The sequence below is a fragment of the Myiozetetes cayanensis genome, unplaced genomic scaffold (genome assembly GCF_022539395.1).
Source record: "Myiozetetes cayanensis isolate MyiCay16 unplaced genomic scaffold, myiCay2020 scf1, whole genome shotgun sequence".
Taxonomy (NCBI): domain Eukaryota; kingdom Metazoa; phylum Chordata; class Aves; order Passeriformes; family Tyrannidae; genus Myiozetetes; species Myiozetetes cayanensis.
In genome coordinates this window covers 35,933,029-36,005,117 of record NW_026086604.1, presented here as the reverse complement: position 1 = coordinate 36,005,117, position 72,089 = coordinate 35,933,029, and the positions used below count along the sequence as shown (strand labels likewise).

General features: G+C 39.7%; 1 protein-coding gene across 1 annotated transcript; it reads right to left on the bottom strand.

Annotated features, from left to right (window-relative positions):
- Positions 1-17,606: 17,606 nt before the first annotated feature.
- On the bottom strand, positions 17,607-67,705 carry CA8 (carbonic anhydrase 8). The gene is made up of 9 exons (XM_050329098.1): positions 67,495-67,705; positions 66,949-67,140; positions 63,033-63,157; positions 43,217-43,312; positions 40,919-40,981; positions 39,512-39,560; positions 36,832-36,944; positions 30,494-30,666; positions 17,607-18,250 (listed from the first exon to the last, which is right to left on the bottom strand). The coding sequence occupies exons 1-8, from the start codon at positions 67,571-67,573 to the stop codon at positions 30,532-30,534; spliced, it is 852 nt and encodes a 283-aa protein (XP_050185055.1). The 5' UTR covers positions 67,574-67,705; the 3' UTR covers positions 17,607-18,250; positions 30,494-30,531.
- Between the last annotated feature and the right edge of the window lie 4,384 nt (positions 67,706-72,089).

Genomic DNA, 72,089 nt, shown 5'->3' with positions numbered 1-72,089 from the left:
CTTACCGTTCCTTTTTATAGCAACCATTTTTCAAACACCTTTTGAGTCAGTGCCTCTCTCTAGTAGCCATTGTGTCTTTGAACACTCTATTTTGCCCAGTGCCTAAACTGCTGAGTACCCCAAATATTAGAGATGAATTACTGCAATGAAAAATATTCAAACATCAAAATGGCTGCTGTGTTTGACAGAAACTGCTTTAAAGGTTGAAAGTGGCCTAGCCTAAATATTCCCAGTATTAGCAATGTATTAGAGAAATCAGAAATGCATTTACCATTTAATATGTTAACGACTTCAGAGTCAGTGGGATAAATGCATCAGAAAATACAGTGTGTAACTTCCTTACCTCTGGGTTCTCTTTTTCCAGAACTGTTGTTTACACTGATGTTTCCTGTGTTGATACAGAAGTTATGCTACCTCTGCTGGTAAATCTGGTTATTTTAATCTGTTTATGTGTTTATGTGTTGATCCAGCAAAAATGTGCTTGGTACATCCTCTGGTGGCAACACATGGAAACATCACTTGGGTGTGCAAAACACCTGACTCCTCAGTTTCTGTCTTCATGTATTAGAGCTGCCTTTTCCCTGCTTAGGCAGAGGAAAACTCGTGGGCAAGAGCGTTCAAAAGGAGCTGCTGGAAAGCAGACCACCTTCATCCCAGGCTGGGCTGCCTCAGGACAGCATCACAGGAGTTAGACACAGGAGTTCAGAGGGCTCACAGCACGATCATGCCGTGACTCCTCATTTTCACTCCTCCATGCCATCCTGCCACTTCAAACTATTATGTTTTTATGGAAGAGAAGTAAAATTGTGTAAGTTGGTTGTGGTTTATCATCCCTGGTGGGTCACTCACGCCCAAGCAAACTGCAGCAGCCCTTTCAAAGCACTGGCACTTTATTTCACACGTGGTAAAACCCCATGCCAGGGAGGGAAGTACTCTCAATGTTTAATATACTGAGGTGCCTCTCAGCATTTAATGTAAAGTAAGGTGTATTGAAGCAATTTTTCACTACAATGGATGAGCCTGACTGAGCAGAAGGGGACAGCATGGCCTTTGAAAACCAGCACCATGAGGTCCCCTCACCTCTCTCTCTTTTTCTTCTTCCCAGGCAGCCCAGGTATGACTCCTCCTCAGTGCTGAAAGCCAGTGCGCAGGATGATGTCACATATGGATTTATAGTGTGTGTCACATATGGATTTATAGTGTGCACCAGGAATTAAGAAAGAGCTATGAAATAGGTGTGAAATTATATTAATTTGAAATTGACTAGCATGTGATTGTCTGAGGAGCATGCGTTAATAGCCCCTTTTCTGATCAAGAGGTTTACTGTTTTATCCAAAATATAGTTATTTGTAATCATTTTTTTCTTTTTACCCTTTGACCTTCAGGAGACAGGCAACAGGTAAGATGTTTTACTGTACTACTTTGGACTCCAGCAACAAAAGGGGATTAGTTACTATTTAATCAGCTGCTTTCTTCCCAAGACTTGCTGATGAAGCCCATGAAATTAAGTTTTCCAGATTTTGCGGTCCAGGAGAGTGGATGCTACCAATGGCAAATTTCTGTCTGCCAAAGTGAGCATCATGAGGGAGGCAGAGAAGACAAGAAAGAGGGACATCAGGAACCACCAAGAGGTGGTACCAGGTGGGATCAGTAGCATCTGCTGGTCACTTGCACCACAGTCCTCAGGTGGGATGGTGGCTTCTCTAGTACCACAGAGATTACAGACTAAACAAAACTAAGAAAAAAATCTTGGTGCAGAAAATAGTGGAGATGGGCACCATGCATTTTTCAGGGGACAGGACTGTAAACAGATGCAAACGCAGCTTTAAAGCAAGTAAGAGGTTGTTAAGAAGAAGACAGATTTCTGTGTCACTGCCTGAGAGCACTGCCAGGACTCTTCCTATGGAGGTGCCTGATATGGGACAGTGTTTGCTCCTGGCTTCTGGCTGGTTGTGGTTGAGGTGGTGGAACAAGACTATCTCCCAGGCCCTACCCTGACACCCTAGGGAGCCCCAAGTCCTCATGGTGCCCTGGTGCACTGCCATACTCTGAAGGACCCAAGAGGAAGCAGGGGAAGGCAGGGGGACAAGGTCACTGAAGCTGAATGCGGTCAGCCTGGAGGAAAAGCTTTCTAAGGAGATGGGGTAGGCTCACATGGAAAGGTCTCTAAAGCAAGTTATACAAATACACAACAGCCACTCTTGCTCAGTGGTGTGATAGGACTAGACAGTGCAGATCAACATCCCTATGTTTTTACAGCTGAAACTGGCTCATCTGCAGCAAGGGGAGACCTCTGTTGAGCAAATGCTCCTGGCCAAGCCTGCTTCAAGGTGTCTCATTGAACTTCACTGAAGTAAGGAAAATATGAAGGAGGAATAAAAGCTTTATTTTGGCTACTCCTTTACAACTCTCCTTCACTGACCCAGGAAAGATCAAGCTCTTTCACTACTCCTTCCAGCTGCAGACATGAGCACCTGGATGCAGCTGTGAAACTTCAGACCTCCATCAGGGCCACTGGGGTGGCTCTGCCTTTCCATCCCAAAGCAGACGTAATCTCACTGCAGGTACCATTGAGACCCATCCATTTCCAGACACAGCAGTAATCCCTTTTTCAAGAGACTGACTCCATGGCTAGGCAGAACCAGTGCCATTTTGTAGTAACTTGTTGTGAAAAATCAATATTTAGTGCCTGCAACTCTAGTATTGAGCTATTTATTTAAGAATTTAAGTATTTGAATAAATATCAAAGCAAATCATATCCTGGGCTGCATCAAAAGCAGCATGGCCTGCAGGTTGAGTGAGGTGATTCTGTCCTTCTACTCCACTTGCATGAGACCCCACCTCAAGTATTACTTCCACTTCTGGGGTCCCCAGCACAGCAAAGATATTGACCTGTAGGAGCAAGTCCAAAGGAGGGCCACCAAGATGATCAGAGGGATGGAGCACCTCTCCTACGAGGAAAGGCTGAGAGAGTTTGGACTGTTCAGCCTGGAGGAGAGAAGGTTTCAGGATGACTTCATTTTAACCTTCCAGTAGCTGAAGGGAGACTACAAGAAAGACGGAGAGGGGATACTTACAAGAGCATGTAGTGACAGGACAAGGGGAAATAGCTTAAAACTGAGAGTAGGTTTAGATTAGACATTAAAAAGAAATTCTTTACTGTGAGGGTGGTGAGGCACTGCAACAAGTTGCTCAGAGAAGATGTGGATGCCCACCCCATCCCTGGAAGTGTTCAAAGCCAGGCTGGATGGAACCCTGAGCCACCTGGTCTAGTGAAAGATGTCCTTGCCCATGGCAGGGGGCTTGGAACTAATATCTTTAAGGTCCCTTCCAACCCAAACTATTCTATGATTCTGTATTTATTCAAACTGCATTATTAGAATGACAAACTATTAGATACTCTGAGTACTAGAATGTCTTACTGCAGCTCTGGCAAGAGGAAAACTTGTGATAAAACATGATAAGCGAGCAATAAATAGCTTCCAGGCCATCTCCTACTGCTCAGAAATGATTAGCCTGAAGTGGTATGTAAGAGACAGATCCTTAATAGGAACACTTTGGAGAAGTGGAGCATATAGGGATTCCTGCAAAACAGGAAATAAAGAGACATCTTTTGTATAAAAACACATGTCCTGGAGATCTGTAAGTCAGGAAAAGAGAACAGACCCATTCATACTGCAGCTGTTGCTGAAGGACTAATAGGAGTGAGAAAGAATGGAAACTTCTTTCTGGGAGGTGATGTCTGGACATGCACAGAGATAGGTGATTTATTTGATTGAAAGGTGACTTAAGTCACATTTGGAGAAATGTGTTACACTTTTCCAAATCCAATCATTCTACCATCATATTAAGGTATCTTACACAATGAAGTGGGTAAAAAATGATGAACATTTTTCCCAAAAGTGCATAAGCTCTTTTATATGCCAGTAGTCCCCAATTTTATCCTTTTATTTAAAACTTCTAAAAGTAAAGCTATCTTTGTCAATCTCACTGCATCAACAGTGATGCATCCCTGTCTGATGTGGTCAGCACCCTTGCTTGGCTCTTCACTTAAGACCCATCACCTGATTGCAGTGACAGGAAAGATTCTGGATTTATTTTGATCAATTTGTGTCCCACTTGTTTTGCTTCTCAGTTTCTCATTTACCTGCTCCTCTAACTGTATACCTGACCTCCTTTCATCTGATAAAGTTCAGAGTTTAGTGTCAGTTCTGGCTTCATCCTTGATAGGGATGGGGAGTTTTCCTTAGGTTGCTCTCTTTGGAAGTCTTTGAGGTGAGTGATGCTCTTCTAGACTGCATCTCCATCCTGTGTCTGTCTGAGGCACAAGCACTGGACGTGCCAGGCCTGTAAACCCTGCTAAAGCATGGTCTGACTTCAGTGGCCAAATGCAGATCTCAGCAGGCAAGCATCAGGCCATGGAGTTACCCGGAGCAGCAACCATCCACAACAGCTGTCTCTTATCCATGGCTAGTGCCTTGCCCTAAGCTACAGACACCAGCCACATGTGGGAGGCAGCACTGGCAGTCCCTTTCTCATAGCCAGGCTGACACTCACAGCCAGGTTGAGCATGGACAGCTGCTGATGCCTGCCTCTCCTTGATAAGACCAGTGCTTACCTAAGTGCCATATGTTCTGCTGGTGACTATCTGGTTGCCAGCATCAGAGCAGCAGAGGACTGCTGAGCCAAGCCAAGCAGCCTACTCTGCTCTGCCCCACCTCTGCTGGCAAAAGGGAACAAGATCTATCTCCTGGCAAGGTCCAAATGAGTGACTTCTCCTCCTCAGTCCATAAGGAGTGTGCCTAAACTCCTCTTCCTAAACAGTAGTTTCATGGGAAAACAAAAAAAGCTGCAGAGCCCTCTCCTACCATGCTCCAGGGGTCAGTTGCAAGTAGCAACTGAAAGGCAGCTCAGAGCAATGTCCTAGGGCAAATATGTCTCACCAGCCTCACTCTACTGCACAGTATGGATCAGTGTGCTGGGCTAAATGTCCTCTGGAAGGAGTGGGTCTCAGGGAGTGCCAAGAGCCAGGCTGAGCATGGCTGTTTCTAAGCTAAGAAGTCTGCCAAAGTTCTGTGTGAAAGTGTGACTCTAGGTACAAATCCCAGACACGTGCTTCCTAGATGATGTGTTGACTGTTTTGTCCAAACAACACTGTATTACTGGATGCTTCACATATTTTCTGTCATGGGGCCTTGATATTAAAGAATGATAGGAGGATATTGAACACAATGTGGATTAATGAAGGAAATTTTACTGTCTGGGTCATTCAGGGATCAGGTGAAGTTAACTGAACAATTCTTTCTGGTCTTAATAGCAGGAAGTTCATTATTTTGATGACATTAGTGTTACTGAGGCTGTAGATAGACAAGATGGTAAACCTGTTTTAAGATGCCTATTACAGGATCAAAAACCCTGTGGCCATATGACACAAAGCACTAAAACAACTTCAGTCTGTCAGTTCTAATTTGTTCCAAATATTTTGAGTTCTTAGTACAACTTCAATCTGTCTTGACAGATCAGTTTTTAGCTCATCCTGCCCACTCTAATTTTATGCCGAATACACATCATCTGTTTACCCATAGTTGGGATAAAGCCTGGCATATATCCATGCACTGTACTCTGGCTAATTCATCAGAAATATGCCCGCTCCTCATTGAGATTGGATTTGTACCACGGGCTGATCCAGGAGCACACAGATCTCACACAGTAGAAGCACAGCCCGCGTGCGCCCTGTTGACAGAAATGCTATGTGACAGAAAGAATCTAGAAGGAAAGTAAAAGGTATAAAAGCTGGAGGAAAGTTGATGAACAAAAAGGAATGAGACATGACTTAAAAGAAAAAAATAAAAACCTCATATGAAATGAAAGATGTGAAAACCACACATAACACTGCATGTAGTGTAAATATAGTTACACATAATACCAAACGTAAAGCCTTCAGAATATGGACTAAAAGTAACTCAAGGCTAGGCAGAAGGCCAGTGCAAACTTCTCAACTCGATGAAGGAAATAATGGGTGAACATATGTAGTCCCTTTTATAAACACCAGGCCTAATAGAGTGAATCTATCTACTTTATTGTGGGTGATCAAAAGTAATTGCAAGTCACTTTGGTGGTGCAGTCTGTATTGCACATACAGACTTGAATATATTTTTACCACAGCTCTGAATATAAGGTTGTATTTCTGTGTACAAACAGGAAGAATGTACTGAGAAAATGGGAGGACTCTATCTGAAGAAGAGGAAAAAAAATCTCATTAAAATCTAATGAAAAAGACCGAGGAGATAAAAAACCCCTCATGATCTCATTAAATTAGTAACTGAGTAACTCTTGAGAGCAGATTTAACAGCTATTTAACTCTTTCCTTGCTCAGCCAAATGCCCTCCTCTTACAGGTGCAACTGCTTTGGTTTGGGTGACACTTCTGCGTGTAGGTGTGCACCACAGCTAAAACGTCAGCTGGAATTTGTTGCTGCGGAGCAGACAATGTTTTGATTCTTTTCTCTCATTCTGCTGGCTGCTAGGGAAAGGGACAGGCATAAGGAAAGTGAGGTGAGCAGAGATATCTTATCACCTGGTCTCTTGTTGCCGAAAACTGAATATTTTTCTTAGAAATTGGTGGGAAAGCAGCATTATTAAAAAACTGTAAAATCACTCTCATCTATATGCAGCTAAATTCCCTTCTATATGAAAAGATTTCCAAAGTAATACCAGATTGCTCTTTTCTAACCGGTTAATTAGCAAGAGGAGGCATGTATTCAAGATAACAAAATACCTCCTATTAAGAGATGGTAATGTAACCACATATTATCACTCTCTTCATTTACAGGACAACTGACAAATACTTTCTCAAAAAGCATTCATTTTTCTTGTCTCTCTCTTTGATAAATAAAACATAAGTATAATGCAAGTTGGTCTAGAGAGGAACTGAAAGCTAAATGAAAAGAGAAATTTAGCTAATATATCAGAAGTCCTACAAAGCATGACTAAAACTGGTTGAAATTTAACATCTCAGTGATTTATGGTATTCTAACTTAATTAAAACTTCATTGCAATTCAGAAAAATTCTAGAAGTGTCAAGAAGGGCACCTTCTTTCTTTGCAGGTAGAATAAAGACCCATCTTCCAAGGGCTTCATTGGCTCCTTACTTTTGAGACCCCAATATTGAGCACACTGTGGCCTTTCTCTCAAGACAAATAATCTTCCCAAAATAATTTCAGGGGTTTTGTGAATTAAAAAAAAAAAAATATTCCTGTGCAGAACCACACAGCTTAGGATTCTCATAAAAGAAGTGGCAATAGCAACTTATTGGTTGTTCCTTCATCTCTTAAAAACAGAAAACATTTCCTCATCACTCTGTCCCTCAGCTTCACAAAGGAGGCTCAGGGGAGACCTCATCACTCTCTACAACTACCTGAAAGGAGGTTGTGGCCAGGTGGGGGTCGGTAACCTCTCCCAGGCAACCAGTAGTAAGACAAGAGGGCACGGTCTTAAGCTGCAGCTGGGGATGTTTAGGTTAAACATAGGAAGAAGTTCTTTATAGAGAGAATGATTGGCCATTGGAATGGGCTGCCCAGGGAGGTGGTGGAGTCACAGTCTCTGGAGGTATTTAAGAAGAAAGTGGATATGGCACTTAGGGTCATGGTCTAGTAGCTGAGATGGTATTAGGACACAGGTTGGACTCGATGATCTCAAAGGTCTTTTCCAACCTAAATGATCCTGTGGTTCTGTGATTCTCCAAAATTTAACACTCACTGTTAAGGACAGTGAAAGAAAGTTTCTACAACCTGTAATTTCAAGACACCAGTTGGACCTTCCCTCTCTGTATTTATGAATCTCAAATGAAAATGGTATGAAATGAGCTTGTTAGCTTTTTAGTGATTAAAAACAAAGTTAATTGTGATGGAACACTAACCACAATCACTGCAATCAACTCTAAAATGAAAATGAATCCTTAATATGAGATTCAATTTTGTTAATGAGAAACTGGATTTAGGAATTGTTACTTGATTAACTAACCAAGAGATGTAACGTATGGAAAGCCTGAACATAATACATCACTCAAAACTTTTTGGGAAAGGGTGAATACTGTGTTATCAAGTAGCACACAGAAAGTGGCTATGCTCTGTAGCCACAAGCTATTAAATGCATTTGGGAAAGAATGCACTCCAGCAAGGGAAGGTGTCGGGTCAGGAGAAGCGAGAGGAGCTTGTATTTTGGAGCAGCAAACAAAAGCAACATGATACAGGTGTGAAGAGGAGTTTGGAGGGAAGAGACACGGTTCAAATTCAAGGATTATAGGACACCGTTAATCCGCCTCTTCAGTGGTGCTCACTTGAGACACTGCAGGTACTGCCTTGTGTAAACCACCAATTTTCACAAAACTTCACAAACTCCACTTATTCCCACTAACTCAGATAACAGGGACCTTTGAAGCCAGGTATTTAAACTCAAGCAAAATCTGCTTTCCAGGCAGTGGTAAAGACCCTGACAGCACAGGAATTTTTTTTCCTATCCCATTCTTAGCATTTCAGCACAGCGAGCACCTAGGAAGGGCTGCCGACCACTGTGCCATAGGGAAACCCTGTGAGAAAAATGTTTATGCCAAACACGTATGTAAACATCTGCAGAGCACACTCAGACTGGGCTGTCCTATGGTTCAGGAACAATGTGTCTTTGCTCTAAAATTATTATTCCAAAGAAAGCACTTGGGGACTACTGTGGGATCACCGTGCTCACAGCTCAGCTTTACATTTCCGAACAGCTCCGATTCAATTAAAACCAAACAGATGAGCTCCATTTTTCAAGTAAAAAGCAACAAAAACCAGTGCAGCTCCCTTAAGAGTTGAAGTCAAACCAGCACTCAGACTCAGGGTGCTCCTCAAAATCACTGGTGGCTTTGCTGCCACTGGCCCAAACACCATGGAGATCTCTGCTGCAATCACAGTGATGCTGGGAGAGTGGTGCCCTCAGCCATGAGTGTGCCCAGACCCCACTGGGCCACAGGACTGACTTTGCAGCCAGCATTACTCCTGAGGACATCACTCCAAAAATCTTGACTTACTGCTGTTTCTGTTGGGGTTACTGCTTCTTCAAGTTGCCATATGACCTTTTTCCTGGAATTTGTGACGACTTATCGGTAGTGGTAATTTGTATTTAATTTCTGGTATTTATTTTTTATTTAATCTGAATAGATGTGATCTTGACATATGGCTTAATCTACAGTTTACTTTCCAGTTTTGATAGAAACCAGTCTCCATTTTCATACATGTAATTTTTCTTGAAGAGTATCTCTTTGCCCACAGACCCCTTCTTGAAAAAGGGGCATAAGTCAGAAAAAAAACAGATGCCAAACTGTGATACAGAGAGAGACATCTGCAGATACACATTTTCTTTGTTTGCTTTTTATGCCAGGGAACAAACCCTGCCTGAAGCTCTATAGTATGCAGACATCTAGTGGTTGGATAACATAGTGCAATTAAACATCTTTACAGGACACCTGTAAATTTTGCACCATCACTTCATCATCTGAAGGCCAGATACATTGGGTCCTGTTGAAAATGGATTCTTTGTCTCTGCATGACCTTTTTTTCATTCATTACAGCCCTAGTCACGGGTATTTTGAGATGCTCTGGCTTCGTGTGTTTCTAGGATTCCATTTTAAATTGCATGGAACGGGGGTGGTCAAAACATAAAATGCTGAGAAATCAGGAAGGTTCAAAATGCTGCAGAACATCTACTAAATCACAGCCTATAATTCCACACTGAGACTCATGCTCTTGGTAATCATTACAGGCTTTCTTGGCCAAGAGCATACAGCTCTCAAGTTTTTTAGTGATTATTTTTTTACTTTTCTCTTGAGTAGACTTCTCCTTATCTGTGTGAATCACTACATTTCTAATCCATGAATAAATCTTTCAACTACCTTTGGTTTTCTTTTTTTTTTCTTTTTACTCAGCCACACGTACAATTACACAACTGAAGAGACCAAGCCTTTTTTAAGTTATGATTCAAGATAATAAAACTCCAACTGACACTTCCAAGTGACCCATAGTACATTAAAAATACAAACAAACAGAAAAACTCTGGTATCTTCACAACATGAGTTTAAACACACATATTCTAGAGCTGCTTTATACCTGTTATTTAAAATACTGATGGCATGGTGTATCACATGCAGCTGTATGTGTTTCACTGACTTATCATAGCTTTCATCTGTTTCATGCTCACCACTGTCAGATGTTTACACAGGAGACACTTCAGAAAGCACTGTTTGTAGTGTATATTTATATTAGACCCTAAGGAAAGAAAAGAGTTTATGTCTATGGAAGACCAAGTTGCTTTTTTCTCCATCTCAGACACAAACATCACCTTTAATAATAAGCACAGGAGTTACCGATATGCTTGAATCTCCTGCCTTCTTCAGTGCTTTACTATATAAAAGAATGGAGTTTGTGTTATGACCTTATTTGTTTATTGTCTTTCATCTCGGGGGATGTGTTGGGGGTGGGAAAGTAACCCAACGCAAGGAATGTGGTGAACAGCCAGGGTTTGGGATGAGGATTGCTGTCCAAGGACAAGCAGCCAATTCCCCATAGGTGGAGAGGAGCAGGAGAGCAGCAGTCTCAGGGAATAAGGCCGGTTAGATGTGATCACTGATTTGGGTGGCTGTGAGTTAGTCAGCTGGTGTTACACAACCCAGAATGGACCACTTCCAACACAAGCAAGCTGAGATGCAAATAGAGAAGGAATATTTCCAACCACATCCCTTCTAGTGAAAAGGACCCTTAAGGAAGTTTCCTTATGCTGTTTTTGCTTTGTTATCTTTATGCTTTCTTTTTTCTTTGTTATTCAAGGTTTAAACAGCTCATTGTGTACTTTATAGGGCAAATTCTTTTCAATTTATCTAATATTTCCCTTCCTTTAGTCCATCTTCAGTTGTTTCCCTGATATCTGGGGAACAGAGGGCCTCTTTGGATCAAGATGAGGTCAGGTTGTGGCGAAGGCCAAGCAGAAATAAAGAACTGAAACTGTCTCTGTAAACAGCACAAGAAGAACAGCAATGATACAGGTTTGAATACATCGAACAGAAGAGTCACAAAAAATAACCCAGCACTGAAAAACAAACCTTGCCTTAGAAGTCATCATCTCAGCAAATCAGGGAGAAGATTGAAGACGTGATCTGACTACTCTATCAATGCTAAGGGTTTTTAACTTTGCAGATAAAGCTAAATTAAGGTATCCTGAACAAGGATAAGTCCAGGATTAAGTTCTCCTGGACAAGGACTCCATATGTTGCAGGTCAGTATGAAGAGTCTCTCTCTGACTCCTGGGTCTTTTTCTTGTGCCTGGTATCATACAGATAGTCAGTCTGTGATTAGAGAGGAATCCTCACATGATGCAGGGGAAAAGGCACATGCAAAGTGATTGTAAAGGTAAGTTCCTTTATACGTCCAAAGCATTCAAACAAATACTGTGAGAGAAAGCCTTGTGAGCAAATGAATAATGTCTTCAGAGCAAGTCTCAAAAATCATTCAGTATGAACAACCCAGGGATGAATAATGAATAACGGGGGAGAAGGGAAGAGAACAGGACTTTAACACAAATTAATTAAACAAAGGGAGAAACTCAATCATACAAATACCATCAGCATATGTACACTGCTGGTGGGATGATGTTAGGCATACAGTCTTCACACTGGAATTTATTAACTTTAATAAAAGTTCTACTATACATTTTAAATTGTTCTTGTTTTAAAAATAGTTTTCCTATGTATCTCATTCTAAAGAGATGAATACAGACACACAGAGACGTGTGACTTACAATGGCAGTTACATTTTCATAAATAAATGCATACAAAAATACTTCCAAACACACTCTGCATGACCCAGCCTCAGGAGGTGTTGTAGATGATTCTCCAGCTACCTGACATTTCAGAAGGCTCCACTGATTTACAAAGGAAGAACACGTCTCAAAGCAAACTCATGGCTGATGATACCACCACGAAACCCAGCCAAGGAGAAAAAGGTAGGCCAAAATTTGTCCTCCTTCCACACTTCTCCACCCTTAGAGAGTTTTCCTCTTTTTCTCTACAGCCATCATTCTCCCTGAAGCTCCCCTCACTTCTACAAGGAAGGAAATTTCTCTTCATTGAGTTGATGTGACAACCATGAGAGAATTAATTTGCACTAGGCCATTGCTGCACCAGTGCTGTGCCCACCAGTCAAACTCAATGAAGGTGAGTCTGGTCTTATGGCAGCTGCACCCTGGCAGGGTCTGGGAAAAACTGATTGTCATGGTTTTACTCTGGGTCGATTTGTTTTCACATTCCCCACACAAGTATTAATCATTTGAGAGAAGGTTTATGCAGATAAAAGAGATTGGATTTGGGGAAAATAGTATGAGCATTTATTACTAGCACAATAAAAACTACTAAAGAACTATATCTACAATAATTCTACTTAAGTAAAACTGCTATGTATTTACAGAAAAATACTTCTCCCTCCCCTCTTTATATCAGTCCAAGGAGGAGAAGCAGTTTCCATCTCTATTCTCAGAGTTCCAGCTCTCTCTCTCTAGTAACTCTGCAGCATCCTCGTTGCAGCTGGAATTCTTTCTCCTTCTCTGTGTTGGCCTGCAGGGCTGGGCCTACCCCCCTCCTGGGTTAAGGTCGAAAGCTGGGGGTTACCCAGGTCCTGAAGGGTCTTCTTCCATAGGCTTGCAAGGGAACACTTGCTTACTATGGATCTTCTTCCACAGGGTTACAGGGGATAATGGCTTAAGAGTCCACCCCTGTTTGCTATGGAGGTCCCTCCCCATGGGAGAACAGTCCTTGATAGACTTCTCCAACACAGTTTAGCACGGATCCCTTATTTGGATTCCCACATCTTACCTGGGCTGTCCTTGCTCTAGCGTAAGTTTCTTTCTCAAGGTTACAAATCTTTAGCAGCAGCATGGATCTCATATACAGATCCCAACATCCCTACCCGAGCCGTTCTTGCTCCAGCGTAGCTTTTCCCAGGGCCACAAATTTCCAGTACCAGCAGCATGGATTTTTTCACTGAGATCCCAAGTTTATCCAAGCCGTCCTCGCTCTGGCATAAGCATCGTTCCCTTCAAGGGTCACAAAGTCTTCAACAGGACTCTGCCTTACCCGAGTCACTTCTGCTCCAGCATAAGGCTATCTCTGTCAAAGTCACAAATCTCTGGTACATCCACAAGCTCCTCTGTGAGCCGCATGGGGGGTCTCTTCACCCCAACAAACTTTTACAGTGGTAGGGATTACTTTTCAGTCTTTCCCTGCTGAAGAGAGCGAGTGAAAAGGAGACAAAACAGTTCTCCCCGCTTCGAACTTTCTTCTCTCTCGCCCAGCTGCTAGCTTTGACGTTGGAAGTCCTTTATCTCTTTGCTGGAATTTATTTGCAGTGGTTTCTCGTCCAAGCAAGCAGTCCTCTAAATTTTTTTTTCTTCACTCTCTTACAACAGAGAAGGGGAGCTTCAGTGCCACACCTGCCCCTGGCCCAGGCTGGGGAGGAGGGGGCCTTGGCCCACTCCTCAGGGCCCACGCCACTTCTACATGGCTGCTGCTCCTAATTTCAACTGCGACACAACCCTTCTCTTCCGTTTTCTTAAAGATGTAATTAGCAAAGGCATCACTGAAAGTTTTGATTGGTTTTTTTGTCTGGAAATCACCTGGACAAAACCATCCTCAGTCCCAGGGATGGGCTGGTGGGCAAAACCATGATACTGATGTGTATGACTTCTTGTGAAGCTGCATGTGCATGGATGTCCTCTCCTTGCTCCTTCTCCACTCTCAGAAAAATTCAGCTGAAATTTCTCAGTAAAATTATTTTTTCTTTATGTTTGCCTTGCTGTTAAGCACTTCTAACTCTTCAGCAACAACTCTTCATTACCATCTGAGATTAGGAACAGCCATGAATCAATCGTTAGGAGGCAGACAGGGATGCTGGCCAGAGACCACTCTTATTTCCTCTTAGTATCCTAGTGACACAGTCCAATGGTGTCAAGGAAGGGAGCAGTCCAGCTCCGGGGTTCGCGATTCTTCAGTGAGGTGTTAAAAGAAGCAATCACTGCTAACCTGAAAGCACACACTCTCGCTACACTCATGTAGCTTGAAAGAGAGGCAAGGAGACAAGATAGGTGTGTGCTCAAGGTCAGCCTAAGCTGAACTGTTTTATTTAACAAAATGGAGGGGTTTTATAGGGACTGTAGGAGAGGGTTCTGGAAAAGGGGAGGTTTCAGGGAGGAGCATGCAAATCCTTAACAAGGTATTGGGTATAGGGGAATACATAAACATGAGGAGGTGGAGACTGGGTGGTAACTGGGGAGTGGCTTAGGTTAAAACCCACCAAGCAAACAGATTGGTTGATACCTTAAGGTATATCAACCTATCAGATAATTGTTGCTGCCCTAGGGCAGATAAGTCCATGTAAAAGAAGAACATAGAATAGAGGATGAATCTACTTGTAGATTCACCTCACAAACATAAATTCACAGCAAACAGTCCTTAGTGGTGACATTTATTCTTCCTTGGTCTTCTCCTCCGGATTCCTTGAGGCATCTTGCTTTCCATTGTTGATAAGACGTCTCCTCATCCCTGGTAGCTTATTCCTTAGTCACAGCATTAACCCTAACATCCTAGCTCACACCTGTTTCCATACACAGCCACTATACCATGCTTACCAATATAATGCCTGGGATGGAGCCTATCCTTTAACCCACAGTAATTTATGCCTGGTTACTTCCCAGGTGTATTTTGAGAACAGATCTAGAATTCATTATTGCTCCACCTATGTCTTAATTTTCCCAAAAAGGAAAGGTGGGAGCCAGCACAGAATGCAGGTTTAGGGAGGCATGGTGCTCACTAAGAGCACTCTGGTATGGACAAATGGGAGCCCATGACCACAGCCCAGAGTGCAAAGCACATCCCACCATGGTTTGAAGTCAAGATAAGAGTTTAAAGCCTCTATGTTTTTCTGGGAGCTTCAGAAAACTACAGAGGAATCCAAAGAACATGTTGCCTGCAGAAGAAAGATCATCAACAGCAGACATCCTGCCCCAACTCACCTTCCTTTTCCCAAGAGCTGGATTTCTTCCTTTACCCAACACCTTCTTATAGTTTACCAGAAGCCTTTGGAGCCAGCTTTTGCCTGATGAGGCACATAGCTGCTTTTAAGCATTATGTCATTGATTTCTTGATCAACAAGTGTCTATCTGCTCAATGCCCCTTGGAAAGTTATAACTCACATTTCTAATAAATCTTTGAAACTATGTGGAGCATTATGTACTTAATATTTACCTTCAAAAATACTTCCAGATAGCAATCTGATTCAGAATTTTAGCACCTAGAGACTTGAAGAGGAAGTTATTAATTTAGGGCCTTACACTACCTCAGAACACCTTTATCAGTTTTTATGATTCCTTAAAAATGTTAATACAAAGGCAGGCATGTGGAACTCTAATTGGAGAGCAGCAGAGCCTTGTCACACTCAATAAAACCTCTCATGGGTGCAGTGTAACTGAAGTAATACACTGAGAACCCTTCCCACAAATTTCTCCCTGTGGATTCCTACCAAAACCAGAAAGAACAACTTGATTTTTCTCAACACACCATGAATGTGGGTTGACCAATCTTTAATCAGAGTGAGTGTGTTTTGTGAATGAATTTGTTGTTATAATTAGATCTAGTTCTTAAGAAAAGATGCAGTTGTAAGTATTTTTACCAATGTTTTCTTTTTCTTTCAAAGCCAACCCTAGAAAAGAAAAAAAAAAACACTGACAAATGTTGAAACAAATTTACTAACCTCAATTCCTCAGTAGCAGTATTTATATGACTAGAAGTTCACTGAACAAGGCAATGCTTGAAAGAACAGCAAACACAGGAAGGGAGCACAGGAAAGGGAAATAATGGACTTTTTGGTGGAGACATTACATCATTTGCTTTGCAATGTATCCGTACTTCACAGCCAAAATAATATCAGCCAGCTCCAAGATAAGGAATGTGTTTATTTAGAGAATAAATATAGTTCAGATTTCATCATAATGTCAATATTTGCCATATTACTACTACAGTTCCTGTCAGTTAACACTCAGTAGTTAATAATATGTTGTGTGCAAAGGGACAAGATCTTCTGAATGAGCTGTGGATATAACCTGAGAATTATCAGGTTCAGAACATAGTTCACTGCACTTTTGGAGGGTTCTTTCATTGCTGGGTGAAAGAAGACAGGAACAGGTCTTCACCTGGCAGAAATCAGTTGACTTCCACCTCACACAGCTTTGTTTTGTTTTCCCAAGATTTTAGTATCAAACCTAGTAATTTGAACAAATTATCAGGCTCCTGTCCAAAACTGCAGACAGTCCAGCCTGATCATTCCAGGACACTGCAGCAGAGACTTCTCCCTGGCCTGTGGTATGATGTGGATCAGTGGGAGGCCAGGCTTTGGGGATCAGTGAGTTGGGGTTGGGCTCTGTCCGTGGCTGCTTGGGGAGTCCTTGTTGAAGGCAGAGAGGCAGCATCCAGTGAAGCTGCTACATCCACATGCTGGGGACACTGCAGATGAAAAATGTGGTTTTGGACAGCACCGAAATCACGAATCCATTGACTAGATATTTGGGTTATATTTCTTTAAATGTGGGCAGAAGATGGAGAGGGACTCCTTAAACATAACCCAAAGAAATACAAGTTTCTATGGGAGCAATGTGCCAATTGCTGCTCTGCTGAGCCCAAAATAAACAGATGACCTCATGGTGGGCTGCCTTGCTGTACATTTTCTATGTATTTATTGCAATGCATGCTGCCAAGGGGCATCTCCAAAGGAAGCACTTGTTTCTGCATTATACCCAGTTATGAACACAGTAAGTGCTCAGCAGTATCTGCTCCCCCTCACCCAGTTCATATGGTGTGTGGGTTTGTCCTATTGTTTCTGATGCCCCTAACACACACACAAAAATGACTCAGAGAGTTCCTAAGTCATTACTCAGCAGCAGCTCTGCCCATAACCCTTGACAAGGTGGATTAAGGATGCCTTCTGACACTGCATTTACCATTGCCTGGGGATGACTTTTGACTGATGATTGATCTGCTCCGAGGGAGTAACCTCCCCTTTGCAAACTCTCAGTTTGCATCTTCATTGTTCTGCAGCCTGGAGCTCGCCATCTGTGCCTCTGGGGTTCTTCCACTCACAAAAGTCTCTGCATAAACCTGCCCACTCATGCTAGTACAGCAGGCCTCACTAATAGCTATGGTGATCAAAGCTACTGCCCCCCATATTACGGACTTCGTCCTTCAGATCTTGGTGTTCCACAGCAATTAGAAGTTATGAGCTTGACTAGCTAGTTTAGACTCCCACTGCCTTATCTGCTCTGTCAGGTAAGTCATGTGTGGCCCAGCATTGCAATCCCCATGCTGTGCAGTGAGCCCAGAACATGTAGAGTAGGTCCCAGACCACCATCCTCAGCAATGTAAAGAACAAATGAAACTGTCATAATTCACAGGAGAACAAAGGCTGATAATTTTCTGCCTGAACAGAACACTTCTTTGCAAAGTGCCAAGACCCATCAAGTACAAAATAATCCAGACAATTCTGTTTATTGTTATATTCCTTAGTTCCAAACTGTCCTTTATTTCAGTAAGGTTCCTAGTAATGCAAATGTCATTCAACTTTATTCAGATAAACCATGTTAAGTGTATATGTTTGGCAGAGAAGTACTCCTTTCTGCCAAAAAAATAAATCTGAATTTGTATAATACTCTTTGTGAACAATCAATGTTTTTCTTAGCTTTACAGAACGCACCTCCCCTCTACAGAAAAAATGGTTACTGACAGCAGAAGAGATGATATGAAATAAAATTAAATCTAATATTCAAAACAATAATGAGTATTTCTACATGTTAGCATTCATACCAAGCTTAAAATCAGTACTACTTGGATCACAGATGACTATTTAATGCTATGGCAAAGTAACAATAAAAGCAATTATAACTATCATTTAAAAATAATTAACAGTGAGAACTGGAAGATTTAATGTGTTTTCTTCTTTTAATGTACAGCCCCATTCACAGAATTTCACTGGACCATGTGGACAGACCAACTGTCACAGCTGTCTATCAAGGCTGAATTAGATGAAGACAAACAATACAGGCTTTGTGGTTCAGCTGAAGCAGCAGCCTCAGAAAGTTTCCATTTCTCATCTGCGGGCACTGTGGGAGCATTGTCTTCCCCCTCTCTGAAAAGAGAATGGAACAATTATGTTACTGAAATTCCTCCACAGTGGGTCTGAAAGACTGTTTATGTCCAGCCAGGGAGACAGGGAAAACCAAAAGCTGGGATTTCATGACAGCAGGTGGGAGCAGTTTCAGGGTATATACTTTAGTGACATAATGGTCCTGATTCTTCTCTTTCAGGGTAAAGCCAGTGCTGGAAGATTTACTAGCAATGGAGGAAATGGTAGTAAAAATGCAAAGTTAAATGCGGTGGTAAAATTATTAATGCAAACCAAAGTTTTACAATTGGCTTACTGAATCAATCTGGTAATTGATTCTAACGTGGTGTGCATCGCAGTAAACTAGAAAGAAAAGTACACTAGTCACAGAGAATTTTTTACCATTTACTGTTTTAGGGGCCCTACCAGATGAAGTGCTGAGTACTCAGCTCTTACGGGAGTCGGATGGGCTCAGGAGACAGAAAGCAATCACCCAATTTTTTCTAATGGCAGTAATATTCTTATTCATTAGCAGCAGCGACTAATCAATACTCCATTTCATGCAAGTACATATTCATGTGCTTTGGCATAACCTTAAGAAATCAGCTGCTCAGGTTACTCCAATGCTCTCAGTTCAGAAGTGCCAAACCATTTCATTCTGTTGTACTAATAATGTCCTTTTTTTTTTTCCTGAGGATATTTTAGTGCTAACTATAACTCAGTTCATATACAGAAACAATCTGTAAGTACCTGGGTGCAAATAATCATCTAGGGCTACAAGGAAAAGTCAATATATTTTAAAGAGTTCCCACTCTTTTCCTTAAAGAGGAAGGGAGAGTAGAGGCTGTCAGCCACCATCAGCACTGCTAAGAAATCAATCTTGCCTACACAGAGACAATGTGTGTCATGATTTGCATGTGCTCCCTGGTTGTCATTCAATACCCCCCAAAAAAGTCGTCTGGCAGTAACATCATTTGATGGTCCACTTGAAGAACTTTCTACAAGCTGCCTTCTAAGGAAGGCTGTAAATCCTTCACACAGCAGCTCATTTTAGCCAAGGTTACACTCCACATAATAGCACAGAGGATTCTCAGTCCTTCCTGGGGTTTGGTATGATGGTGTAACATAAAAAAAAACCCAAGTAATAATAACAATTCTTCATCTCTGGAAAAACTCTTGGCATGGTTTTCAGTGGGCTACTGATACAAGAAACTAACCCACTCATTGAAGTGAACAGAAGGCTTCCATTTGCGTGGTCAGCAGGTACTGGATCAGTGACTAAGACTGAAAAATCTGAGTGAGAAAGCTTGAAAGAAGCCAACACCTTTGTGTTCTTAAGGTTCCATATAGGCAAATTAATGCTGTGACACAGTGACACTTTCTCAATCTCAATTAGTGCTAAACTAATTGAGAAAACTGTTTTATACACTGCAGTGAGTAGTATCTCGCTTATTTCTTGGATAATCCCTGGTGTGATGTAAGGGTGATTGAGTACCTAATTACTCCTTAATTGAATGCACATTTTGTACATTTTTAGCTAGTTCAAGCTTAATGCTTTTAGTCCAAAAGTCAAGTCAGTGAAATTAAGTTGAACTGGGATTTGGGCAGCTATTGTAGTAATGGATTACTTTTGGAAAGGAGCCTAATTACAAGCCAGTCTAAAGATTTCAGATGTGTTTGTTATAGAAATACTTAATGTATTGTCTGACAAAAGACTGATTCTATATATTGGTAGTGTTGTTATTCATGTTTACCATTTATTCTTGTTTCACAGTAATTTTTCGACCATGCTAAATAAATAGCACTGTTCCATAATATATAAGGTCAAGTGACACACTACTCAGGCTAAAGGTTTATGTAGATATGAAAATATCTGCTCCTCTTACTCTGTTGAAAAAATTTTTGGAAAGGCAATATTTGAGCTACAATTAATGTGTGTACTATAACCAGAAAACTGCCTAGATACCTTGCTTGTTTATAAATTATATTTCTGCCCCTGTAATTTCCTTTTCTTGGGTTGAGTACTACATCTATTAAGTAGAGTCCCACTGCTTCTGGTCCCACTGCTTTTCTCTACAGATAAGAAAACCATTACCCAAGAAAGCCTTTCAGGATCAGTGCCATGAAGTGTAAATACCTGCAAAATCTGAGAGCTGTTATCACAATACCCTTGGTTAAAAAAAAAAAATATTAACAAGGTCAATCAAAATTCAGAAATCAGTGTCAGAATGTAAAAAAAAAATTATGTTTCCAAGAAAATTTATATCTAATCCTTTCATATAATAATTTAAAGTACCTCTATTCCTTACAGAGAAAATTTTCTTGTACAAAACTAGGATAAATGCAACACTTTAAATTTTATCTCAGAAACAGAGAGAGCAGTAGGAGCAAAGATAAGGCCAAGCTGACATATTTTTAAGAACCGAAGGTCCCAATGTTCCTATAGCAATAGAGAGAACTTATTTAAAAGAGAAGATATAAGAAAACTTCCATGAAAAGGATTATTTTTCAAAGTCTTCCAAAAGTGTTGAGAAAGTGCAAATAAAGAGACTATGAAGAACTTAAATATGATGGCCAGAATAATATATCTTTCCATCTGATAAGGAGGAAGTAAGATGCCCCACTGCAGTAGCCTTAGGTCAAGATCACTACACAAGATCAAAAACTATGCTCTGCTACTTAAAAGTAGTTAATCTGCTTTTTGGAGAACTATTCCACCTATTTTGTCTTACCATATTCCTTATCATAATTGTTCACACAATGTCTCTATTTTGTTTCCTTATAAAAGGATCTTGCCTTCTCCTCCTTAACACTATGATAAATCAAAAAGTATAGGAATTTTAAAAAAAAATCAAAAGAAATGGGTGGCAAAACGCATTTGATACTGACTAAACATTAGCATTACCCTATAGCTTCCAAAAAACAGCACCTGCTAGTACAGTCAGGTATGGATTCAGAGTGTCTCAGAAAATAGGACTGACTACCTTATGAAATCTTATCATTCCTGAAATGCTTTACATTTCTTACAAGAAGAGGTCACAATTTACAGAGTTTACATCAAGTATTGTGGGCATTAACTACATCTATCTAAGTAAAATGTACCTTTATCTTGAGCTCTGGAGATGCATTAGTAAAATCTTAAAAGTTTTTCTCTGTAGCACTGCTCTGTCATAAACGCTGATGTTATTCCTGAAACGTTGCTAACAACAGTCACTGCTGGCACACTCTTCCTTGAATGGCAATTATCACTTGCAGAAAATATTTTCAGTAACCCAAATAACTTGGTAGTTTATGTTTGCTATTTGTTTTCAAAACACGGTTGTCTGTTTAGCAAGAGTTTGTTTGCATGCTGTTCACTGCATTGTCGTCACCCATATGAAATGAGGCTGGAAGTGGCACTGAGTGCCATGATCTAATCACAGGGGGTTTGGATCAAGGGTTGGACTTGATGATCTCAGAGGTCTCCTCCAACCCAGTTAATTCTATGATTCTATGATTCAAATAATTACAATTAAAACTTCCAACAAGAGTAAGGACCTGTGCCTACCTGGATCTTCATTTTCAATGTAGTAGTAATGCTCTGCTTAAAACTCCCTATGTGATTTCATACAGGTAAAACATAGTGAACTCCCAGTACTTAACATGTATAACTAATGGAGGAAAGCATATTGCAGGCTTTCTTCTCTGACTTGGTCAGACATATGTACCTGTACACCCTTCTAATATCCTTGACCTTTGAGAGCCTGTTACATTAGATTTCACATGCACTAATCTCTTTCTCTAAAATTTCTCTAAAAACGGGTGAAGCTTTATCAAAGATGATTTAAGCTTCCTACCATTTTGCCTCACCACTAATTCAAAGCTTTTCTGACCATACATGAAAATAACATACCAGAGTTTCAGTGTGTGCTCGCTCAGGCTCTAACTTGTGTGTTGTGGCTGCCAATAAACGTGTCAAGAGGGTGTTTTTTATGACAAGGCAGTCCTGGCTACATTACCAGTTCCCAAGTAGCAGTGTACAAACCAAACATGGTTTATGGTAAGCCAGCTGGAAATTATACTCTCAAAAACTCATTTTATGAAAAGCTGATGATAACAGCGAATTGTGAATGGCAAAGAATGTGTGATGCTGATAGAGACCCACGGGTCCGAAGTTTGGGAGCCCTTGTCAGCATGAATTATCTAAAGTATAAGCAGAGATCTGACTCCTAGGCTACCTAATAACATTTTAGCTTTGAAAAGGAAGCACAGTAATATCTTTCTTCTTTGCTTCTTCTTTACATGCTTACGGATTTTGACCATTTTCCATTCCTACACAATTCGTGTATTTCTAAGGAGAGCTCAGTAAGGAACTGAACAAGGACAATTCCAATATGGTACTAACTCTGGAAACAGCTACAACTCAGAATGGTTTTGTTCCTCATTTAGGGTTTGATCACTCCCTATACTGACGTTCTGGCCTGAACACAGCATAAATACGTACTACAGCAGTGACTAGTCTATGACTCTTGGCTTGCCTCTGGCTACCAAGTCCCTAAATTTGGCCCCTGTGTCAGAGGTATGTCAAACAAGCAACAAAAGTTTTTTCTACTCACTAATTTGAAACATAGCAGTGGGAAAAAAATTATGTTATTTTTAAATTATAGGGTTATTTGAACATTATAGGGTTCACTTACAATCTTAGTACACACCCTATTCCATGAAGTAGTGGAAAACAACTTGAAAAGGCACCATCTTCGAGCCATTCCTGGAGCTTTCGGTTGCCTGAATGCTCCAAAACTTTTGGTTTGTTTCCAGTAGGCCCCTAGAGGGTGGTTCACAAGCCAAAAGTGTTTGGCCCTCTGACCTATAGTTATGCACTCAACCATAAACACATTCTCAAGTACTCCGAAGTGGAGTGGAGTGTTGGGAACTATACATAAGATCTTAAACACAGAAGAACAATTATTAGTTTTGTTGATAACATGAAATTCAGTTTCTTTCAAAGACTGAAACTTAACAATTAAACCAACCACCTTTTAAGCACAAATTCTAAACTCATGAAGACAAACAATAACTGATAAAAAGTCACTCCCTGAGAATCAGCATACTCATATTTCATCAAATCTAGGAAATTGGTGTTTGCATTTCTAAAGAACTACAGTTGATAATCTTTGTGTTGAGTTGTTTTTGGTTTTTTTAAACAGGAAAAAGATAAGAACAGTCATAATAACCTAATGATGCATGGCTGCTGAAAACTCACTCCAGCTCTGGATCTACACAACAGGAAAGGATAAAATCCCCAAGTGTCAGAACTTCTGCAGAGTAACTTCTTTGCAAACTTTACAAACTGCAAATGCTACTAGTAAACTGAGAGTAAAGACACGTAGATTGGTAATGTAAATGCCCATTAAAATATAAAGTTCATTGAGATCTGCTTAAACAGAGAAATACAGACCATAGCATTGCATCACGCTTTCCATTTCTCAGAGGCATGGTGCAGCTCCCTCTGTATTTAAATGTTCCTTCATATTCTACAATGTTATCATACAGTTTGCAATTCCATAGAGAGGGGAGTTTACCACTACATTTTTAGTACTACTTTGTTCCCACTAGCAACACTGATCCCACCTTCAATGCCCTATGGAAAGGGTAACACAGTTTTGTTGCCACAAGAGCTTCTTAGAATCTTCAAAAGCAAATAATTTGCACTATCCACTCACTAAACGCATCAGTTACAGTAATCACATTTCCCTCTCTCCTTGATGTGAAACTAATGTTATGCCAATTGCTGCTTTGTCTTCTCAGGCCTCTGATTATCATCCAGAAAATTTCCAGAGAAGGGGGCATGCAGTCTCTGTTCCTCCCACCCAAAATTACTCCTTCCTGTTCCTCAGGCCTAGCACAATGTTGCGATTTGAATGATGTCATTTTTTTTCTTCTAATCTTGAATGTACAACTAGGAAAATGGTAATTATATCAAGAATGTTTTCAATCTGAATTAATTTCTGCTATCATAATTTACAGGACATGGGATAAAGTTGCAGCTACTTACAGTCTGAGGTCTACTCAATATGAATGTGCATGTATGAATGTGTATATAAAAAACGATGCTTTTTCAGATGTTTCTGACACAGTCACAAACAAAAATGTTCAGGAGAACTGGAGTAATATATACAAGTATAAAATAATTGTGTCTGGGATGGAGACTTCTGAGACAACACACTGGAGATCTATTTCTTTAGTTTATTAATTATGCTCAGTGGAAACCAAATTAGAGTTTATCACTTTTTTTAAAAAGTAGTCTTTCAATACTATTTTAGCAAATTTTTTTTTTTAGAAAAAACTCTTACTGTCTTCTGTTGAAAGAATCTCATGGATTTCAATGACTTCTGTAGAAGGAACTTATTTGACCTACTCTTAGTAAATAGGAGCAATGCCACTTACCTACTCTATGCATGGAATCACATGTATACACTCTGATTCATAAATGGATGGAGACATGTAGGCATGCCAATCTGAGTTCAGTATCATTACAAATTCAAGTTGATATTCAAGTGTTTGAAATCAGGCATCTTGCTCATTCACAGATAGAGCTGTTCCACTGATGTAAAAGAGGAGAAAGGCATGTCTCTCGATCAGTTACATGTAAACTAATAAGGATTAAAGAGGGGGTGAAAAATCCACTGGAAACCACAGATGACACCATCTTCAGCAAAGAACGCCCTACTGGAAAAGTACTTATCCATCAGGAAAGGTGGCAAGCCCCAAAATAACAGTCTGCTGGAGAACTCATAATTACATATTGAGAAATAGTCAGACAGGCATCAAATTATCAAAAAAAAAAATAGCCTCTAATAAAATGGAAGATTTAAGGGTTTTCTTATTTCATTTTTAGGAGTGGTAGCATTTCTTGTCCCCATTGTTAAGCTTTGCTGTATAAGAACTACAAATCTTTTTTCCAAGATCATCTGAAAATGTCAAGAAATAGCTTGGTGCCCATAGCAAGGGCTCTGAGTCAAGCAGGAAGTATCAAAAAATTAGTGTCTGAGGAAGTCACTGAGGAAGTCACAATGTTATCCTTTCTCTTTTCTTTCAGAAAAGGATCTGGAAGCCCTCACAAACAAGTTCTAGATATGTCAGTAACACACTCAGGCAACAGTGAAGGCCAACAGTCTTCTGGGCTGCACCAGGAGAAGCACTGCTAGCAGAGGGAGGGAAAAGATCCTTCATTTCTACTCAGCACTGACAGAACATTTGGTGCACAGGGTGCAGTTCTGGGTTCCCTAGTTCAAAAGAAAGATGGAGAAAAAGAAACATACTGGAGACCAGCAGTGGGTCCCAAAGACGATTAAGTAATTGGAGCACCTGTCATAAAAGGATGGCTGAGAGAGCTGGCACTGTCTAGCCCAGAAAAGATGTTTCCACAGGGATTTTATCAATGTATATAAATACTTTATGAGAACAAGAAGATGGTACCAGACTCTTCAGCTGCATCCAGTGAAAGAAGATCCAATGGGTACAAATTGAAATACTGGAAATTTCATTTAGGATTAAGAACCTTTTTCCCTGCAAGAGTGGTCAAACACAGGTACAAGCTGCTTAAAGAGATTAAGGAGTCTTCATCCTCATGATATTCAACACCTAGCTGCACATGGCCCTGACAGCTCAATGTAGTGAACACTTCTTTGAGAAGAGGATCAAACCAGTAGATCTCTGGAGGCACCTTCCAATCACATCCATTCTGTTATTCTGGAAAAAAAAACTTTTATTCTTGCAAAACTATTCTGGTAATGTTCTTCGCTGTCTAAAGCTGAACTGAGTTTTTCACCTTTCATGTCTGAAAGCAAATCTGTACTGAGATTTCCTTCCAAACTTCTTTAACACCTGACTGGTTCTTTCACTACTGGACGTGATGTTAAAGGGTTAGAAATTTAAAAAATTACTTTTTCAAAAGAAACTTATGTGAAAACTTTGACAACTGCAGGAGAGGAGGGATGTAAAGGTCATATAATCGGATGTAAATGGGATGCACTTCAAAAACACCCACACAACAGACTCCAAAAACTCTTTAACCCCAGGCTATAGGAGAAAGATCCATTTTTAGCAAAAAAGCAGAGCAAAAAGAGGCCAACCAGATAGCAGAAAACTTATTCTAAACTTGATTGAGTTAAAGAGAGGAGAGAAATGACAGAGTTCTACCTGTTTTGTCCTTCTTAAGGCTCCCTTTAGAGTCTGGCCAAACTTGGTTTTAGAACTGGAAAGGAGTATTTTGAGACCTGGGCTTTCCCATGATGGAGGAACATTAAAAAAAAAAAAAATCAATTCTTCCCTGAGATTACACATCATGATATTCCATGTTTGTGTCAACTCTGCCTCTAATTCAACAAACTAGAACAATTTACATCAAAGAGCAACATATGCCATTTGATCATAAGCCACAAAGGGTTCAGTTTTGTCAAGGTTTAAATTAAAGCTGAAGAGCAGATGTTCTGAAGCTTTGGGAGCATGGTGTGCATAGAGCCTGCATTCTGATTCAGTCAAAACTAATTAGACCTTTCAAACAACCTCTTTCTCCTCCTGTGTATATAACACTTCTGGAAACATTTGTCTCCTCCTTTCCCTGACAGAGTGAGTAGGTCATGGCAAACCAACGTTCCTCAAGGTTCTTCAAGTGAATGTACCACACTGGCTTGGAATTAAAAAAAAACCAAACATTGAAAACTTCACTGATAGGAGCTCCAGAAGCCTTGGTAGAGGGGCATTGTGTCATAAAAGAAGCCTACCAGTGTGATTGTAATTGTAATATTCAAGACATACTGGAGGTTTAAAATATAAGGTCATCTTCTCTTTGAAAGGAAAAAATGCTCCTCTTGAATCACATGGTAAATGCTGCCCTGCAAACCATTACTTCCCCATCTGCTACTGAGTATTCATAGCAATACTCAGCTGATGTCACCAGTTGCAGCTTAAGGGACTTCACTCCTATGAAGGAAGGTGTCTTTTCTGAGGATGTCTGAGGTCTCTGTGAGGAGCTACTGTTCCCCAACACCTTGCTCCTGGAGAGGTGTGAGGAAATCACTACAAAGTAAGTAGGGTTGTTTTCTTCCCTTTCTTCCTCTCTGTGTAGAATAAAGGTGAACAATGTCATGTGATTTCTTTTTACACTTCATTTTTTTCAGCTCTCCAAGCACAGCAGCAAGGATATATAGTGAAACACTGATTGATTCAGTACCATTTGTACTGATGTACCCAAAACTGAGAAGACCTGGCCAAATGAATTTTGGATAAATAATTCGATCAGGTGTAGAGAGATAAGTGTCATTTCCTCTGTGAGCTACACAATGCCAGGAGTCACAGTTCTTCCTCAATGCTTTAGAGTCCACAATTTGCATAACCCTAGAGTGAGGACTATTATTTTACATTAAAAATTCCATCATTTGGGAATTAAAACTGCAGATTATTTTGTGAAGCACAGCCAAGATAAATCTTATTATATAGAACAAATCTTTATAAGTATTGACAAATGTAATAAAATTTCAAACATGAAAGCAAAAGGGAAATTTTTACATTTCAATTCCAGCATTGTAAAGGAAACTCTTTCATGCTTAAAATTCAAACTCAGTGTGTCAAGTAATTTCACTGTTACACACTTGAATTACCTGCACTGGCCTGAGGGCATTATTCACTCTCTGAGAAAAATTGTACTTTATTATTGCTATGATTTTCCCAAGTAATTTTTATGCAGAAGATGGGATGAATTTGAAACATCCATTTCAAGATTAAAGTGACAACATTTGGTGACTGCAGAGAACCATGTAATTGAGAATTGGGCTTAGGGATGTGCTCAAAATTAAATATGGGAATGAGAAAACAATATTTTTTTAAAAGTATCAAGGTTTTGCTCTATTTGTTTAACTTCTAGGATGCAGATATTAAATACGGTTATAAAATACAAAAAACCGCTTACTTAAAAAATGTTTAGATGCATACACTATTTTGAATACTTTTGCTATATGGAAACACCATGAAATTGATGGTCACTGTCCTAGCTTATTTAGTAATTTCTATCATATGCAGAAAGGAAGATGATCCTCCCACTTGATTTTAATGGATCCATTTTTTGGAAGCACAGAATTATCAATCTCTTTTTCAAGTTATCTTCTGCCTCATTATTTATTAACTTCATATCAAGTTGGTACCGAGAGAATGCTCTGAAGAGGCTTAACTCCAAAACAGAGACTGATGTGAACTAAGTTCCACCAATGACATCGAAAGAGTAAGAATTTAATGTACAAATACATGTCCTTACTCAAAAATGTTTATCAATAAGCTTTCAGCAGCATGCTTCCAGGTGAAACTCTGGATGAATTGATTATTTGGTAACTTTGAAGAAATGTGCAGTTAGAAAATCTGATGCTTTTATATAATGGATACCAACAGTAAATAGGGTAATGGGGAGTAACCAATATTTTTATCATTAAAATAAAGTTTACTGTAGATAGTAGATGAAAAATTTTACTATGCTAAAAAGCAGTATGACTTGTTAAAAGAAGCAACAGAACAGATTCATTCTTACCTTAAAGACATCCCAGATTTGCTGTCTTACTATTTGTATCAAGGTGTAGCCATTTTATTTCAAAATCAACCAGAAACGCTGATACCTTGACTCACTACTCTCAAGGCAACTATTTGTCTTAGAATCACAGAATCATTTAGTTTAGAAAATATCTTTAAGATCATCATGTCCAACCATCAACCCAGCATTGTCAGGTCCACCACTAAACCATGTCCCTAAGTGTCACATTTACATGACTTTTAAATGCCTTCACAGGGATGGTGACTCAAACACTTTTCTGGGCTTTAAACTCTCTATGAATCTTATTGCCAGGTTTTTCGTTATAGTAAAACATTGATTAACTTAGTAGAATGAGGTTTAGGAGTAACTGTTGAGCATTGAGGGAATTTATTTTGTAACTGATAGAGGCTGGGGGAACATGACATGGGAGCTTTTAGTAACTGAAGCAGGGTTAATGTAGGTTCACATGCATATTAGCTCTTATATCATCCTTAAATTCTTGCTCTGTGAGCCAATGAAGGCTGAAAAGAAGCAGCAACTACTCTGATGAATGAAATAAGAAAAATTAGCCATGAGAAATTAATTAGTTTCCTCTTGTTTCTTCACTAGACTTGCCCAAGATTCAGTCTTGGGAAAAAACAGCATTGTAAAGCAGGAAAAAGAGATTAAAAAAAAAAGCCTCCTTTGAACTACTACACTGTTTTTCAATAGATAATACTGGGAAGGTCCACCAATGCCTGGTCTTCTAAAAACACAGTAAGAAATCAACCAGTAAACCTCAGTAACTGGGGAATTATATCAGATAACCTATACATACTGTGCTCTTCATCTGCACCAGGAGAAATTTAAAGCTACAAGAAGTAGCTGTGATGTAACTGTGGGGTGATTCACTGTCTACTGAAGTCAATACAAATATTTCAATACATTAAATCTCTTACTATAGTCCAACTACTAAAGAACCTAATAGTAACCTGTGCTGGTTTGGACTGGGATAGAGTTAGTTTTCTTCACAGTAGCCAGTATAGGGCACTGTTTTGCATTTGTATTGATAACACAGGGATGTTTCAGTTACTGCTGAGCAGGGCTTTCACAGTGTCAAGGCCTTTTCTACTTCTCATCCCACCCACCAGTAAACAGGTTGAGAGTCCACAAGCAGTTGGGAGGGGACACAGCTGGGACAGCTGACCCCAGCTGACCCAAGAGTTATTCTGTACCATGTGGAAACACGCTTAGCACGTAGATGTAGGGAAAGAAGAAAGAAGGGAGGAACATTTGGAGCAATAGCATTTGTCTTCCCAAGTCACCATTGCTTGTGATGGAGCCCGGCTTTCCTGGAGACAGCTGAATATCTGCCTGACCATGGGAAGTGGTGAATGAATTCCTTGGTTTGTTTTGCTTGCATGCATGGCTTTTGCTTTACCTACTAAACAGTCAACCAACAAGTTCTCTCACTTTTACCTACCTTATTTTCTTCCCCATCCCAACAATGGAGATTGAGCAAGGATGGCTTGATTGTGAGCTGGGGTTAAACCACGACATAAACAAACTATTATACCACAGGATAAAACAGAACATTACACTGTCTAAATTTACAGTTGTGGCAATGTATCATAACTTTACCTAAAACTAATTCAGCAAGTTTTCTCCTTTCGCTAAATCTCCTCTATGAAAAATGAGATTTTCAATTTTTCCACTATGTTTTTACTTACCTGACTAAAGATTTACTATTGTTGTTCTTACTCTTCTGCTACTGAAATGCGGCCCTGATAATTCTATCACTAAGTGGCTGAGTTGGTCTGAAGTTATCTCCTAGGATTCCATCAGAGCCCTCTAAAAGTTCAGCACCTTTAACATGTGTCCTCAGTCTTCGAAATTCCTCTATCTGAAAGACATAAAAACAGATAAGAAGAAGCTGAGACACATTCTTCACCATGGGACTAATGATCAAAATCAAGCTTGTCCAGTCAATTCTGCAGCTTTGAAAATGGGAGTGTTCAGGTACCATATATTAGGGTCCATATACATTAATAACATTTAAAAATAGTTGTCAGCACCTCTTTTAGGATCTATGACCTTCTTAGCCATTGCAGATTACATTCTATGAATCAACCTTACAGTTCTGCATTGAGAGTAATCATTCCGGTGTTCTTCAAATAAGTGCATTTCAGGAATAACTTGGTTGACTACAAATTGGTTTTAAATTCTCCTAGTGATTTGTTTACTCCCTGAAAAATGTTGTTATCTTCTAAACCAGAAGAATTTTTAACAGATTCTTAGCTTTAGAAGATGTTTGTTGACATTCTATGTGGAAAAATAGCGATTTTGCAACCAAAACAAAATACTGCTTCAAAAGATCTGGAGAGGTAGGTACTTAGAAAGTCAAATACAGTAAAAAATAAAGTATTTCAGTTGAGCCAAAACAAATACGTTTCTGGCCTATAGAATCTTTTTAGATTTTCTTAAGTGTATCTGGTGTAGGGCAGAATGTGAGCAGCTTCCACCTCCATCCCTGGAGATAGAAGCTTTATCAAGCGGTGCATGATAAAGAACTGAGAAAAAACAATGCATATCTCAGTAATATTATACTTTAGTCTTCAACAGTGCTGTCTTTAGGAGTATGGTATTTTAAGTAAGCAGTTAAAACTACTAAAAAAATTGAGTTTGCTTTAACATATTCACAAGCTGTCTTAACTGTGAATGTACCTGATGTACCTGAAATGTACCTGATGGTTAACTCCCCTAATCTCAGCTTCTGTACTTTTATTGACCCTTTGGTGACTCACTATGCCGTTCAGCTCTAACCTGACACTGAAGATAGAGAAAAAGTAAAGTGGAGCTTGCAGTACATAATCATTTAGACATCTAGGATATTGTAGAGGTAATTTCTCCATGAAAAACATTCTATGAAGGATTACAAGGAAAACGTGTGATTCCGGAATTAAATTAAATTAGGTACTGAACAGCAGGTAATGGCATTTTTATTCTTATCCTGCCTGCAGAGAATACATTCTTACTGCAACCTGGAAGACAACTGCCTTCATTGTTGTTTTCCACTCTACAGCAGAATTGATATAAACTTATTTACTTGATTTAGAGGCTAGCTCTGCTCTGCTTCATTTTTCTCAAAAAACCAGTGTGCTTGGGAATCAACACAGCTTCTGGCAGCTGAGATATAAGGCAACAGCTTAGACTGCAAAGACAAAAAGGAGAATGAACTGTAAAGCTCCTTGAAAGTGCTTTTCGAGGCAGAATCCTGTTTTGGAAGATTCTTGTTGTTGCTGAAACAACTGTTACTGAAAGAAAGCTGAAAACAGATTCACTACAGGCTCGGAATTGAAAAAGTCTTCAGGACTCAAGTGCTGGTAAATCACTGAATGCATTTTTTTAAAGGTAGCCTCTTTCACCATCTGAATCAACTCTGGAAAGTCTGAAATAATTGCAGTTTAGGAAGGAGCATTTTACAAAAACGTGGCTTTTGTTTGATCTTTTGAGAATAAGATACTTCAAACAAGCACAGATAAAGGAGAGGGAAGAGCAGACACTCTGCAAAGCTGGTATTTGTGAGCTGTCTCCTAACTGTAACTACAAACACCCCATCTCAGTCCCCACAGTGAAATCTTTCTCCAGGAGGTACCTCTCATAAAGTAGCTTCCACTTTCTTCAGTCAGAAAAGTAGAACTGACCTGATCTCCATGCCTGCTCTTTAGTCTTTAGGGAAGCCAGGAATTCTAGGCCTGCCCTAAGGGGGAATTGTTTCTGAGATCCCCAGTCTCCTTGTTTAGTTTAGGACACTAGTGTGCTGACACCACTTTTCCTATTAAATCTCCACATGACAAGGCAGTATGTGTGCCATACTCATTCTGCTTTACCACATGTGAAACTACTTACCATCTCCTCCCAACCCCTCCTAAGTCAGTGTTCTGAAATACACCCTGTAGGACTGCCAGTGAAACAGGTGTTTTAGAGGCACATGGCTAAGCACCCTTGGATATTCACATACTTCTACCAGGAATAGGCACTTGAAAAAATTCTTCTCATGTCCAGAAGACACTAAGGATGACCTAGGCCTGTTCACACTGAAATTCAGGATCAAGTTCTAACCAATGAAAAGGCAAATCCACAATGTTAACAGTCACATTTCTACTGAGCAAAAGCATTTAGTTCATATTTTGTAGAATGTTTTTACCACTTCCTGTATTCAAACCCTGAACACTCCATTCTTCTGTTTCACTTACATGTTCACTGAATAGAACACACAAAACAAAGAATTTGCATGTTTTCTACAAACATTTCTTCTATATGAAGTATAAAAGCATTTCCCTTATGCTTGAAAATTTTACATGCCTCCATGACACCTCCCAAGAACATGAACCTGCTTCCTTCCCAGTCCACAAAATACCATGAACCTCTGAGTGCTTTATATCACAGACTGCATAAATTTTGCACAATTCTCACTCCAGCTCCATATGCTAGTACTATTTCTGTCCTTTAAGAGGTCTTGATTCCGAATGAGGTAGACAAAAGGACTAGAGACCTCACCATTCAATACAAAACCAGTTAACTCTGACAATGAATACAGCAGAACAACAGCTCCTTGCTGCATCATTGTTTAAAATCTCCACTCTGAGTGGCTAAGACAAAGTATTTGTTCTGGGCTTCAGTGAACCACAAAGCACATTATTCACTAAAGCCTCATTTTTTAAAAATATAGAGGAAAGGAGCATGAGCAAGGTTTTTTTTCAATAATTTTCTGCCCTTTACCGGCCTGATAGGAAGGAGTTTTCTGTTTTCCCCCACCGCATTTCAGCAGTGCACATGAACAGGCAAGGATCTCACAAAAACAGTCAATACAGTTCTTTCTGGGCTGGGCTGTATATTTCAAGGTGAGACAAGTAAGGATGATAAAAATCACAAAAGAAGGACAGACATATGCAACAAGAGTACTTCAGAGTGCAGCTTTGCAGACAAGCTCCTTTACACTGAAGTCAATAATAAAACTCCAAGAACCAAATTTGCAAAGGCCTTATTCTCCAGGGGAGAAGAGTTGCCTGCACACTTTATCCAGATCTCACAGAACAACCCATGAAGGAAAAATGCTTTCTGATAGAATTGAAGACTCATGTCAAAGAAAATTACTTCCAGTGAGGAAAAAGCACTGTATCTAAGGAAAGCACATCTGGATGCTGCAATCCTGGTTTTCTCTTTTGCTATTCATATAAACTATTATGCCTTTTCCAAAATTGTTATTTCTCCATTGTTTCAAAATGAGAAAATTTGAAAATACACAGATGTGATGATGTATTTTAAATTGCAATTTTATTCATTTTTTTCCCTTATGACCCATGGTTTGTTAAGCTAAACAACTTTGTTATATTAATTACAGAAAATGAGAATGGGAATGAGTATCTTGTCTCCAATATATGAACTAATTTCATCAGAGCAAGGAAATAAAATCTTTTCCTTACTATACTTTTGTTATCCTTTCTTTGTTATTGACACTCTGAATTTGATTATTTTATGGCCTGAAAAATGAAAATAGAAAGCCTTGAATTTGTCTCTTACCAGCTATAACCACAGATGGTACTAGTATTTATATAAATCACTTGAAGTTTCATAAGCTGCATTCATTAGTGTCCCACAGAAGAAAGTTCTACAAGTTAATGACACATGAAAAAATAATGTGTTTAAACCCATTAGAAATACATTTGCACTGAAATCTATGCTTTAATACTACAAGCTGGCTTAATAAAATTAAATGCCTTTACCAGCTTTCCATGGATGATTCAAAGCGGTATATCCTACCTACATCCTCTTATTTTCCGTAGGCAAAAGCCCTTGCATTTCTAATCTCTACAGTGCAACCTGCTCTAGATGAACCTACTTTAGCAGGGCATTTGGACTAGGTGATCTCCAGAGGTCCACTCCAACCCCAATTATTCTGTGATTCTGTGATTAAAAGAAATCTCTCATAGGCACTCGTGCCCACATGCACAAAAGAGGCCAGGTATTTCTTTGCAGCGAAAATGCTAATTACAATTTAAACTCCTGGATTTTTCAGCTAGAGCAAAATATTCTGGCCCCACCAAAATCTTATTTTAGGCATCCTGGAGACCTTTCGAACTTTGAATTCCAGAATCACCTTCTCTCACTTCTACCCATATTTATTTTTACTTGACATCTGAAAGCACTATCTGATGCAAGTTAATTTTTATCCCACCTTGGTAAAAGTTCTTCGTGTTCTTAATAATTGTCTTTCCTGCACAACCTTCCCTTTAATGCTGCAATCATAACTACTAGTGAGGAGCTTTTTTCTAATTGATGCTTATCTACAACACCTACAAAGCATTGTGGGTCATACTGGCATAAGTCTGCTCCAATCTATCGCCCTGCTCCAGTGCCACATCTCCCCTACATCAGTGGGAAGGAAAAGCTCCTTCACGACTTGTGCGCCTTTCATCACTGCAATATTCTTGTTGGATTTGGTTTATACCTATCAAATTAACGCAGCAACACAAACCAGGTATCCCTCACCTAACAAAGGTCAAGACTGTGAATCATAGTCTTTTCCCCAGGGTCACTCTTATCCCCGGGCATAACATTTTTTTCAGGAGTTTTATCCCCTTTGCACCACATTCTAACATCTTGTTTTATTGTGGTAAATTAACACATAGTAATACTAACTGAAGTTGCATTTATCTAGTTAATTCCTCTTTTGATCACCCTCTTGCTGTCTCCCATCACATGTGGATGGTTTGAACTTGCTCTCCTCTGTGCACTGACTGGATTAAAAAGGAATAGAGACTACAAAATCTGCAACTAGGAGTATCATACTATGTCTCAGTGTAACAGCTGTGGACTTTGTACCTCTGATTAAGTCCCCTTATTGTACCTTTGATCAAGTCCTCTTATTTATCCATATCATATCTGAACAATTAGCTGCCAAGTTACAAAATAAACACTCTCTTTAAAAGTTATTCTGAATCTAATAATGCCAACAGAATGCTATTTCCATCTACTCAGTAGTAAGCAGCCACAAGATTTACCCCTTCATAAACAAATAAATAACAGATTTATGATGGGATACATTTAAGTTGTAGCTACCATACAAATTGGGAGCCATTGCTTTCATCCTATGATCAGACCCAGAATTCAGTTTCCACATGAAAATAAACATTGCCAATTTTAAACTCTTAAAGTTTGTAAAATATTGTGCTGGCATCACTACCAAAATTTTAGATTATTAAAGCTGAAATAATTTAAATCTGAATTTATCACCTTTTATACTTTTTTCCCTTCTGTTTGTACATGTTTCAGAACAGGCCATGAAAATTAATATATTCAGCTTCAGAGATTCTAGAGAGTTTCACTTAAATTAAACCCACAGTCATCCAGCTGGGATTCACAGACTGTGGGAGTATATTCATCAGCAGTTTTAATTGTTTTTACCAGGACTATTTGGAGACAGATTTGAAATGTTTTCTGTAGAAAGGCTCACATGACTGTAAGATACAATTTAAGAAAAAAAACACAACAAACACTTTAAATACATACATGTGAAATCAAATTTAAATAGGTCGTTTCAATTTGACCTTTGTTATAAAAGTGAATACAAAAAGAGCAAGATAAATTAAATATAGTTCAATGCAATATAGCTGTCCAGTACTGCGTTAACATTTTTCATTCTCTAGGACATCGTGTCTTCCTACGCTTTTTTGTTCCTTTAACATCAAAAGGCAGTGGTATTTGAAAGCTTACAATTACAAAGAATTGAATTTCTTTTGCCCGTTGACTTCTTTCTTCTTCTTGCACTTAAATAAAGAATTACTTTAAATGCAGATGATAAATGATAACAAGGTTTTTCATCTCTGACCTTTGCGTTGCTTTCAGTGACTCAAAAGGTTTAACCTTTACTTGAAAAGCCATGTACTGATCTAATGGGATCTTTAAGGAGAAGAGATGTAACGTCCTGATATATATATTTGCACGCTATAACCTTTAGCTCATAACCATATTCCAAGGTCACTTTAAGCACAGTTGTTACCTTTACCTGCACTTGGGACACAGTCAAAGGGTAGCGAAACAGTATCCAGGTGACGCCTTCACTGCAGGGTGGAATGGTCAGAGAGCCCTCATACACCCAGTAGTCACGCAGCAGAGGATCTGAAATTAAAAGAAACGTGGAGTTTTAGTGGAATTTAGAAGTTAACTGTGTCTTTCAGTTACGACAGCTTATGATAGCCGTGGGCCTGCTCAAATGACGAAGTTAGTATGCAGAAAGCCAAGGTGTGAATTTATAACCTGCCAAGGACTGTCCACTGCTTTCTCATGTGAATGTATATGACCTTGTGGTCATTATATTACAGTAACTTCCCACTGCAGGCCAGTATTTTAAGTATGAAAATACCACTTCCTAGGTATGAAAAATAACATGTGCACAACTCTTTAACACAGCAAATAAGTAATATTGTGAGAAAGAACTCCTGTTAACGTCAAAACCCACAAGAGCCATCCAATTTTGAAAGCAGAGGGGCTGCAGTGATTGAATTTTAACTGACTTTTACATTTAGGATGTAATTAATTTCATTTTTTAGGATAAAGTCAGTGAAAATTATGCTCAAGAAAAACTTTACAGTTTGCAATTCTGGTGACATATTTTTTGAGATGCACTGGTGCCTCCTAGCTTTGGAAAAGTAAGTTTAACTTTACAGGGATGGTGGAATTGTGGTTTATTTTAGAATTTTTTAAGTTTATAAATTTATAGTTTTATAAATAACTATTCGAATAAACGGTTGTCTATGAAGGAAATGTACAATGTTTTGTCCAAGCAGAGTTTTGACTCTACATACAACACATTTATTTTTAACTATTTTAATTACTTTAATTATTTTAATTTCTCATAGATTCCAATCACGTTGCACTTCATAGGGCTTTCCTTTGCTGCTGTAGTCCATACAGCCTAAGAAGTATGGAAAGGAAACTGCCTGACTGTAAAAGAGGGGACAATAAATAAACCTAGAGAGGAACTGGAGACAAAGGTGGCAAATCATGGTACGGAGAGCTAAGGGGAAGATAGAATGAGAGACTAGAAACATAAACTTGCTTGGTTGAACTAACCTGCTACTGTCTTTTCACTACTAGGTCAGAGGAGTAACAGTAGAATTAAATCTTGCTAATGAAGCCTGTGATTGTCAGTGAATGAATTTTGTTTTATTGGTGTAATTTTCTTTCTCAGCTAGGGAATTACATAGCAAATCCATTGACAGCAAGTTGCATTATCCAATACTCAAAAGTTAAGAACTGCAAGAATTAATTCAGCTCATCCTGTGCATGCATTTTGACACTGTCTTGTTATGTGGTCATGTATGTTTTTCTGGAAAATTTGTTATCATTTACTTGCAAAGAGGGATGGTTTTGTTTTGAAAAGCATCTAATAGCGCTTCAATTTCTCAGTACAATATTCTCTACTTGGTCTTCTTTTTCCCATGCTACTCAAATCCTGCTTGTAAGAAGGACCACATTTTTTCATTTTTCATATTTCTAGTGCACTCATTTCTTCAGTGCCTGAGTGCTTAAGTGAATTAAGTGAATTAATTTATCCTTCCGCACCTCTGCATGCTGAGGAAGGACAGATTACTCCCAAACTTTAAGGCTGGGGAACTGAGGCACAGAGAAGTTAAGGTCAAATGCATCTATTCATTTGAGGTGTTCAATATGACATGCTTAGAACCTGATTTCTCTGAGTAGTTAATTTTCTATAGCACTTAATACAGTCAGAGCACTGCTCCCATTGACTTCTCTTGGAGGTGTAAGCACTCAGCACTTCTGCAAATCAGACCCCATGATCTCAAGTCGGGCACCTAGAAAATGAGGAACACATAGTTAGATATGACTTGTGGAAATTTTGGGTTATGTGACTTGATCAACATCAAACAGGAACTGTGAGGCAGTGGTCCTGTAGAAAATAAGTTCTGGTCATGCAATTAGGTGATGTTTTATAATGCATATGCATGAAGAGGCACAGGTAGCTTTAATTCCTGCAATTCCTAATTGCTGAGCACTTCACTTTGCAACCTAGACACTACTGTTTTGATATAATTAATATATTTTTATGTAGACCTGGGCTATTTTGAAAAATTAAATATCTTGCCACTATAACACAGAATTTATCTGAGACGGATTCCTCAATCTGTAGAAACATTTGTTTTTAGAAATGCATTATTTGAAAAGTCACACTTCTTACTGATATTCTTTAACTGTTAGCTATATGAGTTTGAATTTGCCTGCCTTTGTCACTACTCCTTCTGTGCTACGCAACTCTCATTGCATTACGCCATTGTCTTTTGACGCTGCCAAAAACATACCTTGTTAGGTGGGTAGCCTTATACTTCTTATTTTATGCCCAAGTAGAGACAGGAGTTCCCACTGCTGCCTCTCTAGGTGGGATGATAAATCCTCAAGAAAACTAGCCAGCAGTACTGCCAGCAACACAGTGTTGCCAGCAGTGCACAGACAATACATGTCCCACTCACATGACAAAGGTGTGTATTTACAGTAAATTCCAATTGACTTCATCCCTATCCCTGTTAGCACCACTAGGTGCAAAATGCAAAATGCTTATGGGACACACTCTCAGGCTTGCAACTTAGGCTAAGCTTTAGGTCAAGATTGTCTCAGCCTCTCCAATTAGCTAGTAATCCACACATGCGAAAGTAAGCAAAGGCACCTACCTGGCAATAAAGAGTTGGGATTAAAACAGGGTATTGTTTTGGACTTTCCCTGAAAAAATGAATACAAATCAATCTCATCTCTAGTTTCTTATTAAAATGCTGATGAATGGAGAGTTAAAACACTTTCTGTGTTCTTACAACATTAAACCCTGCACTCCACTGCAAAGCTACCTCATTAAGAGCTCCCATTTAATTATCATTGCATTTGTCCTTGCAGCTACACAAACACACATTTTTATTCTATTTTATATTTTAATTCTAAGGTTATCTCATGAATTTGTTAACTGTCTTTAGTACCTGGGCTTCTTCCAGGCCCCAGCCTTAAAATTCTCTACACGAAATTCAATTCTCTAAATGAAATTCAGGAGTTCCTTATTCAAAATGAATTCAAAAAACCCAAGGGTCAAAGTGAGCTTTTTCTTAACTAATGTGGATAACATTTAATAAAGTAAAGCAGGTTCCACATATTTAATGCAAAAGAATTTTATGTATACCAAAGTATGTTTGATGCAGACCCTCTAAAAATCATCATTATAACATCCTTCACACAAGGAATGACAAGGCCTTTCGTGATGCTGCTCTACTTGGCTGTCCTCTCAGTAATGAAACTACAGAGTTCCATACACTATTGTTTTCTCTGACACCTTCATAAGCAATGAGTTTGCAATATTGAACATCATGACTGAAGTTTACCACATATTATTTGACTAAAAGTTATTTTACTTTCTAATTTTTCTACACTTCAGCATCCACTGAAGTGAATGGCTGATCTCTTCAGACCAATGAAAAACATGTCATCAATACATCTCAAAATTCTTTTAAAATCAAAGGTATGTATGATTATTTCTGTTACAGATCACGAAGCAGAGAGATGAAAGTAACTTGCCCAAGGTCATTTAAGATAGCAACATTCTGGATATCTTCTCAGTCCTGCTAGAATTAGTATCTCTCCTTCAGAATCCCCATACGTAATCCACCTGACAAGCCGGCATTGTGTTCTTGCTGATTTCCCACTGCAATTTAATATGGGTCCTCATTTCATCTATTCTTTTCCTTTACAAATTAAAGCCAGGTAAGTTTGGAGATACTGCTGCTGGCATTCACTAAGCGTGTTGCAGTGCTTGTATTCACACTGACTCCATTACAATCACTGAAAAGGTAGGATTTGTAATCAGTTATTGGTATAGATCAAACTTGCTGGACACCTGAAAAGGAATTAGCTACTAAGACTGTATATTATGTGAATACTGTAAAATGTTGCGATTTTCATGCAGGCCACCAAATGACGGCTCTCACATGTGGTTTCACTACAGACACATCTGAAATCTTTCTCTGGGCTTCATAGGGACCCTTTGCTCTCTTTCTCTCTGGTCAGTGAAGGAAGCTTTTCTTCAGACAATGCCTTACCTTGTACTGGATGTCCTGGAGAATTTCGGTTACAGCCTTTAGGCCTACATGCTCTTTTCCTATCTGAAATACAGCAAGTGAAGATGAGTTTCAGTATCTTGCTATTTCAGAAACTGAAAGACAGAGGTCAATCAGACCAGTAAGTTCTATAGTTATTTTTAGATAAGCTACACGAGCTTCTGTTAATCAAATACACTGATACATGGCAACTCCAATTAAATCATTATAAAACCACCAGTCAGAAGTAAACAAGGTTTAAATACTTTAAAGAAGAGATAGAAACTCACAGAAAAAGAGTCACAGTTAAGTCCGGTAAGTCTTGACTAACCCTGTTTTGCAACATACATTCTATGTGGAGTCAAAATCATGCAGCATAAATGCCAAGGATACAGTTTGTCCTTACCATTTTTTGTCAGAAAAGTATGCAGAAAGGAACAGAGTGAACTAGCATGACAGACACTTTTTGAATTTGTTCCCACAGCATTGCAAATCTGGCCCAAGGTATCTCCGAAGCTCAGGGGAGTTTTTTCCTGCCTGCAGAGCACAGAACGTCAGATTCCCTCCCTCATGACATCTCTGGGATCCTGCCAGTGGAAGCCGGGCTCCCAGCAGGCTGCAGCACTGCCTTTACCAAACACCTTTAAGGCACAGAAGATGGGGCTCTCAAAAGAAACACATTGTTGATATAAGAGATTGTAATTTTACATGAACGTAGTTCGCTCTGCACACTGAATTCAGCTGCTTCTGACCTAAATCACCCGTTCCAGGACCCAAGTTTTTACCTCCAGAACACCACTGTCAAAATCAGAAGACACAGAATGGCCTTCCACTTGATTTTTTTGTCAACATGCACACATATGAGGTGAGGAAATAAGAACGTGAGAGCTAGACCCTGAAAAATTTCTTTGCTCTTTGTTTCTCTTGGAATAGAATGACACAGTAGTCACTGGAAGGCAACAACTGAATGCCAACAAAAGGTACTTTGTTATTTCTATGAATTTAACAGGATTTTCTTTTGTTTGAGAATAGAATTTCAATTGAAAACCTTCAAAGTAGGTAACAGATATTGAAGTCACTTCAAAAATGCTGTTTCTAAATTAATAATTCCCAAGGGCTGTCACTTATATCAGTGAAAATATTTTCACTGACCTTAATATTATGTATTTGAGAACTGTGGTGCAAAATTATATTTTCATGCCTTTACCGGGAAAAAATGGTCACTGAATTTCCTCTCCCTGATCCTTTATTAAAGAGCATAAATATTATTTCCCTGGTCATTTGTAATTATACGATGCCTTCCTTGGCTAATGAAAAAGCCTTTTGGAATGCTTAAGAACACCAATGAAGGTGAGAGACTAGAAATGGAAAATGTATCACTGAAGTTTCATATTTATTTAAGAACTTATATATAACTTTCTGACTAACTTGAAGGTTACCTCTGCTGGAATGAGAAGGTGACTTATATAAGTAATTATCACACAGCCCTCTAGGATACAAAACTGAAGACTTTATAACTTCCATTTTTAGCAGTTCTATCTGAATGTTGAGGCAGTAACCAACGTACCTTCAAATTCAGAGGTAAAGCTCAAAGGCACTCATAAACTCGTTATGAAATATGACAAATTAATAACATTACTGTGAAAGAAAATCCATTTGATCGAAGTATGAACTCTAAACCTCTTCTCCAAACCCATTTAAATGAAACAGTTTGCCATTCCTCATGAGGAAGATGAGAACCTGGTATTTGAGGACTAAACCAGAAAATCTTTATAGTGTGCAGACCTTGAAAAACCTTCAACAGCAATTAGATTACAGCATTAACTTCCCAGTTTTCATTACACCTTGTTCCCAGGAAGCTTTAAGCCTCCTCATCACAGGTTTTTCTGAGGGTCTGTGCCAAGACTTGTTAACACTCTCAGTCTCTGAAGAAGTAATATGACTCCCCAAACAGTAAGTCTGGCCAGAAATTGAGAGAAACACCATCACAGAGATAGTGAAGCACTTGTACATCCTGACAGCCCTCATTCTGCCCTCAAAGGAATGGGGATTGGATGTCTACTTATGGCCAACTATATATTACCCCTTCTTCAACTCACATACTTCAATATCCTGTTTAAACAAGAATTACTTGGCACATCTGTAGGAGACGTGACTGAGAAGTACCTTTTGAATAAAATACTAGCAGTCACACGCTGTTTTATGTTATGAAATCATTACAAATTAAATAAAATGGGAAGGACCTCATTATCCTCAGACAAATGACAGTGCTTCATAACAAGTGTAACACAGGAAACTTACCTGCACAAACAAAGCAATAATAGCTATGCCGTGCTTCTTCCCTACTGCCTCATCAATGCTGCTGTACAGTGTAGAGTTCCAGTGCATTAGATGAAGCTAAAACAAAGCAGTGCAAATAGACCAATAGAGAAATATGTTTTGTAATAAGAAACCACCAGCAATTAACATTAATTAACAAAGCCTCAACATGTGCATGAGTATACATATGTGCATGCCCATGGCTGTGCACGTATAGATAAGTGCATTACTACTGTAAATATCAGGCACACCAAGAAAAAAACATCAGCTGCAGATAAAGTGATATATAGCCACTTACCAAATATATACAGCAAAGGTGTGAATGATTGTACTAAGTATGATTTACAAACTCACTTTGAATACTGAAATAACATCAGCTATTAAAGCCCACCAACACCACCTCTCAGCCATCCCACTCTCTCCCACAGTAGGAGAATTACTATGGACAGAGGCTGTCCAAACACACGTTAGACTGACTGACTGTAGTATTGTAACATCACTTCTCTCACATACTGCCTCCCGAGATGAGTCACTCAAATGTCAGTAGTAAGAGGGGAAGTGATGTGGGGAAAAGATAAATGTAGAGAAACTCAAGCAGAGAAAAGTGCCTGGAGAACCACCTTAGGATGGCCATGAAAGAGGGGATGGTAAAGAGGAAAATATGAGCCCTCAACTGCCTTCTTCCACAGGGCAGCAGGGCCTGCAGGAGTTAACACATGAATACATGGCAGGCAGTATACACTGGATAACAAACACAAAGTCTGTTCTGCTGAAGTGTCATAGCATGATTTGGGAAGTGGTGTTTGAGCAAAGTGCTGGAAGATAGATTATCAGGTGGTTGGAAAGGGGGGAAAGAAGGGAGGGGAAGGAAGATGGGGGTAAAAAGTGTTGTTAAAGAGTGACGGGAGGGAGAGAGGGAGGGAGGGAGGCAGGAAGGAAGGCAGGAAGGAATGAGGGAGGGAAGAAAGGAAGGAAGGCAGGAAGGAAGGAAGGGAGGAGGGAAGAAAGGAAGGCAGGCAGGAAGGAAGGAAGGAGGGAAGAAAGGAAGGAAAGTAGGAAGGAAGGAGGGAGAGAGGGCAGGCAGGAAGGAAGGAAGGAAGGAAGGAGAGAGGGAGGGTGGGCAGGAAGGAAGGAGGAACAGCAGGCAGGAAGGAAGGAAGGAGGGAGGGAAGGAGGGAGGGAGGGAAGGAGGAAGGGAGGGAGAGTGGGAAGGAAGGAAGGAGGGAGGGAGGGTAGGAAGGAAGGAAGAAGGGAGGGAGGGTGGGCAGGAAGGAAGGAAGGAGGAGGAGGGAAGGAGGAAGGGAAGGAGAGGGAAGGAAGGAGGGAGGAGGGAGGAGGAGGGAAGGAAGGAGAGAAGGAGAGAAGGAGAGAAGGAGAGAAGGAGAGAAGGAGGAAGGGAGGGAAAGTGGGAAGGAAGGAAGGAGGGAGGGAGGGCAGGAAGGAAGGCAGGCAGGAAGGAAGGCAAGCAGGAAGGCAGGAAGGAAGGGCATGATCTGCTGAAAGATAATATGCATTTCAAACATGAATTTTTCCAGAAATAACACTAAAATGTAATCTTTGAGACTAGGTCTGATAACACTGTAGAACTTGAATATCCTAAGCACAACAGCTTTGAAGTTTATCTGCCAACTTTTGCACATTTCACAGAGATAAAACAGCTAAGAAAATACAAACTCTTAGACTTACTTCCTGTTGTAAAATCATGATCAATATTTTGCTCAGTCATGTGTCTAAAGAAGTTAAAATGTCACCCTGATACCCAACATTGTTTCCACTTTCAGGAAAATTAGTTTTTAAAACAGATAGTGTGTCTTCCTATTTTGTGTTTTATTTCTGCACAATTATAGCCTCTGTGAAATGCTTACTGCCCCTTAGACAACAGGAGTTCACTCAGGCATCTCAGCATCTCAGAAGACAAGTTCTTCAAGCAATCACTCTCCACTTATTTAATCTCCAACAAGAATTTTAGGCACTGCTCTTGATGATTATCATTTCAAAAGTAAATACAAACATTTAAATGAACATACTGTAAATTGAATTAAATTTCAGATTATCATCCAAATAATTCTATTCATTCTGATCAAAAGTGTCTGCTGCAGCAAAAACATGAAACATTTTTCTTAAGAAATATAATAATTCATTTGCACATGAGAACACTAATACAACTAGTCTACTTGCCCATGGCTACAAAACTTGTAGACTTACAAATGCTCCCTGTTAGAACTAAGCTATTTATTGCCCATGGATTTATTTTGTGTTGTGCATTTTATCACGTATAAAAAGCTTTGTTACACATTTGATTTGTCTTTGGATTTTAAAGGAACAAAACCAGAGCATCAAACAATAAGACTTCAGTCTCCAAGGCTCCCTTTGGCAGGCACAGAGCCACATGAGAAGATAAAGCCTTTAAAGTACTGCGCTTTTCCACAGACGAGCCTGGTGTTCGCACCAGCTCCCCACTAGAGGGGGATCACGGAGTCCCACAGTCCTCACCAAAATCCTGACATTAAGAAGGAAATGTGAAAGAGAAAGGTTGGTGTGACTGCAGTAGGGCTGACAGCATCCTTGGTGCAGTGAGGACCACGCTGCGTGGCACATGGCACAAAATTTGTCCTTTGGTAGCTGGATGTTGGGGTAGGCGGCAGGTCTGGAGACCCCCTGGTGAAGGATATAGAGGTGGAGGATACAGACTTAGACGGTTTGAAGCCATTTCCCTAAAGAATTCACAGGAGCAGTGAGAAGTTTGAGAAGGTGCCAAAACTGACCAGTGAGAGGAGAATGTAAATAAGGTGTGAATGTCCAACTGTGTGTAAGGGCCAATAATAGACCATATATAGAGAGTTATTAATAGAAGGGTATGTAAGGTTCTGTTCGCAGAAGATGTATAAATAAGGCTGAACTGAGCAATAAAGCAGACTCTCTCTGATTATCATCATACTGTGCCTGGCATTTATTCTTTCGGCCGTCCTGACTACAACAGCTGGAACAATAGCACCGAGGGCAATCACCACATGTAAAGAGACCATGACTTTGCCTGTGTCAACAGGCGGGTCTTGGCTGCAGCTGCTGTGGCATTCAGTGTGTTGCACTCCTTTGGAGGTGAAGTCTAATCTGATATCTGTCTGCATTCTGACAGCAGCAGGTTTTTCATTAAGATCTGAAGGGAAAATGAAGAGTCCCAGAAAGGGGAAAACAAGCAAGTGCTTCAAACCATACAAGAAATTACTCCAGTTTACCCAGAAACAGATTTTTGTCCTGTTTTAGGCAGTAGGCTCATCAGAGCAGGGACTTTCCTATGATAAGGCTGTATCACATTGAAAAACTACACCAAAACCTCTGTGTAATACTGTAATGCATTAAGAGTTATAGAATTAACCTGTTCAACAGGAAGATGTGATACAAAATACACTCATCTGCTGCATAAGAGAGAACCATAGTGCAAGAGTATCTTTAGGTCTCTGCATCCTCTGCAAGCCTCTTTTCTTTCCACTAGCTCAATAGAGATAAGAATGGTCTACTCAAAACAAACAAACAAACAAACAAACAAAAAACTACAAAACCCTCACAAAAACCACACACACAACAAAAACACAACAACAAAAACACCACACCATAACACCAACACCACTTGAATATGAGGAAGAACTTCTTTCCTGTACAGGTGACCACACACTAGAACAGATTGCCCAGAAAAGCTGTGGAGTCTGGATATATTCAAGAACTGTCTGAATGCAATCCTGTGCAATGTTCTCTAGGGTGATTCTGCTTGAGCAGGAAGGTTGGACCAGATGACCCACCGTGGTCCCTTCCAGCCTTACCCACTCTGTGATTTTGTGGTATCACAAAGACAAAAAAGAGATGTATTTAAAGCTAATGTTGACACCCCTAGACTAGATTCAGGTTTAATAATCAGCATTAATAAAGGTACTGAAAGATAGGCAGTCAGCACTTTCTGGTCCAAAGGTTTCTGTAACTTTGACGTTCTGCTCGAGGATGTTTAAATTCCATACTAGGATCCTTGGAACAAGAATCACCATTTTGTACTGGATTGTTCAAGCCCAAAGTAGAACAAACTTCTGATGTGTTTTTAAGATGCTACTGTGTTCTTTAAAGGTGGTGACAATTCCAGTGAATTAGTGATATATTTTTTACACAGTAGTTTGGAAACTTGCTGTTGTAAACACTGTGGTGCCAAACATTGTCAGCAGGTTCATAAATGGACATAGACAAATTATGGACTTGTCAAAAAGAGACACTAAAGAAAACACATAGAGAGTACTCCTAGTCCTGTGATGATAGATGAGTAGGGAATAAACCAAAAAGTGGTCAGGCTCATGTGCTCTTCCTACACAGCATCCCTTGTTAACCCTGCTACCAACAGCACACTGGATGGACTGCTCACCTGATACAGCGGGGAATTTATTCTGTCCCCATGTCCGGAATCAAGGTGATATTCAGAATAAGTTATTCACAGAAAACATTCCGTCATTAGGGATCTACAAACCTAAATTAGACAGGCAACCTAACAGAAAATAATAATCAATACCATAATATTTCCTAACAACACACCAACAGGTCTCATGTCTTTTGTTTTAGCACTATAAAGCCATGCATGCACACTAAAATAAATAAACTGATGTTGACATGCACTTAAGAAACTTAAAAATCAAATTATTTCTTCCACAAAGTTGGAAAAATGTAACTCAGAGGGAGGCTGGGGAAGTACATGAAAAAATGATTCAGAAAGCGAAGTAGCAAGGAAGTAGTAAGTGTTTCTGGTAAAGTGTTTTTTCCCCACCATGTTTCATCCTGTGTATTTGTGGTTCTCTGGAGCAGTTCTGACTCTTGTGTGCTCTTTTTTATTTCTAACATGGCATCAGATATAAACATCAGATGACAGATTTTCAAAAAGATGCCAAAAAGTCTACAAACATTACAAAATTTGAACTCTTTAGAGTACAGTCTACAAACAATATGCTCTGTAACTCTTTTTAATATTTAGGGGAATCAGATATGCAGAGAGGAAAGACCCCAGTGGTTTCACAAACCTTGAAACTCCCAATATAATATAATGTCCATTCACGTGGACAACTTCATATCCCATGTATCTGTGTCCTACAACTAGGAATAATGACAGAGGCTATAAGATTAATGTTCTGTATTTTGATAACCTTCACTTACAGATTGATTTGAGACAGCTGCATAAAAAGTGCACACTCACAAGGGGTGCCAGTCCCTGATATGAACATAACCATGTGGGTTTCTTTGAACAATCAGCTGCAGTGCATTGGCAGCTTATCGTTGTATGGTTCTCATTCAGAGTACAAAGAAGCCACACGTCAATATGGCAGGAGAGGTTCTGCTCAACTTGTTAGCTAATGTTTTGATACTTGGTAGTTATGATGGTTCTATCCAACCAAAATCTGTCAGTTATTTGATTACTGATTATCAGTGACTGGCTTGACACACCAGACAGTATATTTTTCAAAATAATAAGAAGGGTGTGAGAAACTCCTTAGCCCTCAAAAAATATATTTTTCTCTTGGAAAAAAAATAATTTTGAGCCTTTTAACACTCCAGCTGTAAATCAAAGAATTGTAGTAGTGACTTCTTCAAAATCAGATAAAAACTCATGAAGGCAAATCATAATAAAGTGCTAATAAAGTTGATCTGTTCCGTGAACAGCTCAAGAGACTCGCCTTCACAGGAAGATTATGAAGTTATTCTGGGTAGCAGAGCAAACCCCTTCAAAGGATTATTCTGTATGGAACAAATTCTGAGAAACTTCTCAATTTTCATCCAGTTCCCACTCAACCAAAAGACTACTGATCCCAATCCCTACTTAGAAAAAGCTGACAGACATTAGTAAGGGGCCTGTCGTAAAACAAGACTTTCTCAAAACTGAGTAACGACCTGAGATTCTGGCTTTAAAAATCAATAAACAAATGAAAACACTACCCTTAAATCCATTCCTTTCTCTACCACTGAAATACCTTTTATGTCAATATGAAAAGGCCTGGGATGGTAGATATTTAGACAAAATCAGAGTCCCTCGGATGACAGATTCTGGCAGGAATCAAAGTCACTGTATATGACCTAGCACATTTATCAGTTCTGGAAGCCAGTGTCTCTCAATAAAAAACTCAGTAACAAAAAACATGTATTTTTTCCCCTGTCTGGGGCACTGACTGCTCTGTGGAAATCTGCAGGGTCCTAAGCTCACTGAGAGCAAAAATGATCTTTTAAGCTTTGTTGCTGACCTTACTGTATTCCCAGCTCACACATAAAATATATAATGACAAGATAATTTATGTCAGAAGTCATCTCTGAAGTTCAACCATTTCACAGCAGCACCAACTTCAAAGTTAGCTACTAATTCAAAGTCAGATCATGTTGTCCAGGTCCTTGTCCAACTGAGCTTTGCATATCTCCAACAATGTAGATCCTATAACCCCTCTATATATCCTTTTCTGTGTTTGCCCTCCTCCATAATGAAGATTTTTTTCCTCCTTATACCTTATCATAATCTCCGCCATCGCAACTTGTGTCCCTTGCCTCTTGTCCTTTCACACTTCCCAGGAGTCTCTGTTCAGGAGCCCAGGCACAAATTGTCTGTGATCACCAGAGTGACATCTCTTGATGGACTCCTGAGTGATACCTCTTTCTGAAACCCCCTCAGTCATCCACCTACATGAATGACCATGTTTCACCTAAGATTACATTCAGATAAGCTTTCCTGGCTCTTACAATGTCAGTAAAGTTTCTACTAGCTCTGTCCCTTGCTGCAACGTGCTAGTGTGCACCTGCCACCCAAATGCCAGACCAAACATAAGACAGGCTAATTCTTTACTAGAAAATACACTCTGAGATAAATCACAACTCATCTTCTTATGACATATCTGATTAACAGTAAGGGGAGAAGAAGGACTCTACTCCAACATTTCTTCACTCTTACATGATCTTAATGTCACAAATTTGATATAAACCCACACAATCTGGAATGTCTTGTGACCATGAAAAGCAGATCATATGCTATAACTCCTTTCTTTATGAATACTTATTGCTAAACTACTGAAACCCTAACTGGCTATTGGCATCCCTATAATGAAATACTGTTCAATGTACTGTGTTTCCTCTGGCTAAATCAGGCAGTTTGGAATAGAGCACCAAGCTCACACTCCATGGGAATCAAGGGGAAATGTGCCAACAGCAGAAATCCTCCTGGCCTCCCTAGCACCAGAAACAGGCCCTATGGGGGACTTATACCTGATAAAACCATCGGCAGCTGATGCAGCAGGAGGCAACATGAAACACCTGCCCAACCTGGGGTGTAGGTCCTGCCTCAATTTAATTGGCAACCACAGCCCGTATTACAAGAGCTTGTGACATTGGGAAATCTTCTGTTCAAAGGTTCCTGTTTGTGCTCTGTGCACAGTAAAAGACCATAATTTTTAAATAATTCCTTCTCAGATCTATGAAACCATTAGAATATCAGATTAGGACATAATCATCAATAGGCTTGCTTGAATCTATGCTGCTGTTGCAATAGCCCACTGCATTTTTTCCACTCTCTACACTATTTACTGAGAAGCTAATTATTACCAAAGCTTCTTTCTTCAATGAATGCTGTACCATGTGTAAATTAATCTCTTGAAAACCTTTGTTCTGAGGTCAGAACTAGGTTATACAGCTATTTCTTGTTGTCTGTGTAAATAGCAATTACAAGCTCCAGAAAAGTCTGGTTAGTCTCATAATACCACAGGAAAGAAAGCATCTTTCCTAACATCTCATCAAGGATGAGAGATTTGCTATTGCTCTCATATCTTCCCAACTCTTATTTCAATGTATACAGGCTGTACATCAAAATACTAATATTAAAGTGAGTATTGCATCACCACATCTTAATCAGAATTGCACCTAAAACACATCAGTCTGGAAATTTTGAGCATGATGGGTTTTTTCATATTTCTGTCACTGCTGAAAACCAGAGTGGAGCTGAAATTCTGTTGTGATTCCACATAAACACCAGAATTGCTCTGCTAAGGACTTTAGAGATAAGAAATGTTCTCCCGGACTCACCCAAGTTTGTCAAAGATCAGCATATTCCAGTTTCATTCACAACATGCCATAAAAGTGGAGGAGAGAACAGTACAAATGACAAACTGTGGCTACCCAGCTAGGTCCAGCATAAAGTCTTTTTTCCTGATTTGAGAGGGATGAAATGAAGACTTACATTAGTAATAACAGAAGACGACACAGCCTAGTTATACAACAATTATGTCTAATTTCAACAGCACAAATATTGCATAAGCAACATTACAGGAGGGCAAAATGGGGAAAAATTCTGTCTTGCCATTTTACATGTGCACAAGAATTTATGAGGTGATACTTGACTTGGCAATGAATTGTTTCAGGAAGCAATTGACTAAGCTGTTGGCAGTGACCATAACATACAGTAATTAAGTTCCAAATCCTCACAAGGAGACTGAACCAAGGATATGACCAGGGCACACAGCTTTAAGAAAAGTGATTTAAAAACCAGAAAGTTAGTTATTAACAGCCTGAAGGAGAGGTTTAAGGAAATAAAGTTAATGGAATTGATACAGAGGTTGTTTGAAAATATCTTTGGAGAAGTGAGACTATGTGCACATACTCCATGCCACAAAAAAAAACAGAAACAAAAACCCATGAAGTAACAAAGTATTCATGGTTAAACATTGCAGTTCAGTCAACGTAAATAAGCTTCTTTTGAAAATGCAAATGCAAATAAAAGCACCTTACTAGATCATGAAGCCTAAGGCAAAATCAAGTAGAAGAGGATGAGAATGTTGCCAAGGGAGTTAAGTTATAGATCAGTGCACTTGGTTTATGCTTCCAGACTTGAATTTTTCAAGGCTTCTCTAGTGGATAGATGCCAAACTGCCACTGTGCCTATCTCTGAAAGCAACCCTAATTTCACCATAAAAGACACAACTGCAGATCCAAGAAACACAGATGACAACACTGTTAGCATTAAACCTCTCCTGATTAATATTATGTAGGAGAAGGGAAAGAAAATCTTCTGCTGAACTTCTGCTTGTTACAATTGATTTAAAGAGTTAAAGATAGAGCAGATCCAGTCTGCGGATTAATCGTCAGGCTCCAAGAATTTTCAGAACAAGATGACATTACCTGAACAAAGAAGTCTGTAATCTAAGATCAGAGAAATTAGGTGAAACCAAATCATGCTGGAGCAGAGTACAGGGTACGCTGGAGATACTGTACAAACCTTTGTAGTTATGGTGTGAGATACTACATCTCAGGTCAAAAGCTAAATTCACAGCTAAAACACACTGAACAAATGCTTGAATGGGACATCAGGGTAGTCCAGAATCATTCCTGACCGTTGCTCTGCTCTCTATTAATATCTCTGAAAGAGGGCAGACCTTGTGTAAATAAAATTATTTTAGTTGGATCATAAAAGGAAGGATTGCAAAGACACCTTCCAAAGACCCTCTCTTAACAAAAAAGTCATCCGAGTGACAGCAAAAGTATTCTAGGCAATTGTGAGGCAAACCTTCAGATGTGGCACTGAAAAGGTAAAGAACAGTGGGACTACTGAATTATTTGCAGCATGTCAGGAAACACTCCCACAGTTGCTGTGGCAAACCACTTGTGCTAAAGAATTATCTACATTGCAGGATAATAAAAACATTACAACATCTAATATTAAACAGGAATCTGTGTTCCCTTTGAAAAGCCTAATCACATGCAGCATCCTCATTTCATATTACACCAAGAACTACTGGTCCATTAAAAAAATGAAATTAACAGCAGGAAGTAGTGACGTATATGGAAACACTCAAAAGACAACAGCTACAAACAGTAAGCTAAAAAGAAAAGTAACAGGAACCATAAAAAAATCTAACTGAGGGCTCTTTCTGTTCTGGCAAAAGGTTTGTGCAGAAATAATAACGTAAACAATTAAAAAAGGAAAAATAGGTCAAATCTCATGTCCCTTTTCTAACGAGATGGACTAACTCTTCAGAGAGAGGCTTTCTTTCCACCGTATACAAGGTTAGGAAATAAGAAGGAGAGATGGGGAGAATGACACAAAGCCAAAAAAATCACAGCAGTTCTCTCAGCACTCACAAACATGGGCATAAATTATCTTGATGGTTAATGAAACCACAGTATCAATATTTTCATCTATCTCCTCATTTGCCCACAGAAGCTGCTGACATGTAACATTCACTTCCCTATTTCTTAGGAAAATCATTGGCAAAAATGTCAGAGGGTGTAGGGGAAACTGTCAGTTGTGTGTATTTATTTTTTCTTCATGTTTCAAAGTATAAGCACAGTTTATGTCTACTGGCACACACAGGAGAATAAAGGAAAGCAGGAATTAATAAAAATGAACATTTTTCCAACTGTAATAAATGTATACAGGCTAAGAAAAGGAATGAAAAAAAGTAAAATATCCTTGTTTTTAGATTACTGACTATCAATATCAACCAAATAGTAAGAAACTGAAAAAGCTACACAGTTATTACTGTCAGATTCATAGGTCAGGCTCTTCACTGTGCCAAGTTCCTGGTTTGTGTGTGAAGCAAGGAGCACCACAGAGCAGGTTATTGTTCCCTATAGTCTCGTCCCAGTAAACATGTAGGCTGAAGTGCCCTGGGTTTGCCTTTATCTGTGCTAACGGGAACAAATATACTTTCAAACTTTTCTTTTTCCTTCCCCTGAACTACGAAGGCCAGGAAGGAAAAAGCGAGGATTTTGGTGCAGGACAAAATCCTGCCTGCTCTCAGTCTGGTTCTTGCAAACCCAAGTGGGTGCATGTGTGTGTCTGCACGTGCTTTACAGCCCCACAGTTAGATAGAGCAGCTTGGAAAAAAGACTGCACCTTGATGGATAGTTGACAATATTACAGACTGGCAATGCCAACGAAGACAGAAAACACAAAGTGATATGGGTTAACTATACAATTCTGAAAGTGTTATTTATACGACTAAGCATTTAATAAAAGCATGTCCAATTCCAAAATGTTGCCTGCAATCTGTTGTCTTGGATTTAAAACCAGACTGTTCATGTGTAGAAGGATTAAAATAACCAGTTTAATTTTCAATGATAGATTCTCTAATGAAGGCAGAATAGAAAACACTCCTTCCCTCTTAGTGCATTAACTTTTACGAATAACTAATTTGAATCCCACAGTTCTCTGTGTTACAAGGCAAACGTCTCTCTTAGGAGATGAGAATCTGCAGCTGCATATTATCTTCTTAGATCATAACCTTGACTGTTATCCAGCAAGCAGTTGCTCTTCCATAATACACTCCTCTAGGAAAGTCACTCAGGACTTTTTTCTTGTAATGTTGGCTAAGCTACTTTTGAAATAATAAACTTTGCTATGCCTCTCCAACAGTCTTCTCTTGAATTTCAAGTTTGCAGATTGCATAACAGTGTTATGCTTTTCTTCTCTCCCACAGTTCCATAAACTCCACAAATTTTGCTAAACTTTAACTGCTCCCCAGTTCAGTTCATTATGTGGCTTAATGCTGGGACAGCAAAAAGGCAGGAATGACCAGTATCTCATTGGCAACAGTGTGTTCTATGGACTAGGGCATCAGATATCTCTGGGGTTAAATTGCTGAACTGGGATTTACAAACCAAATTAGTTATTCCAGTACTACAATGTCTGAAAGTCTTACTAGCATTCAAGCATCTAGGAATCCTGTGTCAGTTCTCCGTCAGTTTTGAAATAAAGCATCATGTGTGACCATGGCCAAACAATTTAATGCCTTTGAACTCGTTTTCTACCAGTTTGTTGGCAATAGCAGAACTTGTCTCCCCCAAACTGATGTTTTAAGGATTACATTATTTGTGCTTAGGAAGCACTTAGGCATAACAGCAAATACTTGTGGAAACCTTCAAGGCTTTCAGTTCTTAGGTGATCTATAAATTTCATTCTTTACCTCTTAAGAGCCATGACTGCACCGTTAGCAAGAATAACACAAAATTTTGGAGTTAGTATTACAAAGCTCTTTTAGAGTATTCACTCATGCTCTGTGGTCAGTCTAGGAACTGGTCCTGATTCAAGCATGCAGCATGGAAAACAACCAAACAAGGAATCTCCTTTCCCCTTCTTCAACAAGTGATAGGTTTTAGATAGAAAAACAGTTAGGCCTAGTGGTTTGGGCAAAGAGCCAAGGAGAACCAAATAGGAAAACCAAGGCACCAGGAAACTGAAGCAAAAAGAGAACAGAGTGCCAGCAAAGATCACAGCAGAAATTAGAAAGTTAGGTACAACTGAAGCAAATCATGTCAAAGGCACACAGACATGAAAAAAGGCAAGGAAGAGACTTGAGCAGCCATCTTGTTGTGCTCAAATCTGGGTTTATATCCTCTTCAGAAGTCCCATCTTCTAAGAGACTACATTAGATCTTCTCCCACAGCAGAGAGTAGACTGAAGTAGCCATTTAGTTAGAGTTAGGAACAGAGTTCACAACAAGGATAATCATGATAGCACCCTCAGTATCCGTAAGTACAAGCGCCTGCCACCAAGACCTTGTGGGAGAAAGCAGAGTAAGGAGAAGGCAAAGCTGTAATTCTGCTCAAGGAGTGGAAAAGAATCAAGTCTTTTTTTAAAGTGTCAAGAGATTGCTAAAAGCTGTTTTGTCCAAGGTTACTTGCCTGCCTCCACGGGCATGCAGTGCCACCAAACATATTACTACAGGTTGTGACTGAACACTGCCTTTTAGCCCAGCACAGCTGCAAGAAAATTCGATGTAAAATGTCTATTACAGGTAAAGAGTGAAGACTGGTTGCAGCTTCTGGCAGAACTAAACCAGTAAGCTCAGATTAGATGGAATAGGGAGCCCAGAGAAGGGGAGTCACTCCTCATTCTCTTCTCAGTCTCTTTTCCTTTACCCAACTTCTCTCCACTTGCAAAATTTTTCTTTAGAAGAATTTGTCCTATTCTGCTCAGTCATTTCTAGTTTGAAAAACTCATTTCTTCAATGAATACTGAAACTCTCCATCCTGGTAGAAGTAGATCATTGCAACTGCCACCTCAAAACTGTTTTAGATGCATATGAGCCCACATAAGAAGCCCACATAAGAAGCCCAAAGCTTCTCCACACAAAACTCACTGAAAATGACTCTTACAAAAAAACAGACAAAAGGATAAAGAAGTTCCAGTGTAGACTGTTAATGCCACTCTTTGACCTGGTGTCTGGCAGCTTCTATATCTTCCACAATTCAAAAAATAAATTGTAGATTTTGCACAGAAGGGAATTCACATTTGCTACCCCTGAATATGTCAACAGTTCTTCCACAGAGCTTAAGTGAGAATTTTTTCAGGTGTTAGACAAGCTAAAAGCATGTTCGTGCTAGTACCTCAGCCCGTTTTTGCACCTGCTTTCCTGAATTCACAATACAAAGCATCCCCTGAAAACTTCAAACTATATGTGACTCAGCGAAACAAGGGTCAACCAAAGCTCATATTGGCAGATTACCCAGAAACAAAGTATACTTCAGAGACTGCATGTGCCTACTTAGGTCAAATTAACCCTCAACAACAATAAAAATTTAACACTGAAAGAACTTAGCAACTAGCAATCTCAGGAGTCACAAGCTGGTCATGTGTGCTTTTACAATCACGGTAAGTTTATCTTGTTGCTGGTTTCCTGTTTCCCTCTATACTGGGAGGGGACAAAAACCTCACAGCTTTGTCCCACTACAAAAAAATCCAAACAGAAGTCACATCAATTAGGGCATTGCAGAGTGCACAGCACATAGAAAAATGCAGAAAAACACTTAAACATCTGCACATATGGGACTAGAATGCCATGTAACACAATTCACTAACAGTCCTGGAATTGGTGGTAAGACCAACTTTGCCCATGGAGTGCTGTGTAACCCTAAATGTTATTATGTTCCTAAATGGTATCTGCATAATGTGTAGAAAATTGCTTCTGTATAAATTACCGAGACTTAGAAAATAGAACTCAAACCATCTATTTAAATATTGGCATGGTTCTTCTGTGTTTTTACAGACTTTTGTCCTCAAAAGTTGGATAGTGTCCAATCATTATATCTGCTTTGTCCTATTATTAATCTGTTACTCTTAACCTGTCAAGAACATAGCTATCACATGAATTTCATCATTTCCTTATAAGACACATTGTATTTAATCACAGATAACAGTATTCACCTGCAATGATTCCAAAATTTCCAAGACTGGCCAAGCCTTTTGGTAACAAGTTAATTCTCTACCATAAAACCTGGGCAGTTTCTGAGAACGAGTTCCAGACCTCATTGTGATGCTATATAAACTCTTCTGGAATCTGTTCTTTTTTGCCTCCTGTTACATTCACGACTGCCTATTCTTCATTCACGGGTCTTTTGCTGCCAATATGCGTAGAACTAATTCTTTTTTCACAAGCAGGTAATCAGTGCAATCAACTAAGGCAACAGGATTTACTCCTTGGTTTAAAACTTTTCTTTTAGCGTTTATTACTTGGATCATAGTCCCATTAAAGTAACTGGCCAAAATCCCCAGATATCAGGTATTAGACATTTATATTAGAAACTACTGTCAACAAGGATTAAATTCTGCTTGCCATTCACACTTACCCAGTCCTTCTGCAGCTTATAAGTCTCTGCATAAAGAGGGAGAGACATGCGTGCATGCACATCATCTCCCAGACCTTCTATTGCAAATACTGTTTTATTTTTTAGCCTTAATAAGCTAATAAGAAAATTATTAAAAAGATGTCAAGGTTAAATAACATTGGTAAAGAATATCAGAAGTTGGCAAAAACTACATTTCTGTGTTGAAAGCATGATGCCTTTTCTCAAGAAATGCTAGGAAGGGGATGCACAGCATGCAGATATCTGATTTCAGAGCAGGGCACAGAGACAACCTCACACTGAAGACTGTAAAGACTTGAGTAGATAAGCATAATGCTGACAGCCTAACCTAAAGCTCTGTTTGATGAGTACCTTAGGAAACATTTCTTGTGAACAAAGAAAGACTTAATGGTTTAAATCAGATTAAGGGTCGGATATGATTTTTGCATTGTTACCTTCATTGCAGCAGATATTTCAGTGACTCTGAAAGAACCTACAGAATGAATTAATCTGCTCTTCATTATGCAACAGAAAGGAACATCTTTTATTCCTGTACAGAACTGATTCTGGTCCTTCCAGCAACTGGATTTTCTTCTGTTCTAGTTGAAAAATGTAGGACAGACATTAATAGTTTTTAATCTTCCTGCACATCTTGGAAACAATTTTTTAATGATTTTCTGCCAACACTCTTCTACTGAGAGCTTTCACATGGTTCACAGCTAATGTAATCCTACATTTTAAAGAGGATGGATTACAGAGAATTATCCTCCTGTTTATATTGCAAGTGGTGAAAGGAACCTTTTTATTTTCTCTGATACAGTTTTATTTCAGAGCAGTGGCCTGGAAACAACTGTGCCATTATGGTCAGCTCGTGCCTTCGCTCACACCACCACCTGATTAATTAAGAAGAAGAGACATCTTTAAGGCATAAATTTCCCTGTTTCCCTTCATTTCAGAAGTAGTGAAAGGATTTTTTCTTTTTCTTTTTCTTCATAAACCAGTATTGGTATTATCATGTGATTCACTTTCTCCTGCTGGCTTTCATTTCTTTTTTGACTGTAAGTTCACTCAGCCTGGCACTATAGGGAGAATGGGAATACAGATACAATGGGAATCCATTTTTAGCTGCTTCCATTTCACTTCGTTAACAACAAAAATAAACTGCAGTAATTTGCTATTCCTGTCCTCCTCTATCTCTATGTTATACATCAAAGGTAAGGGAGAGAGTCAGTTTCATTAGTTCTTCATTTGTTCTTCCCCCTTCTCCAACACATACTCTTGGCACGAAGGTGAGGAATAAAGATTCCAAATAGTTCCTCTCTTTCCTACACCTAAATCAGGTTCAGGTAAATCGCTTGTATAAGTGCTCTGTGGAAACATGCACAATCTAATATTTGATAGCCAGTTCTATTTGCTGGCAAGAAACAGGCTCTCAGTGTTAAGACCTTACTAAAGATTTAACGTATGTGGTGGCCAAAGTAATGTTGCATTACAGGCAGTAGAAGTCCTTGGTGAGAAAGTTTTCTGGAGAAAGATGCACAAATGTCTCCTTCCAACTTCTGGGCAAAAGGCAAGAAGGCCCTTCACGCTCTTGTTTTCATGGAACAGAGAGAGGAGTATTACACTGATACGTACAGCCCTCTGCTTTTCCGTGGTTTACAAAGATGTGTTACAGTATTAAAAACTACTTATTGTTTTGGTCTCCTTTCCAGACTGATTGTAAACACAGATGTTTCAGTGAAAATTAAAAGACTCGTATATCACTATCAACATCCTGGTTTCTTCAGTCAAGGAAGGCAGAAAACACATCTTTGCTGAACCTCATACAAATATGGAAAAAAAAAAAAAAAACAAAAAAACAATTAACTCAGCATCCAAGCCACATGAACAACATTTTTTGACAGTATTAATTACTTCAAGCAGCTGTTCCAGAGGTTACATAAGCTTCGTAGTCTAACCAATTTCACCATGAACCTATATATCCTAACCACATACAAAGGCCTCAGCTGTGTAGTAAGAAATAGTGGAGTTTTGGACTACAAGACATGGGATATTACCCAAACTATACAGGCTATTGCCTAATTTCTATAAAAGAAATTATGGCACAGAAGGTAAAGAGACTGAGGAAGTAACTGCAGATTGCTCTTCCAAACTTTTAAAAAATAACACTCTTTTTAAAGTCATCATTTACAAAGGTCATTACAATGATAATCTGAAGCTGTTCCACAGTTCTTTGGTCCAATGTAATAAAAAAGTCATAAAGTCTTCAGTCCTAAAAAAACCAGACTGATGCTCCAGTCAATGACTAGTATTAGATAGTCACTTCAGATCTCTTCAAATTAAAAGCTGGTTTCTGTAGAACTTGTCAGGTTTTATAATAACATAATAGAGGGTATAATCTGGGCCAAGTTTGTTGTGTTGGGAACGTACCCATTTAAACTAAACACTTCCATTTTCATACTATTTCTTATCTCCCTGACTTGTCTTTCTCCCAGAAGGAGAGGAGAATCCTTATCATTTGCCATGGAAATAATTTGTAGTTCCTTAAAAAATGTCCTACTATATTTGGCCCACTGGAAGAAGATCCAAACTTAATGCACTTGGTGCTCAACATATTTCTAGGCATCACTGGTGCACAAACTGCCAGCTTATTTTGTAAAAAACATAACTACACCAGACTGCTTGTATGTAGCCAAAATAGGAATCAACTGCTGTTTGTGTTCAGTAACTAACAAATACAGTGAAAATCAAGCCAAATATCCATTCAGAACATATGAACTGATTTCGAACGACTGCATAAACTAATGCCAACGTCTAAACTAAGAAAACAAGATTTCCTGGTCCCTTGATTAAAATTATTGTTTAAAAAAAAAAAAAAGTCTTAGATGTACTGCTTCATAAACATTTACGGTGGTCACAAGCACCTGTGAAATTATTGCTCAAGAATAATACTTGATTTGAACTATTTGAGAGGGAATTAATATAGCAGCTGTTTGTGGATATAGCAGAAGGAAATGCAGCTCATCTGTGGTCAAATAAACTGCTCTGAATTTTCTTGCAATATGGAGCAGAAGATGATGAACCAGCTCAACCAATATACCTATATGCAACTGACCTTGAATTCAACCAGCTACACTGTCATTTCCTGCTGTAAGAATTAATCTACAGAAGGATCTGTTTGCAAAATGAAATATTCACACTGTATTTAAAGTGTATTATGAGCCAGTCTTTTCCTGACACAGAATTTCTGCATCAGTAATTATTTCTTGGAAACCCGAGCTTAGCTGAAAGCTGCTTAGATGCAAGAGACCAAAACTCTGGCTTGCTCACCTCCAGCTGATGTTCTTCAACTGTGCCAGAATTCTGTTTGTGCAGCTGCTGTGCTGCTTTTAAAGTAGGTGAAGAATGAAATCCCTTCATGACTGATTAACGTTTTTGTTTTGTATCTCTGGGTCAAGCACATTTTTCTCTGGGCTCATCTGGAGCAGATAATTATGAGGTTTCTGCAGATGATCAACAGATTCCCACATACCACCATGACTGTTTGCCAGTGATCCTTAATAAAAAAGGGGAAAGGAAACCTGATAGATTCCCAAGTTCAGTTCTCAACACAGTTCATGTGAATATTTCTTGATCACCAAATGCTAGATCAGCCTTGAGGAAAAGTACTAAGCAGAGCTGTTTCATCATGAACAAGCTACTTCCTGCCTCAGGGGAACACTGCAGTATTCTGAAGGTCTTCCTGCCCATATAAATCACGTTGTATGTATTATGCCAGGTAACCAGAATGCAGAAGTCATTCCTTTGTTTTCCCTTTGGTTGATCAGTCTAACCCTTTCAAGTAATTGTGCTTTTCCAGGACCTGCCTGGAATCAACCTGCAAAGGGTGTGTATGTGTAAGTGCCACTTAGGCACGTGGTTTAGGGGAGGACATGGCAGTGTTAGGTTTATGGTTGTCCTTGTAGATCTTAAAGGTCTTTTCCAATCTAAATGATTCTATGATCTGACTCAAGTCAACCTGGAAGCCCCCTATGAGTGAGTTTTTATGGAAGATTTTCATGGACCAGTGCAAAACAGCAAGAGCAGACATCAAAATCTAACCCACAGCTCTTAAAGCAAGTATTTGAACAACCTTAAGAATTAGATTGATGGTGCAAGTCCACAAGATTTTTACACTTAGTTAGGCAGTAGTTGCTTTAATGTTTTTATATCCTTTTCCATAAAGCAGTTCTACTCCAGTAGTCTGGTACTCCTGAATGCTACAATAACAAATTTTTTGGTGGTGAACAACACAGAGAAAAAAAGAAACATAGTTTCAGGATCTTGAGGAATTATGATAGATAAATAAGGCATAAATAACTTAAAGAGCTCTGAAAAGTCTTGAGCTTCTTTAAAACCAATAGTGCACAACAAATGAAATAAAAGATGTAATGCTGACGTCACTAAACATCAGGGTTGGTATGTCTTAAAATTAGTCTTGCAGCCCAGGGTCTAAGGAATACTCCAAGCTACTCCTTGACAAGTATAAGCAATGGACAGTGGGAAGTGAAGTAATATGATGAAGTGTTCCTGAAGGGCAGGAGAAATAGGTCCCAACATTTCGGGTTGCCTAGGAGCCCAAATGGAACACAAACCCCATGAACAGCTGAATTATTTCAGACTGCCTCATCATTTTGCTTGTGATTCAAAATGTTTTAATTCTTTTATATCTTATAGAGCATACACAGGACTATCACATAATCTTCGGTTTTCAGGTATGTAAAACTATTTCATGAACAAATTGTTCTACGCTTACTCCGACTTGATCCTAGTTGTTATTACTCGCCACAGAAATATTTCCAGTGGCTAGTTCCCCCCATCTATAGCTATTAGTCAAGGTGACATAGGAAGTGTTGAAATGGCAGATCTTATTAGAACACTAAGAGGAAAAAAAAGTTAATAATTCTTCAAGTTAACTTTATGCCCAATTAATCATACAGTGGGATGAGTGCTGGAGGCATTCTTTCCAGATGCATATCCTAATTTACCTGCACTAAAGCACACCTCAGGAAGACAGTTTTGTGGTTGAAATATAAACCAGGCTGAGCTAAGAGAAATTCTCTTTCGGACTACCAGGAATTCAGACTGTGAAATAAAATCTTTTGCATTTTGCGAGTGTTATGCAATGCTGTGTCGCTCTTACCTCCATGGGAAAGGCCTTAAAATTAACCGTGTGTTCAGAACCACGCTGGTTTTCTCTTCCCCAGTGAAATCGAACATCGTGTAGCTCAAACTCATGTCCCCGAGGTAATGGCCCGCCTATTAACACTGGGAAAGAAGAAAAGTGGTAAGGAACTTGACTTTCCAAGCAGAGAAGCCACTGAAGCAGAGAACACGCTGTATTCTCCAAATACAATGAGTAGATTGCAGCAAGCTTCTTTTTCATGAGTAGTACCGGAGAGGAGGAGTGACGTTGACAGACTTTAGACCTTTACTTTCAAAGTACTGTGCAGGTACAGAACACGAATTGAGGCAGTTACTTGAAACTGCTGTCATACTGCACTCTTTGTTTTATGATGCAGAACAGCTGGATGCACCACCAAAAAAAAAAAGTGGACCTTTACCAGTCAGAAGAATGCATATGTTTATTGCTCTTATCAAAAAATCTTATCTGTGTTCTAAACAGATGGCAGGGGTTCTGAATCGAACTAGGAAAGTTCAGTGTTTGATCTCCATCACCTATATTTGTTATGAGTCACAGAAATTGACAGAAAACTTTGATTACAAATATATTTCTAGGTAAAGGTGTTCAGTCATATACCACCTGTCAGGCTTCTGAGACACAGAATGCCTCCATATCAAAATATAATCAGACCTATGCACCAGAGCAGCAACGACATACCTCATTTAGCTTAATGGTTGCTTCTAGGCAGCCAAGGCTTTTCTTAACTTTACTTTTTTAAACATCTGGAATTTCTTAAAAGCATCTGTCCACAACTGCAACACAGGCACACCAAAAAAATTATATAGCAACTCAATACTTTTGCATTAATGGAGACTTCCACCATAAGTAGCAAAAGCAAGCAATCGTGAGGCCCAAACTACTATGGAATTAATCAGTGGAAATGTTTTGCCCAGGGATTTCTGAATCTTCTTCAAATCAAATATTACGCCACACACTGGAGGTAACTGCCCATTAAAATCATTGAATACTGGCTTCTAGGCAGGGCTGGATTTTATTTAAAGGCACTCACAGTCTTCCCCAGAATCCATTAAATTTTAACTTACATTTCATGGACTTGGAATGAATCTTTTACAATCTTTGATAATTAATAAGGATTATTTAGCTGCATAAACTACATCTTTGGGAAATTCATTCCATAATATAGTTATTTTGCTACAGAAACTATACAGCCTGAGTTTGGAGCACAAGACACAGTGTGATACTAAAACATAATCTAGCAATTGAATCATATTGCAACCGTACATAAACAAAACTGAAGATTCAGAACTATAAAAAACTGAAAGAAAACTGATTATTTATGGTTTTCATAACCATCAATTAGGTTGGAGGAAAAAAAAAAGTCAGATATTTCAACTAATCCTCCTTTAACAATTCTTCACAACTAATCGACCAGCCATTAGGATTTCTAAAATGAATTTCTCTAATTGTATAGATTCAAATTTGCTACTTAGTCTTGTTTTATCTGTATTCTATCTATACCTATATCCCCTACAGGGAAAATCTACAAATCTGATGAACACTGGGGAAAACAGAAGTTGAAGTATTTAAAGAAATCTGTACAAATAAAAAGAATCATGATACTCAATTAGTGCTATTTCTTAGGAAAATTTAGCATGTTCTCTGTTTTTAAATATTGCTCCTAGGAAAACTGTAACTAGAACACATGTTCTCTATAGGATGTAGTCATGGATCTCCAGGAGCTCCACAGAGTTTATTTCCAAAGCTTAAGTTACAACACTGATCCCACAATAAAAGTATTTTAATGCATAAAGCAAGTTTATCTTTCCTTTGCCTTTCATTAGATCTTGATTCTTGTCAATGTATGAAACATCTTTAACTTCACTTTGCCTTTCAGCAATTTTTGAGCCTCATTAGAAAATGTTTCTGAAACGATGGTTCACTGTGCAATCCACTGCTGGCTTAAGAGAAGTCTCTCTGTTAGTAGGATATGCTCTAAAGCATTTTTCAATACACAATTCCATTACACAGTTGGTCATGGTTCTTCCACTTAATGCATAACACATGTACCAGCATCAAAACGAAAGCAGCCCGTGAAAATGTTTGCAATTAAATAACGAGAAGGATTTGGGAATTCCAGATGGACTGCATGTCTTGAATTAAAGGATAAAATCAATCACCAGTAACAACAAATTGATTTTTAATATGTATCTTAATCAGTTTACTTTTTTCCATAAAGAAGTTTTCCTTTGCCTGTTAACATTACAGTAGATGAGGATCTCTTGCACATTAATTGGACAGAGTTTCAAAAGCATTTAATGCTCAACAGTTCCCATCAAAATAATCTAGCTAAATGGATTTGTCATCAGAGATCCCCTGTGAGGAAAAGAAACTGCAGGAGTTTCCGCAATCCCTGAAAATTGGCCAGAATACTAGGTCAAACACAGCTTATTAACTCTTTTCTCCTCTTGGTAGGGATAATAAATGTTGCCTTCTCCCTCCCAAAATTGGAAAAATTATTCCCAGTTTACAAATGGAGAATGGGAAATCACGTAACATAAAATCTAAGGAAAAGTTGAAACTAAACCAAGATTTCCTAAATCATAATTCCATACCTCAGTCATCAACTTTAATTCTATTTCACATTTTCTTATAATTCAAGACCCCTCTGTCTGGCATCACACTGCATTCAAGTACAAAAAGAAGTCTTTCTTCTAACTCTCTTAGTGGTTTTGCAAACATATTTAGGTGTGTTGGTCCCATTTTATTAATTATTGCCACTAAGTTACAAACTGCCCTTGGGAAAGGTAGGATTGAAGGAGCTGTATTTTGGCATGCAAGTGATGAGGTCATTTGTGGTCTCTCTCACTTTCTCCACACGAGAATTAAAGAATTCCTGATCCTGTGGGGAAAGCCTTATCCCTTGAGAAAAGAGCTCTGCTTCTTATGAAGGCAGTAAAACTGACCGGAAGTACAATATTTCTGTTTTATTGCAAATCTGCAAAATTCTTTGGAAAGAAATGAGTTGCAATAATACATGGAAATTATCAAAGAAAGGCAATTATAAAGGAAAGCATCATTATTAAAATAACAAACCCCTCCTTTCCAAAAAATTCAGTGTAAAACTGAACTGACTCCCTCACTCTCAGCACAGCTGTATTTCCAAGTATTACTGGGATATCAGAAGGAAACAAAAGTTGGAATGTCTCATACTTTGACAATGTTCAGCTGTTTAAATGCCCCCAAAAGGCTATTACTAGCTCAGACTGGTTAGAATAACATAGATGCTCTTCCAAACACACAATAAGAACTACCATAGCGCTGGAAAGCACAATGGACTCTTTTCTCCCTACTTTCTTTTCTCCTTCATACAGAATAGTTTATCCAGTTAAAAAGCTGAGTAAGATACTGCAATTTCACTTAAGTTGGAATTGTTTCTTTTAATGTTTGCTTCTAATTCATATTTGATGAATGACACCAAAAATGTCATCCTTTAAGAAACAAGGACTACTTTGCTACCTGGTCCTCATCAATACTGTGAGCACGTATAACTGGTGTATCTATCTTAAGCTGTCCAAATCTGTACTTAGTACTCAGAAAGGTCTTTTAACTTATTTGGTCTTTGGACCAAGGACAAACCTTGCCAGCTGTACAGAATAATTTGGCACTATACTATCTTAGCAGCAGGCTGGATGGTTTCTGAATGCAGACAGCTGTAATGCCAGTGAATTGGAGGACACCAACACAAGAAGAAATTCTTGACATGCTCTGAAGCAATTGGATTGACTATTTGAATGGGCACAACCGCTCACTGCTGGGAAAAGCTACTGTTCCTACACACTCAAGATACATGTACAGCGAGTCTTAAGGCAACACGAGTTTTAGCAGGGAAAGCCAGGGCCGTGTTTCAGCATACCTGATTTTGACTTCAGGGCAATCTGAATCGAATGCCCATCGTTGATCACTTCACAGTCACGACACACTACGTAGTTCGGTGACAGACGCACTTCCAGGAGCGAGGGGTCATATTTAGCTTCTCTCGAGTTCAAGTTAATGGGCGATTGGTACTCCCCGTTAGCATCGGGGAAAATCAGCCCCCACTCCACTCCTGAGGCACAAGGGAAGAGCTGTTACGGGGCGGACCCGGCACCCTGAGCTGTGGGCCAGCCAGACCCTCCGCGCCCGCACCCCCCGGCGCGGGCAGGGGCTGCTCCGCCGGAGCCCATCCCGCCGGACCCGGACCCGGGCACGGCCCCGCTCCCGCCGCCCCGCGCTGCCCTCCCGGCGGCGGGCACCGACCTGTCCCCGCTGCGGGACGGCGCTTCCCCGCTCCCTGCACCTCGGGGCGGCCGAGGGGGCGAACCTCCGTTCTCTCCGCCACCGAAATCCCCTCGCAGCCTCCTCCTCCTCCCCCGGCCGCGGTCAAAGTTTCTCCTCGGTGGAGCCGCCTCCCGCTCCTCACCTTCCTCGTAGCCCCACTCCGGAGCCTCCTCCCGGCGCGGCGGGGGCTCGGCGCCCTCGATCAGGCTCCTGTCAGCCATGGGCGGGCGCCCCGGGAGCGGCCGGGCGGGGTGTGCGGTGTGAGAGTGTGAGCGTGTGCGGGGCGAGGCGGGCTGGCGGCGCTCCGCACCGAGGCTCGGACCTCCCTCCGCCCTCCCGCCCCCGCCCGCGGCTGTCGGCGTGCGGAGAGGCAGGGGAAGGGGCAGGGGCAGGGTCGCCGCCGTGTCACTGTCCCAAAGGCGCGGTGGGGCGGGCGAGGGGTGAGATGGCAGCCGTTGCCCGCGCTGGTGTCTCCCGTGGGATGCTAATCCCCTGGTCCTCCCTGCGTCTTCCCCGCCTTCCCCCGAGGGCTGCTCCCGTCGCCTGGTTGAGTGGGTGTTTGCGCTGCCGCTCCAGCTGTGGCACAGGAGGTCTGTGCGCCCGGGGAGAGCAACTTCAACAAAGGGAAGGGCAAAGCCCTGCCACTGGGGAGGAACAGCCCGGGCGCAGGGACTGGCTAAGGGCTGTCTGGCTGGAATGTACACCTGTGGGTCCTGGTGGGCATCAGGTCGGACACGAGCCAGCAGTGTGCCCTTGCCGCAAAGAAGGTGAATGATACTTTGGGCTGCATTAGGCAAAGCAATGCCACCAAGTCAAGGGAGGCAATCCTGCCCCTCTGCTCAGCACTGGTGAGGCCACACCTGGGGTGCTGGGTATAAATCTGGGCTGTCCCAGAACAAGAGACAAGGACCTACTGGAGATAGTCCAAGAATGGGTCATGAACATGATTAAGGTACTGGACCACCTCTCCTGTGAGGAAAAGCTGAGAGAGCTAGGACTGCTCAGCCTGGAGAGGAACAGGCTCAAGGGGACCTTATAATATGCATACAAATACCTAAATGAAAGATGCAAAGAGAACAGAGACAGGCTCTTTTCAGTGGTGCCCAGTAATAGGACCAGCTGTGATGGGCACAAAGTGAAACACGAGGTCCTTGTGTTCAGATGAGCAGGAACTTGTTCTGGGCAGCCCTGCTTAAGCAGGTGATTTGGACAAGGTGATCTCCAAAAGTCCCTTGCAATCTTAGCCATTCTGTGATTCTCCTCACCCCACAGCACTGTGCCCGTCCTATGCAGGGATGGAGACCCTCATGAGAGTAAGGCAACCACTGAATAAGCAATGGAGCCAAGCTCTGTCCCTTTGGTCCTGACGGAGAGTTGAAACATCTTTACAAAGACCCCTTCACTTAGGCCAGATCCAGAAGTGCGGCATCAGCTCCTCCTGCAGATTATACAAGAGGTGGGGTTTGAGAAAAGTCTCTCCCCAACACAAAGATGCTTCAATTCAAGGTTATGAAAGGACCTTTCCTTCTCCTTTGACAAAAGCCACGTCTGGAACTAGGGAACATTCATTCTGTCAAGGGAAAAAAGGAACAGAAGGGACCTCTGTTACAGAGATCTCTTCTAGGCAGTGATCCAAACACTTGCATCAGTGAATGCAAGGGGAACAGGAACCCAGCGCTGGCAGTCTGAAATCCCTGACAGCAACCAGAAAAGGTAACAGAGGTAGTCAAGTAGCACTGCCATAATGGTAAAGGCTAAATGCCCTTTGCTTACCATCCTTGTCCACTTAAAGACAGTGACCAGACCTCCTGCATTCTGGTATCCCAAGAGGATATCATCTTGATCCTGTGCTGTTGATCCACCAGGTTTGATCTAGGTGTGGACCTCACTGTGCTTCAGTGTTCCCCAACTCAGCAGCAGTACCTGTGATTTCTGTGCAGCACTGACATGGGAGCAGAAATTATCATCAGTGTGAATGTGAGATGAAAGAGAAGGACTGAAATGAGACTTCATTAATGAAGCAAGAGAGTGCTGGTTCCTGAGCTGCATGCAAGGTGAAAAGAAAATAGGCCAAAATAAGTAGAATGTACTAGGTTGCGGTTTTTTCAAGATCAGAAGAGAAACACTGGTTTCCTTCTGCAGCATCCTTAGTTATTCTCTTTACTATTGGTGGTTGAGAAGAATATATACTACCCAAACAAACTACAACCATGGTGCAGCTTACTGAGGAGAAAAAAAAAAAAAAGCAAATAGACATTTTTCATATAGTAAGAACCTGACATCAGTACAAACAGAAAAATCAGATTTTAACATACATTTTAGTCACATGAGATATGATGTTGTCTCTGCATACCCACCTCCCATACCAAATTGTCTTTATTAATTGTTAAGTTTTATCCCCTAATCATGTCTTAAACCCACACCAGCTGCTTCTATTAATGTCAATCCCTTTGAATCATTGCTCAACCACATGGGGAAAAAACAAACATTGCCCTAAATCATCACTGATTCTGGTCCATTTGACTGAAAATTCATTTTCCTCTTCAGAGTCTCGTATTTTGGGAAAAAAACCAAGTAATCCTAGGAGGCTGGGTTTATCCCCTTACTCCTTGAAATACTGTATTTCATTTGTGCCCTCTATTAAGTCCTTTCCTGCAGTAGCTTTCCTGTGGGATGTCTAGAATTTTGTGCTCATGAGGGGCAACATTACCAGACCTGTGAGTTCCTGTTTTGCAATAAACACTTTTCACGGTGTTCCATAGTTTTGATGGTTTCCATTCATAACTTAAGAACTAAGGAACATGTATTTTTTGCCCTTCCTTTTAACCTTTCCATTCTTTCCATATGTCTCTGCAAAATTAGGCATAGCAGGTAAAGCTTACTGAAGAGTTGGCATTTCTTTATTCCCATATGTCTGCTGAGCAGTTTTCTGTTCATATATCCTGTTCCTTCCATAGTATCTGTCAGGCATAGCATGATCTAATCAACAGATTAGATTCCACTGAAGATTCCTGCAACTTCTTTAGTGGTGAAGAGTGTAAGTAACTTTGTAAGTTTGTCTCTCCGCAATGAAATCGAGCGTGGAACAGAGCTCTTACATTAAACTCCAACTACAAATGCAGGTATTGACCTGACCAATATCTACACAAACCAACTCCTTCATTTATGAGCCCAGCTTCAAGTAAACGATTGAGACAATCAGATGGAGACAGTGGCACAGTCTAAGCCTTGTTCAAGATCTGTGGGCTTTGATCTCCTTTAATGATGTAGGCGCACCTAAAATTGTTTGTGTAGATGTTCCCAATAGTTGAATTTACTGTGAAAAGATGTTAAATATATAGCTATAATACATATAAATACACTCTATTCTGTAAAATTCATTGCTCATGATGGCTCAGCACACTGAAAAATCTATAGGGAGGCGCAGTTATGGTCCTCAAGCTACTGTCGAACTGATGGGCAAAAAGTAGGAGAAGCTGAGCCAACAGGACCTTCATAACTGACATAATACCTCACCAACAGAAACAGGAGCAGGGCACCTCTCTCCCAAATCCCAGTTCAGTCTTTGATTCTGTGGAACCTGCTGACTTCTTGTTTAATTGGGATTAATGATCATATCCTTTGATGATACCAGGGAAAAAAAAGCTCAGGCACAGATCCAGGGCTTCATAGTTCCTCTTTGAACTCACACGACAGAAGTTCAGAAGCAGTGTAGTCTCTGACATTCCTTTTAACAAACAAGAAATGGTATTTTGAAACATGGTTGATATAGTACTTAATCCTAGTAAGATTGCAAGCAACTATTCTAGTGTTTCCTATATATATATATATATACACATAATATTATTCGCTCTACAGTCACTGATTTTTCTTCAAAAGACAATATACCTTTCCCAAACACCTTAAAATGTATATACTCAGAAAACCAGGCCTGAACTAGAATTCTCCATCCAAAAACTGTGCAATTTCTACGTGTAAATAGTCATTAATGACTAGCAACATTTTTTAAGAGGCTACATTTCCACAACTGTACTTACTGCTTTCACCACTCCAACAGGGATAGTCCAATGCAGACAACTGTACAGGTTAATAATAAGAAATCTACAGGAAAAAAATCCAGAATTACATACAAGTTACTTTAAACTATACATTTCTACCTGCAGGATTCTTTCCCAGCCATAGAACTGACAGTTATTTCTCTGATTCAAGGAATGAGAAATTCGGACTGTGAGATGTTCATATTTCCTTTCTTATCCACTTTTTTCTTTATTACTTTTCTACCAGCATAGAGTAGTTGAAGACACATAGGACTTAATATTGTGATAAGGAAATAAATATTCTGTGGGTTATTAGAGCATTCCATTTGAGGCAATTTAGAGTCTGTTTATGCTTCTCTAAGCCAAATCTCAGCTCTTGCCAAGGTGTTCTGAAAGAAAAGGCAATGTCCATACAGCAAGATAGGCAACTGAAGGGACCCAAAAGCATCTAGTTTTTCCAGTGAATAGGGCTTCCTATTTTGTGTCCTGTATTGGCTCTGGGGTTGACCAGCAATCATCTCTCTCCTGGTCTTGTTTCTATCTTTATTTCTTGCCAGGCTACTCTCTCAAATATGTTTTATTCTTTTCCAAATTTAGAAGTGTAAGCAGAAAGTTGCTGTGTTTGGCTATTAAAGCACAAGCTTATATGTAACAACATTGAAAATCTCTCTACATGTTTTGAAAGAAACTAGTTCATTAC

Excerpts from the sequence above, each read along its gene's own strand:
- CA8 (XM_050329098.1), bottom strand. The coding sequence starts at position 67,573 with ATGGCTGACAGGAGCCTGATCGAGGGCGCCGAGCCCCCGCCGCGCCGG. Across the intron at positions 63,158-66,948 it reads TGCCCTGAAGTCAAAATCAG|TGTTAATAGGCGGGCCATTA; the intron begins GTATGCTGAAAC and ends CTTCTTTCCCAG. Across the intron at positions 40,982-43,216 it reads TTATTGCTTTGTTTGTGCAG|ATAGGAAAAGAGCATGTAGG; the intron begins GTAAGTTTCCTG and ends GCTGTATTTCAG.